Here is a 72089-nt window from a genome sequence, read left to right on the forward strand (position 1 = left end):
TGTACCCCGGCGCGTTTTGCATCGAGGCTCCTTTCCGTCTGTAATGGGGATTCAGATGAGGGCGAGCCGCGTAATTGGTCTCGGCTGGGCGATTACTACCCCGTTCTTAGCCTGTTTATTATTCGCATAACATTATAGAGGGGGTGGAGGGTAATTAGCGTTCTACCTGCCCCAATCATAGATGCTGTAATCGTTGTTTTTTGGGGTTTGCTCCATTTTTTCGACCCCCCGCCCCCCCTCGCTGTAACGTGTCTTCCAACGGTCTATAGGCAGACTTTGGCCCTCGTTCAGGAATTCCAAATTATCTCCGGGCAATCTTAGCTTCCAGCGAGCATGGAACAAGTCTGCTTCTGTCTCCCACATCTGGAAAATGTTACACTGGGGCGTGCAGGCTGTCCGCGCATGGAGACCGAGACCCCCCCCCAAAAAAATCATCTTACATCTTAACCACTTCGCTGTTAGATTTTACGAATAAATTCCGACACCTTTCGCTTTTTCTCGTTGCCCTTTGCCCTTTCTCCAACCTCCTAAACCTTCATATTTTGGGTATTATTCCCTTTAATTAACTTCACAACCAAAACTGACGTTGGGGGAAAAAATCCCCAATAAAATTTTGGTCCCATTGTAACTACTAATCTGTGTCCCACTTATAAAAAACACAGAACCTGCCGGCAGATCGGCCCCTTTAGACAAATCGCCCCTTTTCCTGCTGTAAAGACTCAAACCTTAATCAGTCGTTGGTCTCGTCTTAGATTCAGGAGCCGTATGTCTATCCCATGCATGTTTAATCCCCTCACTGTATTACCCTCTACCACTTCTGCTGTGAGGTTATTCCACCTATCCACCACCCCTCTCAGCGAAACAAAACTTTCTTCCATTCCATCTCAGTCTCTGATCCTCTAGTGTTAGATTCTTGTCTCTTGTTTTTCTCCTCCTTTGAGATAAACTTCTCTCCTGTTCTATTAAATCCCTTTATGTATTTAAATGTCTCTCTCTCTCTCTCCCATTCCCTCTCTCTCTTCTCTCCCATCCCCTCTCTCTCTTCTTTAAGCTGTTACGTTTTTGTAACTTAGTATATTTCACTCTTTTCTTATATTCTGTCCCTTTAATACTAAATACTGTCCCTAAATCTCTTATCTTGTTGTGTATTTGCCTCTCCTCACAGATGTCTCTTTTTGCCCACCTGAGACCCCACTGTTTGCGTTGCTGTGATGTCTCCATCTACCTCCCACCCGTCTCTCTCTTTGTTGTCTATAACCCTCTCTTTCCACTCTGCTTGCCTCTTATTTCTAACACTACAGGGGCTCAATTTAGAATGATGAATAGGCAGCCCCTTGGGACCCAGAATACATTGCTCTCCGGAGGAGTGTGTGTGTGTGTGTGTGTGTGTGTGTGTGTGTGTACACAATGCTATGCTTCCCCCTCGAAATGCGATGACCGGCGGGGTCATTTCCCTTGAAAGTGTTGCTCAAGCACATATTTGTAATACAATAAGCGGATTTCGTAAAAAGAATGAAATCTGGGTTGTTTTTTTTTGTATATTTTATATATTCTATTCCAACAAGTTACAGGGAAAGGAGGAAGTATACAGAGTACTGGGTGGGATAAAAAAACATGCACCAGAAATAAATACAAAATACATAAAAAAATCATTTTTATTAAGTACAATACCACTTATTTTTAGGGTGATATTTGATAAAATTAATTGGCTATTGGGGATAATGATTTTTAGTGGCATTAGAAGTAAAAACAAACATAATTTATCTTCACATTTAAGACAAAAGAGAAAAGGGACAGAATTTTCATTATATGTCTAAAACAAATCCCACTTCTTATAACAATGATATTTGAAATTACCACTCATTAGTATTACTTGGTGGGGGAAGATGTTTTCCGTTGCACTCCTAACTTCCTGTTGGGTCTTATAGCAGTTTCGTGTTTCAAAGGTGCGCTTCCATCATAATTAAAGGGAAACTTCCGCCAGTTTTTTTAAATTATTTTCTTAACGATAGAATGGCTCTGTCTTAATCACCCAGAAGGACCATCTGACTCTATGGAAAGAATGATTTCGTTAGTTAAACAGGACTTTATTAGCACTACCATGCACAGTCATAAGGGAAGGCCACCATAATAGTACATATGACTGCCTACAATGATTTCCAACAGGTCTGAACATAAGGGTTCATGGTAAAAAAATAATAAATATAATATATAATTAAAAATTTAAGAAAATAATTAAATTTTTTCAAATAAAAAGAAAATTGTTAACTTTCATATAATGTGTATTCCATAAAAAGAAACAGGCTAGCTCGGAGCATGTACAAGCCAAAGAGCTCAGTCGGACTTCATGACAAGCCAAGATCTGTACAGTTCCTGGCTCCGGTGGAAAATATTAAACATATGTTGGATGTGTATAACATTGTCCATACCCCGAGACGCTCATGAAACTGAGAGGACTCTCGGAATGCATCATTCTTGATGAAACATTTAAAACTAAACTTTGTTCCGTGAACCCTTTCATCCTCCAATTCCTGTGAGAGAAACGTCAAAACTCCGAGACAGCAGACAATGCCGGCTGAATGTTCACGCGTTGCCAGTAATAAACAAAGTTAAACACTTTATGAAATGTTTAGTACAGAAATCTTAAAACTCCGACAGCTTTATGAACCTTGTGAATTAAGTTTCAAACCACATAGAGGTTCAGTTTTAAACTATCATTTTAATTAGGATCCTCAGGGGCGTGTCACCACACTAGTTGGTTTAGCTCCACCCATGCCTTATCTTCTCGTTTCCATTCCTTTTTAAGGTAAAGCCATCCTTAACAGCTCTACCCCAAGCCATCTCTGCTCCTCAGGGGAGGGGAATTCACGAGAAAAGGAATAATCTATTCAGAGTAGTAATAGTGCAAGAGAGTTTTTTAGACTTGATTGTTTTAATCCCACAGGTGCCGGGAAGAAAGGCTTACCTGTCTGTAATTTAAAAGGGGGGGTTGCTTTATATAAACAAAGGCAATTTAGATATTTAATCTTTTTAATTGAAACAAGTTTAGGATGTTGGAGAGGTAACTCGGCAATGGCTATTTTTGGAGGAAGCGCCGTAGGAAGTAGCCAATATTTTCAAAAGCAGGATGTTCTTACATAAATTAATGTGTTCTAATGGGAAGGAACAAGCCTCCAAAGTTACCTTTGAGAAGGAAATCCTTAAAATAGCTACTTTTAAACAAAAAAAATTAATATCTGGAAAGAGGGCCAGAGGCCACTGAACAATGTGCACAGAGTTCAGCTGGCAGTGTGTGTGTTTGGAAAGCGATTCTGACGTTGGTGGACAGATTAATGTTTGCCTGAGAGCTGGCGCTCTTACAAATAAACAAGGATAATCCTTCACCAAAATCAAAACGTACTTAGAACGTTGGTGCAGGAATACATATCCGTTACAACCTTCTGAATATTAAAAATAATGTATGCATAAAACATCATTTTGCTAAAAAACATATTTTTGGAGGAATAGGTAAATGGCTAATCCTGGCTAATGAAAGTCTATGGAGGAACGGACTTCATTAGCATTGCCATAAAGCATCAGCTCAGTGTGGTGTTTGATCCGGGAAAGTCATCCAAAATATCACATGACTGACAACATCATCGCTGGGGGGTTATATTACTGTATACAGTGCTGGGGGGGTTATTAATGTATACAGCCCTGGGGGGTTATATTACTGTATATAGCGCTGGGGGTTATTACTGTATACAGTGCTGGGGTTGGCAAATATATCATGGGCCGGTAGATGTGTTTGGCTCATCACACCTTCCGCACGGCTGGGACAGATCTTTAATATAATAAACATGTAAGGGGGTCTTTAGCGTTACGGTACATGTGATGACCGGAATGTCCCTTTAACATCACGAAACCTCTTATCGCTGCTCCTAATCCCCGCTGTCCCGACGCGTTTCTCAGGGAAAGCGCCGGTCCCGCTGTTCCTTTCCCGGTTTATCGAGGCAGAGCAATCAGCGCGGCTTTGTGGCTGGCCCTGGCTAGAGAGCCGCTCTTTCTGTGACTTGTTCCGGTGGGCGTTTTAAGCCCTCTCCGCGCATGGTTAATGATCACGGCGAACTTGGTTCCCTTTATGTTTTCTGGGGGCTATTAAAGGATTAGCGGTCTTTAGGCTGATTCGAGGGTTTAGGCAAATGCTTCTCTTTCAAACGTGGACTCATTAAAACTCTGGCATGCGGCCCCAGTCGGAGATCGTATGCCACTGCTGCCCCCCCCCCCCGGCAGATGTTGATTTTCTTCGTTGCTCAACGTTCATTTGTCTTTAATTCTTGTAAATTTACAAACTTTCCGAAAAGCGCTGGATTGTGCGAGTAACTTAACCTCTTCACTGCCGGGGGCCGTCACCGCAGGATTTAAGTGCCTGGTGCTTTACACGCTGCTGGAGCGGCGCGTGATCCGACGTGGCCAACATATAACGCTAATTGCTGGCTTCTACTGGGTAAAAGACCCTGTGTGTGCCAACGCGGATGTGTGTGTTATGTAAACATAGCGTTAGGACGCACACGTTATAATTACCGGCTTAGCTGAATAATTGAATTAAAAACACAGAAACCTCGACTCTACCGTCAGGACGGCCCTATTTGGCCCTCGTCTAGTCGCCCGTTTCTCCTGCTGTAAAGACTCAAACCTTAATCAGTCGTTGGTCTCGTCTTAGATCCAGGAGCCGTATGTCTATCCCATGCATGTTTAATACCCTCGCAGTATACACATTCATATGTAACTTTCGAATAAAGTTCTTTATTTATATTTTTCACGTAATAAAAATATTCAAAACTTTGTGTAAAAACCCTCCAATTATTCTAAATATTAAAAAATTCACACGTTATTTTTCAGCATCGGACGATCGTCAAAAATAGTTCCGCCTATGTACTTTGTTCCGCGCTACAACTCCCATCACTGCCCACTGTACAGCACCGCAGAATAGGAGGGCGCTATCTAAATCGATACATAATAATAAAATCCTCAACGAGTAACGAGGATCGCGCGGCAGCTCCGGTGGGAAATCGTTAATTAGGACGCGCGCGGTTCTGCTCGCAGGGAGCTGGTTGGAAGATTCGCAGACGGATCTTAGACTCTAATTAGTAATTAGCTTCTTATCTCTGGTTTTATTGCTTTGAACTCATTTGAGGAAAAACTGTAATTTCGTGTAACGGTGAACGTTCCCCCTGCAATTACATCTGTCTGTTACATGTTATCTGTCGTGATAACTAATTATAATAATAACGGGTATCTAACTATTGTGTTCCGGGTGTTGGCTGACTATAATTCCTATGATCCATTTCCAGTTGGTGGCATGAAGATAGTTTAAGGGCTACAGATGCCCAACCCCTGTACCTTGGGCCTTTAAATGTCCCCCGACACCCCCACTTTGCAGCCAGTTTCATTCGCATTCTACAAAAAAAAGTTGCCAGCACAGTAAAGCTATTCTTGCTACTGATTGGCTGCTTGAAGCAGCCAATCAATGGCAGGAAAATGCTCCCATTGAAATCAATGGGAGCATTTTCCATACAGGGTGCACCGTATGTAGAACCCCCCCCACACTCTTTTGCTAAGCCGCCATATGCATTAACGTACATATGATGGCTGGGGTATAACTTCGTTTTAAATCTTTTTAACCATTAAATAGTTTGGCCAGCAGGGGACCTTTTTGATGGAAAGTTATTCTTCGACTCCGGGGTAAAACGTTAAAAGCCCCCTTTATAACTTGATACCCTTTAAGACATGGCGGGACAGCTGCTGCTCACGGTACCTTTAAGCGGATTTTGGGTAACCTGGCGAGACGTTACGCAGAGATTTCTCTAAGCGCCCGGTTAGGAAATCTGATAACCACATCTGTCGCGGGATACATTTAATGTTTCCACTTCCAGTCTATTCCAGGCATCTGTCTCGCTGCAAAGAGCGCCAAGCGAGAGGAACGCCCCGTATACCAGTTTCCTCATCCTAGCGGACCGGTTGGGGGGGGAGCCCCCATCAAAAAAAGGGGAAAAAGCAGAAAAAAACCCAAATTGTCTTTAATTAAAAAAAAATAAATCAATTCAAATCTACAAAACCCCCCATCAGCACTCAAATTCTCAGAACAAAGACGGAGGGTAATTAAAGATTTTACGGGCAATTTAAAAGGATGGTTTGCTTGAGTGGGGGGCTATTATAATCTGAGTGGGGGGCTCGGCTCCGGCCGTCATATACACTTTAACGCATATAATAGCTGTAAGGTCCCTTTAAATGTTCGTGGGGCTCCTTTCCAACGCCATTGAGGATTCCGCAAAATCCCCCCCATATTTATTTGCCCCTTTATCTACCGCTAGTCAGCTCTGGGGGAGGGTAGTCTAGCGAACCCTGCGCAGAAAGCACTCCTATTGTATTAACACATTTTAATATTATTCTGATTTGAAATAATTTATGTTAAACGCTAAACCGCTTCGAGACGGAGAGAAAGTCCTTCGTTTAAAGAATTTTGAGCTTTGCGACCGCAAACTGGTTTTACTCGCTCCGTTTGGGCAGAAAAGCATCGGGATTGTTTTGTATACAGGGTACGTTTTTCCTGTATTGTCACATTGTAACCGGGTCTCGTCTGTGCCGACTCTCTCCACACGGCCATAACAGTCTAACTTTGGGCAAAGTTACTACTCTTTTGAAGACAAGACTTCATTAGCATTGCCATAAAGCATCAGCTCAGTGTGGTGTTTGAGCTGGGATAGTCTGTATAACTATACAGTGCTGGGGGTTATATTACTGTATACAGTGCTGGGGTTATATTACTGTATACAGCGCTGGGGTTATATTACTGTATACAGCGCTGGGGTTATATTACTGTATACAGCGCTGGGGGGTTATATTTCTGTATACAGTGCTGGGGGTTATATTTCTGTATACAGTGCTGGGGGTTATATTACTGTATACAGCGCTGGGGGTTATATTACTGTATACGGTGCTGGGGGTTATATTACTGTATACGGCGCTGGGGAGTTATATTACTGTATACAGAATAAGCCCCATTCGGCCCATCCGGTCTGCCTGCCTGGGCTGAGTGATCTCTTTGGAATTTTGTTTTCCTTCTTCTACGTTACCATGAAAAGGGGTAACAGAGAGACTTCAGAATACCGTATGGATCCCGTATGAACGCAGTGATGTCATACAGAAGAAACATACGGATTTTTAAACAGGCCAGGGGCTTTACATGAGCCGATAAGGGGTGTAGGTGGCCCATATGCCTCCTCGTGAGCTCATTCCATGTGTGTTTGACGTTCCGTTTGAAGCCCGCGGGGGCCTCTGCATTTTGGGTAATTTGAAGCAGGATTGTGCGGTTCTGGCTGCAGAGATTCTTTTTCGCTAAAATAATTCAAAGCAGGCCAAAGGGGATCACGTAAAATGGGATGTGATGGATCCAGAGGCAAAAGGCTGATTAATGACAGAACACAAGGAAAGTCATGAGAAAAATGAGTCTGAAGTCGGGGGGACCAGCCCGTGAGTCACTGGCTCTGGGGGGGAAACGCGTCGTGTCACCCCGAGGTCACCGGTTCAAAAGCACAGCTCCATTCTGCCCCAAGTGATAGCCAACCCCATCGGGAAAGGGCTTGCTGGGCGGATGGACAACACTGTTATCGTGAGAGGCTGGAACGTATCATCGGTGAATAATATTAAATAAATTTAAAAAAGACTGACAGGAAAATGATTGGGTCTCCGTTTTTAAAAGTCATTTGATACTTCGTCTAGCGGCAGCATAACGCCCGACGTCTAGGTGGAAATGGGAGAAGGATGTGCAATGTACAGCCTCCCAGCAGAGGTGGTAGAGGGTAATACAGTGAGGGTATTAAACATGCATGGGGTAGACATACGGCTCCTGAATCTAAGACGAGACCAACGACTGATTAAGGTTTGAGTCTTTACAGCAGGAGAAACGGACGACTAGACGGGGGCCGGATGGGGGCCGATCTGCCAACAGATTCTGTTGCTATGGCTTTGAAGTGCACTGGAGTTAGGCATAGATTGTAAGCTCTTGGGTCAAAGAACCACATAGGCATCTGTCCCTGGAAAGGTTTCTCCATAACGGGCAGCACAGTGGACCCTTTTCTAGACATTTACATGGACAAAAAAAAATATAGACTTTTTGGGTTTGATGAATTTGTGATGGTTTCAAGAAATTTTTTGGTTTGAGTCCAAATCCACGTTGCCAACCGTTAACAACGTAGTCCGGCGACATCCCTTCTAGATGAATTTGGATCTCAGACTCGATGATCGTTTGCCAGAACGCACAAGGAATTTTACATTTATCCTTTTTTTTTTCTTTAAAAAAACAAAAAAATCTCACTCGGTTTCTCTTGGGAAATAAAACCCCGGCGGTTATTTTTAGACCTCGACAGGTCCGCTTTAACGAGACAATTAGCCGCGTTACGAGTGTGTACTTAAACAATTAAGCCATTCAAAGCGTTGTCATCTTGAAAATCCAGAATGCCCGTGAAAGGTGGAGAGCTGGAGCTTCAGGTGAGGAGAGGACGGTGAAAGCGCACGGTGGATGAGCGTGAGAGCGCGCATGACGTGTATTCTCCAAATGTTATTTCCAGACGCCAAACACTTAAGTGAGAACGGGAAGGAATTACTTGTTCTTTTTCTCATCTTGTAGGTTTGCAATCAAAGCGTCCCTGGCCTCATCCTTTACTTTTACCCCCAAGGGGCATTTGGGTAACCGACCCAGCGCCCTGTGCAGTTAAGTTTGGTTGAAAGACCCCGCAGGACGGTCACGTCTCCTCTGGGTTAGCGGGAGAGGTAATCTGGCTCTCCAAATGAGTCGCGCTCAGGTTTTATTAACTTTTCTGCCCCAGGGGGGGGAGTGGGACGCGACCCCCGCTGCGCTCCAGGCAGCTGTTTAGCGGGGTTTCTGGGAGGTCTGGCACTAGGCAATAACCACTTAGGTCGTAAAAAGGTTTGTTTTACCCCCCCCATGAAACATATTTGTAGTTTGTAGTCTGTATAGTTCTTTGTATAAAGACCCGGGGCGGGACTAATGGAGCGTTAGGGCCACGGATAGTGTAGGGGGGCCGCCATATCTCTTAGACGGCACATACTCATCCTATCATGTAAAAAAAGATGTGGGGGGAACACATTTTGAAGAAAGTGGTGGTGATTAGCAGTCAATATTTTTAATCGATATTGTCGGATTTGACAAGCGAATAAAGAGTTAAAGATCGTGTTTCCCGCATCGTCGGCATTCAGGAAGTTTAGGTTTCTCGGTTTTAAGCTGGACAGAGATCACTTCCTCTACTCGCCCCCTTCCTTCGCTTTGGTTTAATACCCCCGGCACAGAGCTTCGGGCGACACAATAAGGGTACAAGCTGTTTCACGTCTACCAACACAAAGATCCTGCCCTAGATAGCAGCAGCGACTCCATATCCCCCCATAGGGTCTAATGAGAGTTGGTGGTACCTGCTCTCTTCGCCGGTCCTCCATCCAGCTAGGGCATTGGCAGGTGCCACAGGAGGAATTATTTACCCCCACAACGCGGCTTTATAGTGGATTGCGTGATACAGAGTAGAAATGCACCAAAACGAGGAGGTCTGAAACTTTGGTGAAAAGTTTAAAGAGGGAACGTTGCTCATGATGGGACCTTTCCGCTGGCGATCGGACAACGTCAGAAACATGGCACTGGATTCACTTTTTGCACATAAATCCATAAATAATGAAAAATGTGGGTTTTTTGGAGGTTATGTGGGCAGAGCATGTCTAGCGCCAAGTGTTAAAAGCTGAGAAACTGGCGAGGAGATTCCCCCGGCGTTGGTCTTTGGGACATGAAATATTCTTTGAGGTCATATTACGCTGAGAATGGATACATTATATCTCCGGAGAATGAATTCTTTGGGGCTGTTTCTTGTCATTTTGTCACCGGTTGATAAGGGTTACTCCGTGTATCGTACAGCTCCACCGAGCCTATGGTTCCCCAGCACTGCAGGATACATAGATGAAGCCTACCCTGCGATTCTGCACCCCCCGTCTCCTGCGCATGATTAATCTCCGTGCTGCTTAACACATAGCTGATGACTCGATCCGTGCCAAGGACTAAGCCATAGGGAGGAGGCCGTCTGCTAAACGCTGCAGCGTCCTTAAAAACAGTGGGGATCTTTGTTAACTGGCCACGGTGATGTTAATCCTTCTGTGTATGGGGCTCGTCTGCGGCTGCCATGAGATGCTGTAGATGTATTGGCTGAACCTGTGGAATTCCGACACCGGAAGCTTTAGGATGTGAGCTGTTTATAGGGAATAAAGTGGCAAAATCTTAGAGTAAGTGCCATGGGAAAAAAAAAAAAAATATATATACAGTAATATAACCCCCCAGCACTGTATACAGTAATATAACCCCCCAGCGCTGTATACAGTAATATAACCCCCAGCGCTGTATACAGTAATAATCCCCAGCGCTGTATACAGTAATATAACCCCCTGTGCTGTATACAGTAATATAACCTCCAGTGCTGTATACAGTAATAATCCCCAGCGCTGTATACAGTAATATCACCCCCCAGCGCTGTATACAGTAATATAACCCCCAGCGCTGTATACAATAATATAACCCTCAGCGCTGTATACAGTAATATAACCCTCAGCGCTGTATACAGTAATAACCCCCCAGCGTTGTATACAGTAAAATAACCCCCAGTGCTGTATACAGTAATATAACCCCCAGTGCTGTATACAGTAATATAACCCCCAGCGCTGTATACAGTAATATAACCCCTAGCGCTGTATACAGTAATATAACCCCCAGCGCTGTATACAGTAATATAACCCCCAGCGCTGTATACAGTAATATAACCCCCAGCGCTGTATACAGTAATATAACCCCCCAGCGCTGTATACAGTAATATAACCCCCAGCGCTGTATACAGTAATATAACCCCCAGCGCTGTATACAGTAATATAACCCCCAGTGCTGTATACAGTAATATAACCCCCCAGCGCTGTATACAGTAATATAACCCCCAGCGCTGTATACAGTAATATAACCCCCCAGCGCTGTATACAGTAATATAACCCCCAGCGCTGTATACAGTAATATAACCCCCCAGCGCTGTATACAGTAATATAACCCCCCAGCGCTGTATACAGTAATATAACCCCCCAGCGCTGTATACAGTAATATAACCCCCAGCGCTGTATACAGTAATATAATCCCCAGCGCTGTATACAGTAATATAACCCCCAGTGCTGTATACAGTAATATAATCCCCAGCGCTGTATACAGTAATATAACCCCCAGTGCTGTATACAGTAATAATCCCAAACTGCTGTACAAGCTTTGCCCCCGTGCCCCTTTAAAACGCTCCGTTTTATCTGACGTTCCATGTTATGTCTGATTTCTCCGTTACATCTGAAGTCTCTGACATTTGCTTCAAGGTTAGCGTTGGTGAGATTCTCTCTCGCAGGAACTAATCAGTTTGTCCAAATGACTTTCTCATATAAGAGCGTCCGTGCCCCCGAGGCTCTGCTGCATACACTAAACATGCGATAAGGACAAAGTATCTGTGTTGTGACGAGAAATGGGAAACCGTGATAACACGTTGTCGTTACAATTATAGAGCCGATTCATGAATTCCATATTTATTTAAAAAATCTGCGTTTCTTTCTTTTTATGTTGGGGGTTTTGAAGACGGGTAACGGGTTTTTTTGTACTTAGAGGATAGTAATCTCTATGGTTACCCTAAGACCAGACCAACGACTGATTAAGGTTTGAGTGTTTGGAGCAGGAGAAAAGGGCAGATTAGACGGGGGCCGAAATGGGTCTCTCATGGGTCCAAGTGACCGTAGCCGGCTCTCAGTATTGAAATCATTTGTTTATCCTGCAAATATATCTGTTTTGATACAAAATAACATTGTTTTAACCTCCAGTATTATTACAACAAAGCAGTGTTTGCAACAATTATTAATTTTTTTTTTGTGTGTACACTCTGTGCCGTCATTTCTGGTGGCGAAGGGTCATTAAAGCAGACCACGGGATCTCCATGATTATTCCGCCCCATAAAGTTATTTCTCTTTGCTGATTGCTGTTGATGTTTGTAAGGAAAGAGAGAGAACGTCGGGAAACGTACTGGATAATGCTGGCTCTGCCACGGGCTGCCGCCGGCCTCCCTTTAGATTACAGTATACGATATGATTGTAAATCAGCTTATTCGTGGTAAAAGCCGTGAAAGTTACCCTTTCAAGACAGATTTACGGAGCATCCCATCAATTACATCATATAAAAAAATATTAACATAAATAATTCTGCTGTGTTGTAAGAAGGTGATAAGTTCAGTTTAAGGTGAGTGTGTGCGAGGTTTCTGATTATTATTATGCTTTGTTTGAGGCTTGCATGTACAACACTGGAGTTTCTAAGATGATACCAACGAGTGATTAAGGTTTATACAAGTTCTAGTTTACCGACGGGGTGGTAGACAAGTGCAACGGCCTCCCAGCAGAAGCGGTAGAGGGTAATACAGCGAGGGAGTTTAAACATGCATGGGACAGGCATACGGCTCCTGAATCTAATACGAGACCAACGACTGATTAAGGTCTGAGTCTAACGGGCAGACTAGACGGGGGCCGAATGGGGCCGATCTGCTGGCGGGGTCTTCATTTTACGGCTCTGCATGAGGTCAGGAGGCTTGGAGGAGGCAGGAGCTGCGTTTGGGCCGGGGAAGGAGCCTTTCACACACGCACAGGCATGTAGAATGAGACGTGTGGAATGTGCTGTGTGCGCAGGTGGAAGCTCTGTGTAATGTCAGACACTTTGAAGACATAAATCAGACTTTAAGACCGCGATGATGTAAGGGAGCAGGACCTCCTGGTGCCTTTGATCCCGACTCCGCTCGAAAACACTCACACACAGTCATGCGAGCACATGCTACTTTACCCATGCTGCATTGGGGCATAGCTCTGTAAACATGCTCATTGCGGGGCAGGAATAAAGATGGCAACTAACAACAAAAAAAATGTTCCAAAGTGTGCAGAAAGTTATAAATGCTTTTAAAAATGAAGCCTGTTAATTCTTAATTCGATTCCAACACGTTATAGGGAAATGTTTCCTTTTTATTCACTAGGATCAGATAACGAGTTTACTAGAATATCGCATTTCCAATTGTAGTTTTTGCCTCCTAATATAAACATCTAGATGTGCGCTACACTTACTGATAATGTATTATTCATACGCATCGCCATAAAGCATCAGCTCAGTGCGGTGTTTGAGCTGGAAAGTCACCCAAAATATCACATGACTGACAGCAACGGCGGCCCCAGGACTGCAGATAAAGAGAGTTTATTGAAGCAAAATGAGATAAAACCAGGTTTTTGTCACCGACCAACATTACTGTATACAGCGCTGGGGTTATATTACTGTATACAGTGCTGGGGGGTTATATTACTGTATACAGCGCTGGGATTATATTACTGTATACAGCGCTGGGGGGTTATATTACTGTATACAGCGCTGGGGGTTATATAACTGTATACAGCGCTGGGGGTTATATAACTGTATACAGCGCTGGGGGTTATATTATTGTATACAGCGCTGGGGGGTTATATTACTGTATACAGCGCTGGGGGTTATATTACTGTATACAGCGCTGGGGGTTGTATTACTGTATACAGCGCTGGGGGTTATATTATTGTATACAGCGCTGGGGGGTTATATTACTGTATACAGCGCTGGGGGTTATATTACTGTATACAGCGCTGGGGGTTATATTACTGTATACAGCGCTGGAGGGTTATTACTGTATACAGCGCTGGGGGGTTGTATTACTGTATACAGCGCTGGGGGGGTTATAACTGTATACAGCGCTGGGGGTTATATTACTGTATACAGTGCTGGAGGGTTATTACTGTATACAGCGCTGGGGGGTTATATTACTGTATACAGCCCTGGGGGGGTTATATTACTGTGTACAGCGCTGGGGGGTTATATTACTGTATACAGTGCTGGGGGGTTATATTACTGTATACAGCGCTGGGGGTTATATTACTGTATACAGCGCTGGGGGGTTATGTTACTGTATACAGCGCTGGGGGTTATATTACTGTATACAGCGCTGGGGGGTTATATTACTGTATACAGCGCTGGGGGGTTATATTACTGTATACAGTGCTGGGGGGTTATGTTACTGTATACAGCGCTAGGGGTTATATTACTGTATACAGTGCTGGGGGTTATATTACTGTATACAGTGCTGGGGGTTATATTACTGTATACAGAGCTGGGGGGTTATATTACTGTATACAGCGCTGGGGGTTATATTACTGTATACAGCGCTGGGGGGTTATATTACTGTATACAGCGCTGGGGGGTTATATTTCTGTATACAGCGCTGGGGGGGTTATGTTTTCCTCTCATGGGACTTGTTCTGCGTACCGCTTGATTTGACCCCATAGGTCCCATCTCTGCCGCCTCTCTGCCCAGTTTAGACTGTAATCTCTATTAGCCGGGCGCCCATTTTCCGCGCACGCGCTCCCCAGCTTTACACGTTGACGTATTAATAAGTACCGCTCATCATATATTCTTTGCACGTACAGCGAGCACCAGGCCGTCGAGTCGCACGCGGCTTTATTGTATCTGTGCGGCTGGCGATGTATATGAGGTTAACAGAGCTCCTGAAATAACTCGAAAGGAATGTGCAAATTTCAGGGAGTGGGGGGGATCGGAAATTGGTACACTTTTCAACCTCCCTTCAGGACTTTTTAGAGGAGAGAATGGAAGGAGAGGCGCGTCTGGTTAGGAAGGAGGGGGGGGGAGCAGTCGGCCCACATTTGGGGGTTTTGGTTATTCAATATCTTCCCTTATTGGTTCCTTCTGCCCCATTCCCTCTGCATTCTCTAATATACAATATGTTGGTGACATATACCATGGGGTGGTATACACCAATATAAGGGATCCATACGAGCAGTTGAGTAACTCGAAATCAGAAATGGTTAAATTAGTAATTATTACACAGGTCCAAGACGGGACTGATCCCGGGATCCAGGGGGTCTCGGCACGTAAACCTCCTACTGGGGACTTTAGAAATTCACTGACCCCGAAACTCTTCAAATATTAACCTTTTAATAGTCCATCTCAAAGCTTCTTTGGTACCGAATCACTAATGGTGGCAACCTAGTGGGTCTGTTAATGGTCCTAATGAAGACCTCAACTGGTCAGAAGATTCTGAATGAAGTCACCTGTGTTGAAGCAGGGATTTCAAGTGTGACTTCCAGCGACGGGCGGTGAGAGGTCAGATGTGTTACGTTTCCAGAGATACAAGGAGCCAGTTGAGGTGGGAAGTCCACCTGAAGATAAACTGGTCACACGAGATATTCAGGAAAGGGAAGACCTTCCCCTCCAGGCTGCTGGAAACCCCTGAGACATAAATCACTTCTCAAGTCACAAGGGGGCGAAGAACATTAGGAGATAGACGTCATCAATTCGTTGGGGTCTAATACTTCTGATCGTATTTTTGGATGTCAGTTACCCCTGTGCTTTAAGGGCCAATTAGAAGAGCTGCTTAATTACTTTGTTTTTTTCTATCCAAAAGACATCCATAGAAAACAAGTAATGGAAGTTTTACTTTACTGAGAGGGCGGTGGTTTAGTGGAACAGCCTCCCAGCAGAAGTGGTAGAGGGTAATACAGTGAGGGTATTAAACATGCATGGGATAGGCATACGGCTCCTGAATCTAAGACGAGACCAACGACTGATTAGGGCAGACTAGACGGGGCCGATCTGCGTTTTGATGGTGATTGCCAGCCCTACATCATGTATGTTCCCAGCCTAAAGGCTCAATAATTTTTCGTGTGTTTTCATGTTTTTTCATGAATCATTTCCATATTAAAGAGACAGAGAACGAGATCGGAGTGAGGTTATAGCGGGGTCACAGACGCCCCGTACTGTGTAGGAGGCTGCGGATCCCAGTGCTAGTTTTTCAGCAGCTGTAAAGCATTGCTGTGCATTTGTTCCAACATAGTAACGGCCTGTCGCCATGGAAACTAATGCTTCTAACATGAGTGTTCTTTTGTCTAAGACGTACGGAACATTGTAATCGAGACTGAGGAAAAGCGCATCCTATTTGGTTCTTTTTTGTCTTTTAATATCGATTGAAATTCCGTCTTTTTTTTTTTTTACACGGGGCGCGGTAGTCGTTTAGCGCCTGTAGCACGGATACTCGACTGTGCGTTAGGAACGCGGAATTTTCCTGCGGCTCTCGCATGCTTTTCATGTGTGTATCAGCAAACACCCTCCCCCACCGCCTCTCCGTCATCTGGTTCCCATTAGACTCCGAATGATCCATCAGTCCTTGGTGTGCTGGGCTGTAGGAGGAGACGGGTTATGGTTTTTATTGATTTGATGCTGAAATGGAATAGAGGAATGGGGATCTGTTCGGTTCTTCCATTAAAATTCTTCTACGCTGGTTACGGGGTACAGCTGGTACTGTATGGGGGTCCAAAACCCTACGGTAAACTGTATCCCATTAAGAACCTTTTGTTTATGTAAGTCCAAATGTTCCTGTTTACCCGTGGTAGCGACCTGAGAAAACTGGGAAGCGATGGTCAAAATTTAGACATCATGATCTTTTTAGATAATGAAAGTAAAAAAAAATAAATAAATTGACAGAATAATGCCACCGGGAAAAAAAAAATAAACTGACGGAGAAAGCGCCCTGATTGGCTGTACATGTGCGTGTTACGGAAAAAGAATTCGCTGAATAATTAAAAACGAAACAATAAATTACCAATTCTTTACATTCTTTAAAGTAACATTCTTTGTGTTATATCCTCTTTAGAAAAGAACTTTATTGGTTCTGGTCTGTTGCCGCTCTGTTAACTCTTTTCTGGTTGTCGCTGTTGTCACATGATATTTTTGATGTCCTTTACCTTAATTGTCGTGTTTGTACTTTACACGTCGTGGGGAAATCTTTTAATCTCCTTAAAAAAAACCAAAAAAACCAACATACTCTTAGATCATAAAACACGTAATGATATCGTCTTCCTAATAACATGCCAGATATTGGAACACTTGGATACAATGTAACACGTTTTATGAAGGGACTTCCTTTTATATGACATCAGAGATTGTGCTTTGTTTATTTTTGGGAAATCCACCTATTAATGGTGGAAGGACCAGTTTGGAAGGAGCTTGCCAGTCTCTGTTGTAGGTCAGGCTGATGAAGACCCCTCCGTACGATCTGTCAACGTCTCCCCCCCATCTCTCCCGCCCGCAGCTCCTTATCAGAAGCCTCTTTAACGTGCAGATGTTTGAGAGCGGAGGGAGGTCCTTGCCTGGGCAGGGCTCCCAACTTATCTGTCTTCTCTTGGTCTCCTATTATTGTTTCAGGGAACCTCCTGGCTGCGTGTAGCCATCAGCTGTTGCGTTGTTTAACCCCTGGGTACGCTGTTGGGATTCACTTGGCAATCTCGTTAAGACAATGGCTTATTAACTCACAGGGCTGTGGGAGGCAGTGAGGAACCACCTTGGGTTTATCAAACTGGGGACTTCAAATTAAGGACAGTCGGCTCTGTTTGATCCTGGGTAAGTTAAATGTATCAAGGCGTTTGCAAACATAGAGCGCAAGGATCCGTGACGTTCAGGCAGACGTGCTCGTTTTAACATGTTAATTCACTCAATTGTGAGTTGCGGAGGCGTGATACATTTTTAACAGCCAAACCTCGATGCGTGTTATGGAGCTTCCAACACGGACCTGCGAGAAGAAGAGCTGAGCTGGCCCCGCGACATGCATAACCAGGTCTTACTGATTTAATGATGCATTATGCAGCGTCAGCTTGGTGCCTTTAACCAGTTATCAATGTGTGGCGTAGTAGAGGAGTTTAGATGCTTCCGCTCACCTGCATACTCTTGGTTTAGTAAATAATTCCCTTTGTGTTGGCAAATTGAGAGTTACATACCTCCATTTCTTCTACTTCTAAAAGGATATGCCGGTCAGTTCATGTTTTCTGTATTTTCTTCTTCACTTAAGACGGGCTAAACCAGTTTGTTTCCTCCTGTGCCAGGTAAACGGACTTACCTGCACGGCATGTAAAAGCGCGTTACCCCTGATGCTCCTCTGTGAAGTCTTGGCTGTATATGTCGGCTGTACCTGCTGTATTAGCGGGTTCTTGTCTGGAGGAAGTAAAATTGGTCAGGGTTAAGTCCACACAAAAATGGTGGACACCGGCACCAGGCAAGACGAAATTAGCCGCGACCCTATCGGTGCCTGCTGTGTGAACGTGGAAAGGGTTAAATATCAACTCAAGGATCCGTGCTTTTAAGATAATTATTTAATTCTGGAAGGCGCTTGTTCTCCTTTTAGATGATTGTGTTCGCACGGGACAGGCTTGAAGCTTGTGAAATATCCGTCATATGTTCTCTGTGTGATTCACCCTCCATTTACAGATACGGCTGTAAGAAGTATAGAGATGCCACCTGTGTCCTAACTTCTGTTGCTCTCAGTTAATGTTCGGCCCCGTTGAGGGTTGTGGGAGTTGTAGCTAAGGAACCATTTCAAAGCTCCATTTTGGCATCCTTCAAAGATGCCATGAGACCCAGAAGTTCGCACCCGTGCACATGGTTTTTAACGGCCCCTGTAACATGTGACCACTATTGTCCCCCAATGAAAGAGTTAACTTACTCACAATTGGAGGTTTTTTTTAAGTACTTTACCGGGTAATTAAACAGCTCTGAGATCCGCCACTGGGAAAAAAGCACATGCCCAGGTTGGATGGGAGGCAGTTGGCATAACCAAGGACTCCTGCCGAAGATGCCCCTGTATAGGGCAGATATGCAGTGGGGCTGGTTTTGTACATACAGTGTTATCCCGAAGCGTCTACTTTGTCTGTGGGAAATTGCTATGGCAACCTTGGACCGTAAATGGGATGTACTCCAGCCTTAGTCCCGTTCTGCTCTCGGACTAGTCAGACAGAATTGATGATGACCTTGAGGGAACACGTCTCTGCCGATCGCAACCCGTCACTTCTATATGAAGGGAAAAAGAGGCGGTGGAGTGGGGCACGGGGAGGTGTGGGTGACGTTTAGGAGGAGAAAGATGTCCTCTGAAGCTTGTTCTGTTCTTGTGAAGGATGGTGTTTCTTGGGCACATGTAAGAACCACACTGCATGCAAAAAAAGTTTATCTGCCATTTAAAGCCCCCCCGTCCCATCCTCATGGGTTAAATATGTAAAAGATCTGACTGTTTTAGGTGACCTCATGTTTAAGATAAGGTATAAAAACCCTTCAGCGGTCTTTGGACCCCTTGCCCATCTATAAGGTGTCAATCAAGTTCTTTCCACCTCTTTTCAAAGTTCTGTGTAGAATGCGATGCAACATCGAACCTTCCGAAAGGAACATGCTGGGTCTGAGGCTTTGTTTTCAAGCTGTGCTATTTAGAAATAGTAATCCCGGCTCTACACAGAGTCACGCAGCCAGCGCCGGTCGGAGAGGTGAGCGGAGGACAGTGGCTTTTCAAACGTACAATCCACGAGACATTAGCCGTGTTTAAAGGGGATCGGAGTGGCAATAAAGTTTACCCGATGCCCCAGGGCTAGGAGTGCGCTGTTAGGGAAAAGGCGTGTTGAGATCATACTTTTGCCCGGATGAGAATTCTCATGCATTCTACGTTATGCCCTCTATGGGTTGTGGTCCTGCTTGAACAGGAGGAAATTAATAATTTTGTAGGACACGTTTTAACACATGGTAACAATTCCAGCTCCCGCGGCATGGTTACAAAAAACAAAAATGGATTAATTATAAGTAATTATTTTTTTTCCAGGACTACGTGCTGCTATCTAAGAGAATATGGCTGAAATTCCATTTGTTGTAAAAAAATATATATATTTAAATCGTTATGTTACTCCCAAGCATTCTTGAATTATTTTATTTTTTGGTTCCTTTAAAGTACGCCAAGATTTTAGGCGTATAACCTCTCCTTTCTCCTGTCCCTGTCTTGTAATTGTTGCAGGGTTGACATCAGTGTTAGAACTTTCATACGTTCTCCGGTCTGTTTAATTATTAAGTACCGTCCTTTGTCATTCTGTGTTTAAGCGGCCCGCCACATCTGCAAAGTCCTTTTGTTCCCGGAGAATTTCACGTTGTCCCCATTGTGTCTCCAGTAACGTCAGGGATCTTCTGCGAGGAGACATCTGCTCGCTTGATAGGCTCCGGTTACCACTTCGTAGCTCCTCGGCATCAGCCCTTTGGCAGTAACGGATATGTTTTCAAAGAGAGACGAGGGGAACTCTGTACCAGTTTGGGGTTAGAAGGTCTCGGGCTTAGTTGGCCTCCAGCGCTGTTTACCCAACAGTACAAGATGTGCGGAACGCTGATCATGCCCTGCGATACTTTTCCTCCCAAGATACTGTTTTGTGAGTCGGTTCCCGTGGCTATTAACGAGCATCTGACTGTTTTTTGGGGGGGTTTTCATAGCGCTGGTGGGGGGTGTTATTGTATATAGCACTGGGGGTTATGCTCAAGAAGAAAAATATTTAAATCATGTTTGTTATAGACATGAATCTTAGAAGAACAGAGATTGCAATTTGCGGTGATGAAGGTGTTTGGAAGAAACTGGAAGTGTGACGGCTTATATCGAGTCCATACAGACAAACTGCCCCCCCGGTATTAAAGCTGCCTGCCCGCCCATGTTCACAGATATGTTTAGTAAGCCTCCGGACAAGGGAAACATTTTTTTTGGATCATAAGACAGGAAATACCAGATTAAGCTGCATTGCATTATGGTAATCAGCGGATTTGGACTGCTTTCCAGCACGGAGGCAGCCGCGCATGGTCACCACTAAGGCTGCAATGTCACCGTCCCTTCCTCTAACCGCTTCCCAGCACACCCTCGCCTGTGCAGCATGGGAAAAGCGATCAGCCGTTTCACAACCACCCTGCCCCGTGCGCACATTCTAATTCACGGTTACACACGCGCATATTATTCCATGTCTCCGGGTTTGCAACAAAATATTTAATGGAAATAAATAATGAAAATAATATTAAAAAGAAAAAAAAAATACCAGAATTTGCATGCAATCTTTTAAAGGGACCTCTGAGCTATTCTACGCATTGAAGTGTCAGTCCCTTTAAGGTTTATCGTCATGTATGCCTTTATGGTCTTTTCACTATTTATTATTATTCCGCTTATTTGTTTTTAACTTATCGGCAGCCAGAAGTAGATGGAAACTCGGGATTTCCGCCGTGGCTAATCGCCTGCACTTCTTGAACGCTCCCTGGCCGTTAGTTGGGGACTTCGCCGGTGAGAATTTGACATCAAACCACTGATCGCTGTTACCGTCCAGTCGCCGTCGGCTACGGGATGAAATAGGAGGCTGGAATTTCTCATGACTTATTTTTTTTTTTGGGAGGCCGGTGACCGAGCCGCTCTGTCTGTTCAGCAAAATCCTTAATTGTTCCCCTTGTGTTCTGTCCTAAAGAGGGAGGAATGGTTTGATGGCTCGAAGAGTTGGCTACATTATATAGACTTGTTTCTAGGAGAGAAAGAAACAAACCTATTGAAATGCTTTTTGGGGGGATTTTCAATGCTACTTTATTGAACCTTTTTAACAAGGAAAATGGATGTGGCCCTAGTGGCCCAAGAGAAGACCTCTGCCGGTCTGCGCATGTTGGAAGGAGATAAGAGCCGAAGAAGAGCTGTTGCTTCAGAAGGGGCTGTGTGTGTTAAGGATTGACATGAATGATCGGTGATCTTCTCGCTTGTGATTCTGCTGTCCAGAAAAGAGCAATTTACAGAAAAAAAACACAAAAAAAATCAAATCTTATTTGCATATCATCTCCTGAAATGTTACAAAAGGCTGCCTGAGCCAATCAACAATCAGCACCTTAACAGTAAGGGAGAGATAACTTAATGGGGAGGGAAAAAATGGTCTCTGGGGGTTGTTAGCCCTCCGACATTCAAAGAATTAGAAATGTGACCTGCGTGATAAAGAACGCTCACGCTTTTATTGGGTTCCCCCTTTGCACTTCCTGTTTCTTTTTTCTCTGTACACTTTCCTTGCTACATAACGCATGCCACGTCCTTCCTTTTTAATGTTGTGGTTAGTCGTTTCTGACGAATTTAATGCTTTTACTAAATGTCAGTGATGTTTTGGGATATTTTATGGGTGGTGGGCCTAAATCAGGGCAGAGCCATCACCACCCCCTCCATGCCGCAGCCGTTAGTGCTGAGAGCAGGGTTATGATGTCATATCCTGGCGCTCTGCCTTTTGATGATGCATGGTGGCAGGGAGAAGTAAGCTGCGGACACTGTGCTGACTCCGCATCCTCCATAGTGTTAATGGGCCCGGTTGGGGAGATCAGTGATCTCCCATTTTAGACGGTCCATTGAACAGTGGAGCTTAAGGGATCCAAAGGGATCCAAAAGGCCAATTTGGCTCCCTGTTATGTCCCCTGGAACACCCTAGCCAGAGTACACTAATGGTGGAGGGTGTTACAGAATGATCACACTGTATACAGTAATATAACCCCCCCCAGCGCTGTATACAGTAATATAACCCCCCCAGCGCTGTATACAGTAATATAACCCCCAGCGCTGTATACAGTAATATAACCCCCCAGCGCTGTATACATTGATAACCCCCAGTGCTGTATACAGTAATATAACCCCCAGCACTGTATACAGTAATATAACCCCCAGCGCTGTCTACACTGATAACCCCCAGCACTGTATTCAGTAATAACCCCCAGCGCTGTATACAGTAATGTAGTGATATTTTGGGCTCAAACACCTCACTGAGCCGATGCTTTATGGTAATTCTAATGAAGTCTGTTCCTCCATAGACTTTCATCATTGAGAGTGTCTAGCTGGGTGATTAAGACTGAGCCATTCCATTGGTTACCGCAGGAAGTAAGATTAGAAAAAATATGAGCATCTCCAGACAGAGGTCTCACGATTCCTGATTCCGGAGGTGTTGAGACACACACACACACACACACTCACACTCGTCTACATGTCTACACGTGTGTTTTTAGACATTTCTTTTTTAATTTCCTTAGGTGTTAGAAGATTTCCAGTAACGTCGCAAGAAATGTTGCCAGAAAACGAATAGATGGAAAAAGTAAAATAATCGCGCGGCTGAAAGTGGCAGTTTTCACGGATAAAAACCTTAGTAAAAGCCGCTCTTTCAGGGAAAACTGGAGAGATTAAATTTGAACTTTACAGAGGTGATGTTTAGGCTAGACGGTGCTTTAGTGGGGGCTCCCGGAGGGAGAAGGGACTTTTTTGCCTTCATTTTTATTTTCGCTTTTCGATTTCTCCCTTTGTAGTTTGGATTTAATTTTTTTCACACCTAGAAAGTTCTTCATAGCAGTTCCTCCATCACCTCGCTTATCTTCTCTCCCTCTTCCCATCTCATGATCTACCTTGATCCTCTGATCTTATCTCTCCTTTTCATGCTCTGTAGAAGACTTCTCAGGGGCTGCCCCATCCTTTGGAATACCCTACCCCAGCTTATCAGACTCCCCACCAGTCTCCCTTAAGACCCACTTCTTCAGGCAAGCGGATCAGTTGACAGGTTCTCTCTCCTCCTTCCATCTTCATCAGCCTCACCTTTCCTAGCCTCGCTGCTGCTTTTGGGGGTCTCCCACACCCCCTCTTACTTCTCGGTCAGTCTGTACATACATCTAGTAACATTGTATTTAATGTTTGTATTGGGGTAGTCATGTAGCTGGTTTCACTACTTTTACCTCTTGTGTAATATACCTCCTCCTAGATCATACCTCCCAACTGTCCCCTTTTCTATGGCACAATCCTGATTTCTTGCTGTCCCCCACAGCTTTCCCCATTCCGTACCTTACAAAGGCACAGGGATCATGGGCTCACCCCCAAGCAAAGTTGTCCCCATTTTGACCCCTGAAATATCACTAGATTGTAAGCTCCGTTGAGCAGGGCCCTCCTCACCTTGTGTTTGTGATGGACTTCTCTTTATGCCCTGTTTACCCTCATTGTACAGCGCCGTGGAATATGATGTTGCTATATAACTATTTCTAGTGGGGTGCAGTCAGGTTGGGTTTTTGGACCCCCTGGTCTTGTACGTTCCACTATAGTTTGTAAGTTGTAGATAAGGAATATCTAAGCAACTCCCATGACACTCTGCCAGCCACAGGCACGAGGTCCTGGAGTAGGTGCTATACCACCAACAAAGCGTGGCGGATCTCCCATACATCTCGCTGTCTCCATTTGTGTGAAGAGACCCAGCGCCTCACAATACGAGGAAATCCTTTTTCCTATTCTTTACATTTATTTATTTTAAATGTTAAGCCTTTGACATATAGACGCGTCGACTATCCGGTGACTCGCGGGCGCTGCACGGGGCACTGCAGGCGGACGCCTTGAATTGTCCGAGGGCCCTACAGTGGCAGCCAAAATTAAACGAAAATAGCTCAAAATAATTTTTTTTGCCGAATCCTGTAGGAAAATGCTGCTGACCGCATTGTTACCTTAGTGAGAGGTTGGTAGATTAAGTGGAACAGCCTACCGGCGAAAGTGGTAGAGGGGATTTAAACACGCATGGGATAGGCATATGGCTCTTGAATCTAAGACGAAACCAACGACTGATTAAGGTTTTTTCAGCAGGAATTCTTTTACTATCTTTGCCTGTACTACATTCCACATATCTACCACCCTTACAACCCACTGTGTTGGGTAATATGGCGTAATATGGGTTCATGGGGTATGATGAGTCTTGTCGAAAATGTTTTTATATACATTTCTATTTAGCAATCTGTCTGGAAGTTTATTAATTAGATTTATTTATTTACAGATTTTTCGACTCAGATCAGCTCCGCGTCTCTGAACCCCGGGGTCCGCAGTTCTATGAGCGCACCTTTGCTTCATCCGTCCCTCAGCAACTCCGGGCTCAGTCCCTCGCTCGGTTCTCCCACTCAACTGCATTCGCCCCTCAGCTCCCCCATCAATGGAATGGGGCCGCCGTATTCGGTCATCAGCCCACCCCTGGGCCCGTCGATGCCTATCCAGTCGTCAGCCGGCATGGGCTACGGGACCGGCAGCCCCCAGGTAAGCCCACCCTAAGAAATAACCACCTCGACTTTTGTTTCTCTTTTTTTCTTAAATTTCCAGTCGCCACAGAAATTGAGAATTGAAATTGTTTTTTTATCTAAATTTCACAACTGCGGAAAAGCTACTTCAGAAAAAACAGCCAGAAAACCAAAAAAGAAAATCAGAAAGTTAGATTTTAAAAAATATTTTGGGAGTTGGGTGAATCTAAAGGAAGCTCTCTAGCTTTTGTGGAAGTCTAATTATCAGCAGGGTCATCCATCGTCTTAAAAGAAAAGGAGTGTGGCTTCTCCCGTGTTTTCCAAAGTATGTTGGGGATGTTAGATATAACGTAAGGAAGATTTACTTTACAGAGAGGGTGGTGGATAAGTGGAACAGCCTCCCAGCAGAAGTGGTAGAGGGTAATACAGTGAGGGTATTAAACATGCATGGGATAGACATACGGCTCCTGAATCTAAGACGAGACCAACGACTGATTAAGGTTTGAGTCTTTACAGCAGGTAATACGGGCAACTAGATGGGCCGACGGGGGCCGATCTGCCGGCAGGCTCTGTTACCCGCGTATTTATAAGAAGAGACAGTAAGTTAATGGAGTGATTATGTGAAGCTGTTTTGGATGTCTCTTCCTCCACCGATAAAGAGCTTAGTTTATTTATAAGCCCGTCTCAGCTGACTGCCACCTGTCACCCGTCATCCAGACTTTGCCACCTCATACCCAGAGGAGGGCAATTAACTACCTCCATAGCATTCCTGGCAGGCGATGCAGACACCGACAGATTCACTGCCGAAATCAATCTTCTGAGAATCCATTTTTATCTTAAGGGTTTCGCCGGCACTCAAAATAGATCCTGCAGCGTTTATTTTGTACTCGGTAAAAATACCACGAACAAAATAATTGCCCCTCTGGTTTCAGCTCACGTCGGGGAGAGGGCAATCTGTTTGTGTAAATTACTGGGAATTTTGCTTTATTAAGCCGCCGAGCGTTTCCATTAAATGTCAAAGAGCGGACACGGGAGAGAATATACCGGAATGATAAATTGATTTATAGCGCTGAAAGCGATTACGTGTCTCTACAGTAACACGCGAGTCTTTGGTTACAAACTGCAAGCGGGTTTCTTTTTTGATCTATACATTTGCCACTATGTAGAGGTCAAAAAATTTCCTAACACCCTAAAAGCCCCGATAATGTGTATAGAAACAGCAGTAAACAGCTTTATAAATTAAACGGAGTAAATAAAACCCATTATTCTTCTTCTAAATGCCCCACTCAGTTACACCAGTCGCAACCACCACCAACCAAAGTCACATAAAAAGTCTTGATAAACTCCCGCCCATGCCCACACGTCTAACCACACCCACTATAACAAAAGCGCCCCTCTTTGGCCATAATGGCAAGTGACCCTGATGGGCATCGTAACAAAGGCAGTCATCGCTTTCAAATGTTACTTCTACAAAGGTTTATCTTTAAGGAACCGCTATAAGCACCGACGCCATCCCACTGAAAGCGACGAGGATTTAACCATTTCCTTTCCGTTAGAATAAGGGCCCCGGCCTGACACCAGACAGGATTTTTACCCTACAGGTCAGCAGAATATAAAAGTATTGCCCGGAGACCAAATAGTTCACCGTTGTTTGCCCGGCTATTAAATCGTGAAAAGGCTGTAAAGCAAAAAAAAAAAAAAAAAAAGAAAACATAACAAAATAATTAAGAGGCGTAAGCGGCCCCCGGACCCGTGTAGCGCACAGACTCACTGCCGGCTGCCAGCTGTACGAGACGCACATTCGTTGCCCCCCACCTCCCCCGGGGCTGCCAGTCTGACATCAGCGCGCCAACAACAGGATTTTTTGTGAGCTGTGAAAGCCGGGCTGGCCACTCTCGCCCTGCGGTAATAAGGGTTTATTTTTGCTGGAATATGTAAACATCTCTGGGCTCGGTGATGTCATCCGCGTCCCGGAACACCTGAGGCGCGTTCGCAATAATCCATCGATTATCCACCCTGGCTCAGCCTGCGCCATCTAATTACAGAAAGCTGCCCCCCCCCCCGCTTCCCGTTACTTACATCTGCAGCCTCCGCGTTAACGGTTAGCGAAAACATTTTAACTTAGTGATTTCTACCGATTATCTGTCCTTAGCACCCGCAGATAATGGAGATTTCAGAGGCCTGTTTTATAAGATCGATCGCTGCCAGATATATTCGTCCGGTGCGTCTGTTACTATAACGGTACAACCGTCGTTCCTGATCTTATTACGGATCAGGTAAAGGATGTGATACTTGGCATTTAACAAGGAACAGAAGGAAAGTTTCAACAATAGTAGATAATTAGAACAGCCTCCCAGCAGAGGTGGTGGAGGGTAATACAGTGAGGTATTAAACATGCAGGGGGTAGGCATATGGCTCCTGAATCTAAGACAAGACCAACCAAGGTTTGAGTTTTGAGTCCTTTCGGTAGCCGACGTCGGCCCGCTTGTGTTTCACAGGAAGTGCTTTGGAACCGTACAGCGGAATTTATAGGCAGCTCGGATATTAACGATCTAATTGTCGAATCTCACCATTTCGGGGCAGTTTGTGGCATCTCTTTGATCTGTCCTTCTGCCCCTCCTCGAGACAAGAGAGATCAGAAATGTCGGAGCCTTAGATCCCACCAGGCGACGTCTTGTTACAGAGTCCTCCGTTTGATGTCGCGAGCAGTTCCTGCCGGATTCTCGGTCAAGCCGATTAAGCCGCGGGTTTCAGTTTCACGTCATCCTTCCTTTCGTTTCAGTTTTTCCCCTCATTCTGTTTTTATCATGGTGTGAAAAATTTATACTTCTTTGGATCAATTGATAAGAAAAGCCGGGTAGATCCCTCTTTCTAAACCTAGAGGCGGTGTACTCATTTTTATGGCAGTGAGGGGGATTGTTAGAAAGATATGATTTTCACCCAAAAAGAAACTAGTGTTGATATCAGTGATGAAATAATATGACTTCTCATTTCTCCCACCGTTTCAAATGGACAAAAACTTGTTTTAAGGGTTTTTGGCCTGTTGGCAGCTATTGGTGTAACTGAGTGGGGCATTTAGAATAATAATAATGGGTTTATTTACCCCGTTTAATTTATAAAGCCGTTTCCTGCTGTTTCTATACACATTATCGGGGCTTTTAGGGCTGTAGAACCCTGCGATCCCCTCATACCCAGCAAAAGTTCTCACCTCCTAGAAAAGAGGGGCATCAGGGCGGACAAAGGAGAACTAAACAAACCATACAATGGCACTAGAGAAGTATTGGCTTGGTGTGATATCCGGCTGAGGTTATATTAATATAATCTTCATTTTGTGGATTGATATGGCTAGATAGTTACATTAATACAGCGGGATACGTACTGGTCATTTGCAGAATGAGTTGATTAATTTTCTCTTGTTTTGTTTCTAATTTCAGCTTCATTCCCCCATGAACTCGGTCAGCAGCACAGAAGACATCAAACCGCCCCTGGGGATTAACGGCGTCCTTAAAATGCCAGCACACCCCTCAGGACCAATGGCCTCCTTCACCAAACACATCTGTGCCATCTGCGGGGACAGATCTTCAGGTACGGAGGTCATTCGGCGCATGCTGGGTCATACAGCGTCACGTACCAGCCCCAGTCCCAATTTATTAAGACACATTAGAACAGACCTGGGCAAAGCACGGCCCGCGGGCCACATCCGGCCCGCTGAATAGCTCGGACCGGCCCGCAAAGAGTGTCCTGGTGACTCACCAATGAGTCCGGTGTCCCCCCCCGCCCCGGTCACTTACCTTAAACTCCTGTGTTGGAAGCGTTTGTCTCGGGTGCCGGCGCTTTACGCTGGGCGCCGGCATATGACGTCAGACGCCGGCGATCAGCAGTGAAGCGCCGGCACCCGAGACAAACGCCTCACGCTTCCAACACAGGAGTTTAAGGTAAGTGACCGGGGCGGGGGGGGAGATCCTGAGAAGGGGGGGTTAGGGAGTTAGAGGGGAGATACTGAGAAGGGGGGGTTAGGGAGTTAGAGGGGAGATACTGAGAAGGGGGGTTAGGGAGGGAGGTCTTACTGTGTGTGTGTGTCTTACTGTGTTTGTGTGTGTGTGTCTTACTGTGTGTGTGTGTATCTTACTGTGTCTGTGTGTGTCTCACTGTGTCTGTGTGTGTCTTACTGTGTCTGTGTGTGTCTTACTGTGTCTGTGTGTGTCTCACTGTGTCTGTGTGTCTTACTGTGTCTGTGTGTGTCTCACTGTGTCTGTGTGTGTCTTACTGTGTCTGTGTGTGTCTCACTGTGTCTGTGTGTGTCTCACTGTGTCTGTGTGTGTCTCACTGTGTCTGTGTGTCTCACTGTGTCTGTGTGTGTCTTACTGTGTCTGTGTGTGTCTCACTGTGTCTGTGTGTGTCTTACTGTGTCTGTGTGTGTCTTACTGCGTGTGTGTGTGTCTTACTGCGTGTGTCTTACTGTGTTCATAGCTTATTCAGTTATTGTAATAAATATTTTAGCCCATTTTTTAGCTCAAAATATTTTTTCCTTTTTTTTCTCCTCTAAAATCTAGGTGCGTCTTATCAGCAGGTGCGTCTTATAGAGCGAAAAATACGGTATGCACTCCGAAGCCTTGTTCATTTTGTTCACTTCTGTGCTGTGCTAATAGTTATTCAGGCCTTACTTATTCAAGCACCTCTACCAATGACGTAGGCTTGAATAACTTTATTAAACAGCACATAAGTTAACAAAATGGACAAGGCTTCGGAGTTTGTAGTTTGTAGAGGTCTGGCCCTCTAAAACCATTCCAATTTCTCATGTGGCCCCATGGGAAAATTAATTGCCCACCCCTGCATTAGAATCATTATTTTTATGTAAGTGACACTTCTCCTCTTCCTCCCGCTGCTCGCGCATGCACCGTGACGCATGTCAGCTTGTTTGATTCCGTATATAAACGCGGGAAATGTATTGGACTCCTATTTGAATTTTAGTGAACTGGAGGGGGTAGAGTGTCACTTTCAGTAACAATGTATCTCTTGGTCCTCTCGAGGTATCCACGTCAAAACACTTTTATTCACTATTGTATGCCTCCAGACTGTCACGCTTTGCATGGGACAGTCCCTATTTGGCCACTCTATCCTGGCAGTTTGATTGACACTCCACCTCCCAAGCTCCGCTCCCCAGGTTCATATAAAAGAAAGATATGAATGCTTTATCACCGATCGTCGTCCTTTGCCTTTGGTCTGCAATATCAGTGTACTCTAAAATGTCTTACACAGGATGCTGGCATTCGAGTTCCTTGTTGTAAAATAACCTTTCTTTGTAAACGGCTGCTTCGGGCAACAAACTCCTGTGCCGGTTAGCAAAAAAAGATGGAAGTTCATGTTTTTCCCTCCCTATTTTGAGTATATCTGATAGTACGGAGGGCTGCTTCCAATTACCCGCCGGTTGCGGGAACGTCTCATAGAAGTGAAAGAGATGCAGCCGTTACTTTCTGATTATTTGAGTGTTTTTGTTAAAATTCCTGAGTTTATACATTTACCGCGTTCTGATTGTTGACTGCATTCGGAGAAAGACGCCTGGTTTGTTGGGCGAGCTCTTAAAAGGAGATTCTTTGCCTTTAAGTGAGTTGTGGTTACGAGATGCATTGCTGAGATTTGGACCCTTCTCCACCCACGTCTCTACCATGTCTGGTATGTGGTTAAGAAAGGCCAAAACTAGATTATAGCGCCCCCCCCCCCCCCCCCTACCCAGGCTTCTCAGGAGATGGCTAGAACCCTTATAAGTTGACCATTCTAGAACGGGAGAGAAAGTGGAACCAATGTATCCGCGGCTCACCAGGGTTCTTTTGTGATCCTGGAAGAAAGTCCAAGGTGGCATCGTCGGAAATAAGAAGGGTCCTGGTTATGGGACTTTGATCCACACTCCCCGTTATGAACACTAATTAGAGACGAGCTCTCAACCTTTAAAGACAGATAACTCTTTCTTGGTGACTCAATCCTAAATGTGTTAATACCCCCGGAGATGTATAGGGTATATCTCCAGTCCCTTACGCTTGGTCGAATATTGATACTCCTGTGATGTTTACAAGCAGGAATGCGCTGAGAATAAAACATGATAGAGGCGAATACAGTGAGGGGATTTAAACATGCGCGGGATAGACATGCGGCTCCTGAATCTAAGACGAGACCAATGACTGATTAAGGGTGTTTGCAGCAGGAGAAACGGGCAGACTAGACGGGGCTGAAGGGCAATTTCTATGGATCTATGTGAAAAGCCATCCGATGGGACCTATAGTCTCCAACAACCAGGGTCCAAAAAGGTTGCCATCTGTCTGAAATGGACAGTCCCCGCGCGTCAGCATCTTAAATTGCTGTCAATGTACAGAGATTGGGTAAAAAAGCTGATTAAATGTAAATAAAAGCCCTGGAACAAAAAACATACGTTTGCTTTTTAAAATAGTTATCCTTTTTTAACATTACGTCACTTGCGCCTTAGAATGCCGACCCCTTATTAAATTAACTGTAGAGCATTCATAGGTACTATATATATCTCTTTTACATTTTCCCCAAAAAGATTTTCGTCCTAACACTGCGAGCCTTTTACGTGTTACTTTTTTTTTGGGGGGGGGGGGTAAGTAAGCAGCTGTTTTTCCTGGAGATGATCTTAGAACCAATTTGTCATGTATTCCCATTAGAGTTTTCAACTAATCTTTCCAGGAATTCTTGCATTTATTGAAAACGTTACATAACCGAAAACTATCAGAGGATTTATCGGACTCTCACTCGATGTCTCTAATTGCAAACTGGGTTTGGAGAATTTGAATTACATGTAAATGTTTAATTTGCTTAACATAGAGGGTCTTTTATTTAAATGTGTCATTAAGGCCATTGGAATATTATATATATATATATATATATATATATATATACACATATATATATATATATATACACACACACAGCTTATGGCACCCAAACTCTTCAATGTGCAAAAAACTGTTGTTTCTCAGTAAAATTACAAAGAAACCTAGAATTGATCGCTCTTTTTTCTGCTATAAAGACTCAAACCTTAATCAGTTGTTGGTCTTGTCTGAGATTTGGCAGCCGTATGTCTATCCCACGCAAGTTTAACCCCTTAAGGACAATGGGTTGTCTTTAAACCCATTAAAGACAATGCACTGTGAGCCCGTACGGGCTTTGTCATGAAGGGGTTAAATCCCTTCACTATTCATCCTAGTGGCACTGCATCGGTAAAATTTGACCCGCAGAATAGCTATTTGCCAGCGCCTTTTAGTATATTTTTAATAATGCAGGTAAATGCATCCCCCGAATAAAGCCTTTCCCGTTCAAACAAAAGTACAGAAAGAATAAAAAACAAAGAAGCCCAAAACCAATCAGTAAACAAACAGAATTTATATGGAAAGCACTTAGCACGGCGCAGTATAGAGTAAAACGCTAATGGAATGGACAAAGAAGAATTTCGCATCGTACATTTTTGTGTAAAAAGAGCACATTTGGTAAACATAGAAATGGCTTATATGAATGTTTTTGATGTCATAGGTTTTGTATATTTTATTAATTGATTGTGTGTCGGAAGGTTCAGTCTGGGCTGTGACACAATGTAACGGAGGACAGTATCTGTGACCACTTTAAGCACAAATACATGAATTTCTACCTCATGTAGATTGAGCTTTTGTTTTTTGGAAAATGGTGGAGAAATCTACTAAAGGCTGTCCGGACCAATCAACAACAGTCAGCAACTTAACAATAGAGTAGGGATTACTTAATGAGGAGAAATAATCATACAGACCCCAAGCGCGTTAACTAAAGATACAATTCATGTTGCGTGTTACGTTCAGTGGTTTGGGGGTCACTCATAATTACAAAAGGGTTTCTAACCATCAATTATCCTTTTAAACTTAAACTTGGATCAGCGAACACAATGTGCCATTGGAACCCAGGAGTGATGGGAGTGATAAAGGGCCATTGGAACCCAGGAGTGATGGGAGTGATAAAGAGTGATGAGCACCTATGAAGAGATTCCACATAAATCTGCCGTTTCCAGCTACAATAGTCATTTACAACATTAACCCCTTCTGCGCTGGATTTCTGATCCAGTTCATGTTATATGGACAAAATTCGCCTTTTCTTCCGGGAAAAAAAATAAAATATTTCTAGGTGACCCCAAACCTTTGAATGGTAGTGTGTGTGTGTGTGTGTGTATATATATTTATTTTGACTTCGGAATTTTGTAAAATGTATTATACGGTATAATTTGGGTCATGTAACAGATTCACTTTAATCCACCCTTAATTACTGGGATGTTTTTGTTGTTAATTAATCCCGAATTAAATTTGTCTCGCAGGTAAACATTACGGCGTTTACAGCTGCGAAGGCTGCAAGGGTTTTTTCAAGCGGACGGTGAGGAAGGATTTGACGTACACCTGCCGCGATAACAAGGACTGTCTGATCGACAAGCGGCAGAGGAATCGCTGTCAGTACTGCCGCTACCAGAAGTGTCTGGCTATGGGGATGAAGAGAGAAGGTAAGAATAACACGTCACTCGACACGTTAAGGTGGTAATTATCCTGCATACTGGGACTGAAGCACTCGTTCATATTGACATAAACATACGCGAACATTAATCATATATGTTGCTTCAAAAATATTACTGAGTTTAGAAGGTCATGCGTGTGAATCTCAGCGAGACGCAGACATGATGGTTAAAAAAGTGGTTCCTAACTGGTCCTATCACCGTTGCGTCTAATAGAATGGTGCAGTCGGCAGCAATGTTCCTTTGGTTGTTATGGTGATAACACACTATTAAGAAATTAAATTGATTCTGAAGGACCAATCAGAGAAGTGGACCAGAGATAAACTCTCTGCATTACGTTCAGATAAAATAGCCGTGGGAACAGGTCAACGTTTGATCTATACATGACAGCGTTTTTGGCTCCACGCTACAGCATAATTGCCTACCTAATGTATTTATTTTATAATTAGGGCCAGAAGAATTAAGTGGCATGTAGGTTTGATAGTTAGTTCCAAGATTCTGTGTCTGTTCATTCGGAGAACGTTCACAAGCCTTTGTCCATACAGTTGCTTGCCGACCGGCGAGTAACTTCGAAGTGATATATATTTAATGCTAGTTTATGTTTCATGACAGTATGCTTCAGTGCTTTTATATTTTAGTCTCTACATGAAGGAATTCTGAGACAAGAACCTGGAAATAAATGTCCGTAACAGCCCATGCTTGTGTGATTTTGTAAGACACTTAAGATCCTTTGAATGGCTTCCCAAATATCTAGATGCGCCCAAGCTTTAAGGCAGTGTCGATGTCGGTTGAAGGAGAAAAAGACGTGGCCTAGGGTTTCAAGAGATTAAAAAATATTATCAGTTATCTTCTTGTTATTTGGGGTCTTGGTATGTTTAGAAATACATTATTTTGAAGAAAGAAAAAAAAACCTGATAAGGGATACGTGTTATAGGTCTATGGAATCAGCTGGTGCTATTAAAATAAATGTAATGTTATGCATTTGGTAAAATGCGATGATAATGTTATCAGGCAGACATATTGAAATGTGTCCATCTAGGGAGAGAGAGAGAGTCCATGTGCTGCTCATCTCCCATTGGCTGATCAGTGTTCTAATCTAGAACACACTTAAACCTTTAAAGCGTTCTCTCCTTTTCCCTCTCCTTATTCATAAACTATGATGTCTGTGAACAGCCTCCCAAAAGTGGTAGAGGGTAATACAGCGAGGGGTATTAAACATGCATAGGATTGGCATACAGCTTCTGTATCTAAGACGAGACCAATGACCGATCATGGTTTTTACAGCCAGAAAAAGGGAAAGACTAGATGGGCTGAATGGGGCCGATCTGCCGGCAGATTCCATGTTTCTATTTGGGATCACAAAGCTAAACACCCACACGTGTACAAAGCTGTCTTTATGCTTCTTGATGTATATCAGTTGCCTATGGCTGGTGGAACGTAGTATGAACTTGTGTGGTAGGTTAGCCCTGCCGTCCGCGTATATAGGACCTTGTTCCCAGGCTTGTGGTGGCTTTGCGTGCCTGGCCATAGAGGGGTTCATCAGCAGATGTCTGAGCAGATGACAGCCCCTGGGAGAAGGAAAAAGATTGTACTCACGAGGATGCTCCAGACATGTCTTGTGCTTAAAACAACTGTCTTGTGGGTTATTCCAGGTCACATTGAGGCTTTAAGATGTCAAAGACGTTTAAGTGGTAAAGATTTATGTCCACCTTTTACACTCTGGAAACAAAGTGCAGGGAACATGCCTAAAATAGCCTGGATTTACTCTGCCGGGCAAGGATTTTATTAAGATTAATTGGATTTTCGTAGCCATTTTGCGGAAAAGACTAACGATAAACATATCGGGATTAACAGAAACGTCTTGAAGATCATCTGGATTCTTGTTCGATGACTAAAGTTATGAAACCCTGTTCATTATTTAATTTAACTTGCTACTTTTGTTTTAGGGAGTGTGGATGGGGCTTTACTAGGACTTTTTGTGTGACTTTGTTCTTGTTGGTAGCTATTTGCCTAACTGAGGCATTTAGAAGAATAATGGGTTTTTTTTTACCCCGTTTAATTTATAAAGCCATTTTCCCTGCTGTTTCTATACACATTATCAGGGCTTTTAGGGCTGTAGAACCCTGCGATACCCTCATACCCAGCAAACATTCTGACCTCCTAGAAAAGAGGGGCAATAGGGGAGGAAAGAGGGCAATTAAGGGAGGAGAGGGGGCATGGAAGAGGAAAGAGGGGTATCGGAGAGGAAAGAAGGGCAAAAAAACCCCAAACCACTAATACTATTAATCTGCTATACCCCTCAGGTATATTGTGTACAGGCATTTGGGACCAAAGAGGGACTGGCCGAACTAAACTCTTGCAAGTTATGCCTTTAAAATGCCTTTTACTTCCAGAGCAGTGACAGATATCGCAAGATGAAAACACCCAGATAGATGGTGTCACCCCTCAGGGTTATTACAGTGACCCTCGAAGCCCCATGAAACGGAGACCTACAAATTGGTTTTGTGAGAATGTAACCACCGCCTGTCGGAAATCGGCCGTTCCTGTCAGGTGGACACATTTCCCTCCTCCTCGACGCATTTGTTTCTGTCATCCGCGCTCGCGAGAAAACTCTATTAGCGTCGCGGGAGAAAATGAGGTGTTAAACTAGGTCCGAACGAGGCAAGGAAACCATAATGCGGGCTCGGAGGATCGATAAATCCAGCCGGAATCGTAAAACACACAAGGGAGCGTCACGTAAATAATTTCCGAGTGTTCCTCAGAATGATAATTGAAAGAAACTTGTTGGGTTCTTTATCGTTTTAGCCCAAATAATTCATGGAGGATAACGAAAATAGGACCTCGTCCGGATTACCTCAAATTGGGTTTTTTTATTACAAACTGTATCTGTTGAGAACATAAAACATTAGGAGGGCATTAGGGGGTAAGGTGGCATGGACTTTTGATTAAACAACCAATATAAATTGTGACGGGAAAGTATACTCGGGTACGCTGCTAAAACACGCTACGAGATTTGTCATTTACAGCATGTTAAAGGGATTGCAAAGGGCACCGAAAACCAACTACTGATCCATATATCTGAAACTTCTACCACCACGGTCAAGGAGGGTCACGTTTGTTTAGGGGTTTGATACTTCATGTGACTTGATATAAATTTTATATATTTTAAATGCCAAACTGATTTAAATGAACATATTTCTGCTGTTTCTATCCACATTATCGTGGCTTTTAGGGCTGTAGAACCCTGTGATACCCTCATACCCAGCAAACATTCTGAGCTCCTAGTAAAGAGGGGCATCAGGGGAGGAAAGAGGGGCATCAGGAATTTGGGAGAGGGACACTTGAGGGTTATACTAATAGAACCATAGAACTCAATATTGGGATGGAGAAACTCTATTGCTTTTAATAGAGGGAGGTTAATACTCCCCTTAAAATGGAATGTTGGTCCAATAAACAAGGTATTTTATATTGCTGTACTATTTTTATTAAGCACACAAAAATTGTAATTATTACATTTTTGGATTGTAAAATTTTAAGGCTGAGACCTTTGATCTGATATTAAATTGTAAAACTTTTATTTTTTTATTAAACTGAACCTTCAACCAATCGTAAACGATCAGATTTTAAATTTTTTGGCAAAACGTCAATATATAAATGAGTGATTCCTTAACCCTTTCGAGCAGCCAGTGTGTTTCAGGATACTTGTGACTCTTCAAACAAAAGTTAATTTGTAGGCGGTAGTAGTGGTCCGGCGGGTGGGTGTGCAGAGGGGGGTAAGACAGGAGCCAAACCGCCTAATGGGAAAGGAGACAAATTATTCCCCTCCAGCCAAACAGAGGATGTTAGTTCACATAAATCTAACTTTTATCTTCCTATTGACACAGCGCTGTCATTGCACCAAGCAGGACAGCTGTTTTAACAGATTAGGCTAAGGATTCATTGCTTTGTTTAACACATAATTTAACTTCCATCCCGCAGCAATTAGCAGGGTTAGGTGGCAGCAGACACATCGTGTTTCCCTTTTTTGGGGGCTTTGAAAGATTCCTTTTGGTAATTTAAGAATCGCGATTTCTACTCTCTCCACTGGGAAGCTGTTGAGTTATTTGCGGAGAGCGATCTAAGTATAAATCCCAATTCTCTGCCTTCCAATAACTCTGTACCTTACCTTATCTGTACAAGCGTCGTCTTAGCCCGGGCACGTAGGAGCTTGCAGGGACTACATTAATCCTATAAGGGGACTCTGGAAGGTTTGGACCGTCAAGAATTATATTTTGAGTTTTAGATTACAAAAACAACGCGCTAACGGAATTAGTCGTGGAATTAGTCGTGAGAATCACGCTCCGTGGTCCATCTGTTTTTGGGGTTGGGTGAAGTCTTTTTATGGAACAGACAGCAATAGTTTCTAGTTAGAGAGAAGTAAAGCAGAATTGGACCGACGTCTAAATAAAACCCGTTTTCTATTGATTCTTTTGTGTTCGTTGCATAAAGACACAATGTCTGCTTTATCATCTCATCTCGATTAAAAAAAAAAAAAGCAATTGGGTATTAGTTTCTACACGAGTCGTCAGAGACATTTCTAGTTGATTGAGAGAAAGCTGCAAGATGTTAACCTGAAGCATTTTTTTCTGAGCTGCTTGTAGATTTGGCTAGTGTATTCATTTGGAAAGTAAGCTCTTCAGACAAGATCCGATCTCAGTTTTACATCCTGCAACCACTTACCCCTAATTACTGGTTCACTGCCGAGTTTTACCCCTCCTTTTGTCTCAATTACTAATATAATTCATTCCAGAACGTAAGCTCACGAACGGGGCTCTCGTAAGCCCACCAAAACTTTTGTATGAAAGTGTAGGTGTAAATATTTTGTTATGGGGTAGCTAGACTTCTGCCTTCCAGCAGAGGTGGTGGTGAAGTTTTGAAATGCCTGCAATAGATTTATAGTTCCTCTAATAGCATCTAATAAACCAGTACTGAAACTCTCCTTTTTTAAATATGGAATGTGGGCCATTTGGTTCTTGATACATTAAAATATTTTTCTGATGGGATATGCTGGGTTTGGTACATGTTACATCTTTTTAGAAGATCTTCCTTCCCAAACCGTTTTTTGACACCTGAAAGCAAATGTTTTAGTACAGATATAGCAATACATTTTATATTTCCTTCTGCAGCAGCGCTTCTTAACCTTTGAAGTGCCCATAATAGCAAATCATTTCTACCGAATGCCATTAAAATGTCACAATAGAAAATGAAGTAGGCCATTACCCTTCATAACTACCCCAAGGGGTATAAACAAGATAAGCAGATAAGCTGATCTCTGACAGTCTTCTCTAGTTGGTGGTCTTCAGGGGTTATTACTCCACTCCCATCCTGCCTGTAAGCGCATGGTTAGGTCCCCAGTTGTGGCTTCTTATGTGTCCGTTACAAAAGCCGATTTACTACTTAAATAGCGGCTTGCTACTTTGTTTCGAGTAGTTTAAATTATGTTTGATGTCATACTGGCATGGAAGTAGTTAACCGATGTTTTCCTGCCCAGCGATGTCACTAGTGCGCATAGTTTCGGGGTTGTTGCGCTTTTGCAGAATGTTGAAGATACTTTTCGGATCACATAAAATAAGCAGGAAGCTGCAGAAAGAGTGAATTGGGTCCTTTTTTTCCCAGGCTCCCTATCCCACCTTCTTGGGTGGCCCGCGGACATGAATCCTATCTGCTTTTGGTGAGCTTCTCAAGCTGGGATTTGCTGGCTACGCTCCTAAAAGAAGGATATCGGAGCTCATGTTTGGAGACAATCTCCGCAGTCATTGAAATGTTACAATAATGGGGAGGAACAGACAATGGCACCATTATACCTGTCATCTAGGGAAGCCCCAAGTGTCTTCTGACAAACACTAGGAACGGGAATACCTTCCCTGTCACTCTCCTAGATACATTTTGTATCATTGATTGGAAAATATTCCCAGACATTCTAAATGGAGTGTGTGGTACTTTCCAATAAGAGTCACATTCTAGTCATTACATATATATCGGTGGTGACTGGGGGGGAAACCGTCTAAGCGGCAGCTAAATTGCTGATCTAGCGATGTTCAAAAGTGAAGACCATAAAGGCTTTGTTTTAGAATGGAAAACACACTGGTTTCCTTCTGACTTGTCTTAATAAAGCGCCTGCTCCTTTGGCTGAAGTATGACATAAATGTCAAAGGAAATATGGCGGGCAAGCGCAAATTGCATCCATTAGAACGGCTCATTTTGGTCTTTGCCTTACAAGCCTACGTTAGATACCAACATCGAGGACGTTTTTTTTTTTTGTGTGTTTGTTCTATCACGCGCTTGTGAAGCCTGTCGGAAAACATTTGGTTTAGGTCCAAGTCACATGCGCGAAAAACAGATTAAAAGTAATTATATCTCAGAGGTAGTAACTTCCAACATGCAAGTGAGGAATGAAACTGGGTAAGACAGAAGCTGTAGAAATATATAGAGTGGAACCTCCATGTGGACCAGCTAAAGCTGATGACGGCTACTACAGGAATACCATGTGGTTCCACGGTCCAAAGATTATTCTAAAGAATGGCTGTCCACCTGGAAACCATCTGGTCAGAGCTCTCCTACAAGGACGTTCCTTTCATCCTAGGCGCCCAAGAACTTGATAGACCTAATGGGAAACTATGGATACTTTAACCATCCTGTGTTGAAGCTTGACCCGTAATGCTCATAGAAGTGCGTGGAACTCAACACACTTAAGGTTATAAAAATGTGTTTTAACGTGTAAAGGGCCCTTAACTCAAAGGACTCTGCCAGCATATTTGACCCCCTTGGGGGTATTGAACTCATGGTTATGGAACAGCTTGAACAGCTGTTGGCATTAGAAAACTTAAAGGGTTTATTCACTAAGTTGGCCAAAAATAGGGTTAATGTGAAATACAGTAAACTGTTTGTTGGGAGAGTAAATGTATATTTAAGGCCTTAGAGGTGAATGGATTAATTATGCTCGGCATTGTGTTTTAATAAAGGACAGTAAAAATGCGGCATTCACTGCTAAAATATGTTATGGTGCCAGTAGTGGGTTTTTTTTTTCTTATTAAGGGCAAAATAGAAATTGTGGTTTTTGATTTTGCCTTTTGTATAATATATTAAGCTAATGGATTAAACTTGGTCTCTCGTGTCTTCAACCCCTAACATGTTCTCTAATCATAATAGTAAAGTTAGTTACTTGAGTTGTCTGTGCCATAGGAATGTTGTCTCAGAATAGGTTACAATAACCTTAGTAATTCAAATACAGCCCCCTAAGAGCTGTTGGGTTGTAGATCGGGACGGCCGATTTATAAATTGAGGATTAGAGGGAAAATGTCATCTACGTCTCTTTCTCCCTTCGATCTCCATTGAACAAAATGCATCTGCCGTATTTATGGCGGCGTCCACTGGACAAAAATGTTTTGTTTCTTTGACGGCAACGGAATTCAGAATAAGGGCCGTGCTTTTAAAATTTACCCACTGCTCCAAAACTGTAATAAAAACGCCCTGTCCGATGTTTTTCACCTTCTCCGTGATTTCTCCAAAAAAAAGTTCTAGGTCATGTTTCCACCCCAATTGGGGAAAAAAAAAGAGAACGTCTTTGCTGTTCACACAACAAGAAGCAAGTAATACAAATAATTGTTATACATCTTATTCTGTTACAGGGATGGAGCACCATCCATCCCAGCATACACGAGGTCTTCGAGGCCAGGCCGAACAAGGTATTTCAATGACCGTTGCCCTGTAGAACCATTATTGCTGATAGAAGCCAAGTATTGGCTGCCTCCATGTTGAATAATACACTTTCGCCCTTTGTGATCATGTGACCGGCAGAATTCTCCAACACTGCCCTCTGTGCTTATTTAAGTTCAAGATCGGGTGACTTCTTTGATTTCACTATTTAGATTGGAGAAAAAATTTCATATATACCGGTAATAACTCTGAACACATTCTCAACGTGTTCCTTTAAGGTTATTCACTGAAAACTAACATTTCTGTATTTTTGTGTGTCAAAGTTTTCCCTTTATACCTATAATTTATATAAAATGTATCTAAACCTACATCCAAGTCAGAGATAAGTACTTCAGTCTGATTACAGAAAATTGTTCAAATTGACCTCCATTTCAGGTATATTCTGAAAAGAATGTGAAGTTTCCTCCCACGCTTACCCCTATTAGCCGCCTGCATTTTAATTCACGCACCCCAGCGCCATGCAGTCGCATTCTTTGCATGCTGCAATGTGAACTTTCAAGGCAACAAATACTTTCCAATGAATTGACAAACTTTTCAATTTCTAACCGTTTTACACAAAGATAAAGACTTTCTTAGCACAGAGAAAGGAACAATCACAACAAGGAAGCGAGAATTTAATTAAAACAATGTAACTCAATTAGTGACACAGTGACTTTGTCAGACGTGTAGTGGAATTTTATGTATTTTAGAACATTAATTCAGTTTCTAGTATAGTAGGAGAAGCGTTTTCCTAGTAACGCCCAAGCGCCCAGAGCCAGTCTTTTCTTGGCGTGTCACTGTGACATATCGATGACGCAATAAAACATAAAATGAATGGCCTCTTTCAGGCGTCATTGACGCAGGCAGGGTGTCATATATATATAAAAAAAGTCACGTTTGTTCCATTTATGTTTTACATAAAAAATCATGAATTAAGTGAAATAATAATTATTTAAATAATATTAACAGAGAATCATAAAACTTGACAGCAGCTAAGAATCATTCAGCTCCCTCTAGTCTGCCTGTGTCTTCTTGCTGTAAAGACGCAAACCTTGATCAGTCGTTGGTCTCATCTTAGATTCATGAGCCATTAAATGCTCTCGCTGTAATAGCATGTATAACTTCTGCTATGAGGCTGTGCCACTTATCTACCAACCTTTCAGCGAAGTAAAATTTCCTGATATTTCATCTCAGCCTCTCACCCTCTAGTTTTAGATTCTGGTCTCTTGGTTCTAATATTTCTCCTCCTTTAAAATTTGAATACATAAAGTGAGTTAACAAAATTATTTTATAACATCCCATCTCTGTCCTCTCTTCTCCAATCTATACACATTAAACATGAAGGGGGTTTAGTGGTGTGGGGTAGACTAGACCGTCAAGTTGCTCAACCTGATCACCATTTTCCATACCGGTTTATAATTCCCTACCTTATCTGGATACATTTGTTTCTTGGTGTTAACGTTGACCGCACTGGACTCTTAATAATGGCGCCTCTCCAATAAGACACCTTCTGTGTTTATTACAATAATGTAATAAGGTTCTGAAGAGAACATAGTCATTCTCTTGATGCAGCCGAGATGGGATTAAGACCGAGCGGGGGATGTTCTCGTCGTCTATTTGGCCAAAAGGCCAAATCCAGATTGGGGTTAATTCATCATCATTCTCATAAATGTCGACCGTCTGTTTGCCGCATTCAAAGTAGTCTTCGGTCCTCCCCGATACACACCCAAACACAACCCAACGAATGCGAAAATACAGCCACAAATTAACGATTCTGATCTTTTTCCACATATTTTCTTTAAATACATTTTTCTTTCGAGTGTCCCTGAACCTTATATGCGTCATTTCAAGATATAGCTTTAAGTGCCGTCTGCAAATGGATTGCCTCCGTGGGAATCGTCTAGCGGGGACCATCATGTGAATTGTTGGTAATGGCAGGGCATGGCTGCATGCTTTTATACCGTTGTTCCGAATAGGTCGATGTGAATTCTTTCTAAAGCAACATGAAACACATTTACCTTGACATATCTTTTCATACACATCAGAATGGCATTCTCTATAGTGGAGGGAGAGGTATTTTTTTATATACTGTTTTGCTATTGACTAGAGGCAATTGTTCTTAGTTCCAAAAGGTTTGGGGGGCGGGTATTTCATAAAACTTAAGATAACATGACTTTGGACTCCAATAATTGATATTACAACCTGGGAAGGGAATTAGGGGATTCCAGTGAAAACATTGAGTTTCTAGAAATGAGGAGTGTCAGGAGAGGAAAGAGGCGTCATGGGGTGGGGTGGGGGGCAAGAGACACAGGGGTTTGGGGACCAAAGAGGCAATGTCCCTACTAAAGAAAGACACTCAGGAGAGTGAGGAACAGTCGATGGCTACCTGGTTTTAAAGCAATCCATTTGGGTTCAGAGTATGTTGGTGGTGAGACGGGGTTAACAATTTTTATAAATTTTCTTATTTTTTTTATATAGTTTTGTAATACAGAGGCATCAGCGTTGTGCTGTCTTGACCTCGTCAACAACCAGTTATCTACCAATAATAGTTTAACCTTTCTTGTAAGCCCCCGGTCCAGTTTTCAGATAGCACCTGGGAACCCAAGGTCTCATGGTCCATCGCTGGAGCAGTTCCCTACCGCTCAAGATTTTTTATTTGAGTCCAGTAATTTCCATGCGCGTGCCATGCTTCAGAATGTTTGATGTCCCCGGATTCCATTTTCAAAGACTATGCTCGTTTTACTCTAAAATTATGATTTAAAGAAACAGTAGCTTGAAGTATGTTAAAAAAAGCGCCATTGTTCCGTTGAGTAATCTGGAATTTCGCTTGTTGAGTTTTGTGATGACTGCATGCCACCCACATTTGCCACAAAGTCATGTGCAGTGGCTCATGACGGGTCAGGTCTATGACACCACGTGAAGATGACAGCTGCTGTCATCCCTTCCCACCTGGCAACATGACGTGTGACTCGCAGACAGCAAGAGGGGAAGTTAAAGGTTTAGGACAACAAGTGGTTATTGCAGTCAGGGCACCGATGGTTTTTGCTGTAGCGGTTTGTAAACTGACCACAAAGTCAAGCCTTTTCTGGTGGCCGAGGACAGGAGACATAAACAGGAGTTTGCAAAATGCAGACTTGTTCATTATAGCTTGTGGTTACTCAGTCACTATAGAACATGCATTTTGCTGAGCACAGGGTTAGAAGTCGTTAATTCCCAGCCGAGAGGTCAACCGACTCTTCTTTAATTTGTCCTAATTATCTAGTGTTGTATTAAACCTCATACAGGAAAGGAGGCCCAATATGTCCCTTATTCTCCAGGATTTCTGCATGTCCTTACATTCCAAAGGACATATATAAACCACAGAAATCTACGTTGATCTGCTGCATGGCTTGGTATTTCTATAGGTCAAGGATTAACGTGAGCCTCTGGAAGACACATAGTGTCCCACAAAAGTTTGACGTGTTAATAAGTCTTAGGCATTGTCCTTAAATTCTGAGAGAAAACATGTGGAGGGGAGAAGATAGAAAGATATAAATACATAAAGTACAAATCTGTACAAAAAGCACTGGAGGGAAGCTTATTTCAAAGGAGGAGAAATGTTTGAACAAAGAGCCATAATCGAAAATCTAAAAGTTGAAATGTTTAGATGGACGATTTACTTTACTGAGAGGGTAGTAGAAAAGCAGAAGAGTCTCCCAGGAGAAACGGTAGAGGTTGATACATTGTGGCAATTTAAACATGCATGGGATAGACATACGGCTCCTGAATCCAAGATGAGTCCAACGATTAAGGTTTCAGTCTTCATAGCAGGAGCTGAATAGGTCTTACTTGCCAGCTCATTATATGTTCCTATACGGTTCTATACAAAGCCCAAGGATTGCATCTAACGCAAGGCCAGAATTCTCACATTAATACTTGGAGGGGATTTATTAAGTTAATATTAGGGTTCTGCGGCCATCGCAGTAGGCCAATTCCTGAGAGGACCCCTACGAGGAAGCATCTGTAAGGAATTCCCTTCTCATTCCTTAAAACCAGCAGGCTATCAATGTTCTAGTTGGCCTGAATCCAAGGCCATGCTCCAGCCGAATTCCTTACATGTGTACAGTGACACTGCCAGAATCTGGAGGAAGGGTCGGGACTTTTTATTAGGAGCGCTTCTCTTTCCTAATGATAATTCTCAAGCGGTTTGTTGAGGTTGAGCAGTGTATTAGGTACGCCAAGTTATCAGAAAGAGACTCCGGAAAGGTTTATGCAGGTTATTGAGTGTTCTATAAAGATTCATCGTTCCCTATTGAACATCTCAGTAGATTATTTTAGAACAGGAATGTTCATATTGATTCATAAAAGGGCAGGAAAGATGAATATTTTTATTTTTATGGAAAGAGATGACATACAGAGAAAAGTCACCTCCAGTACATGAAATTTCCACTAAATTCACCAACCTGCGAGGAGTCGAAGGAGTAAACGAAATATGTCCCTGTAAAGCCAGGAAGGGGCATTTTTGTCTTAGCGGGAGTGGCTTGGGCGGGGCTTTACCCAGACTTTTTATGTGACTTTGTGGCCTGTTGGTAGCTATTTGTGTAACTGAGTGAGACATTTAGAAGATTTATTTACACAGTTTAATTTCTAAAGTAATTTCCTGCTGTTTCTATACACATTATCGGGGCTTTTAGGGCTGTAGAACCCTGCGATACCCTCATACCCAGCAAACATTCTGGCAGCAGGTGAGGAAAGAGGGGCATGAGGGGTTTGGGATAGGGACTTGCTCGATTCAACAGTGGCACTTAGGAGGTATGCAAGTACATACAGTATTCATTCTGTATATAATATATTCAGTATGTATTACTTTAGTGACAGCAGTGGGCTCCAGTCTGACAATTCATTTTAAATCCCTGTTTACTTTGCAGTTTGTTAATGTGCGGTATACGGGATTAGGGAGTGGGATGCGGATGTAAAACATTTTATATAAAAAAAACCCAAAAACAACAAAAAAACACAACACAACTGTTCCCAGCTCCAACCGCAAATAAAAACAGAACAGCGAGCGATCATCATAAAAAATGAAAAACGTATCTCCTAAAGACACATTAATCCAGAAATATAATTAGATTAATTAATTAATTTGGGAGTCTGGAGTCTGTTGTTTGTTTCTGCTAAAAAACGCAGACGTTCATGTCTGTCCTCTGTCTTACACACATACAAGCAAACAGCCTCCGGCATGCGTGCCAACATCTTTCGCAGCATATGGCAGAGAAGCCATCGCGAGACATCCTGACTCACTCTCTAATCTTCAAACCATAACATTGCAAAGATGTTCAGTTTCATGGAAGACTGTTGAGATGGTGTTTGAATGCCGATAACGAGTCTTTGCGGAGAGCCGCATCCCATTGTGCAGCTCTGCAGAATATGATGGCGCTATATAAATCAGTAAATAACAATGATAACACATGGGGGGATCTTGTATTCCATGATCCTGTAGTTAGTATTTTCCTACTGTAATGATCTTGGAGAGATGTATGCAATTGGAGTGCCCTGTGGGGATGAACAATACAAGGCACCAAGAGGGTTAAATGAACAGATAACGTGTGCGTGCATGCATGACATATCTCATAAATATTTAATGAAAACATGCCTTTTTATAAGTGTATTTACAGGAAGATTGCCACAAGGGGGCAGTGTGCTGTATGGCAATGATCGACAAATCAGTAGCTTGCTTAATGTATAGCTCAAAAATAATTCTCATCATTCGGGGGGCGGGTCAGATAAGGGAAAGGGCTCCCCAAAGCTAGCTCATCACCCCAACAAATGCATAAACAGACGAAACAGCCGTTTTATGAACGCAATTTGTATAACAAGTTATGAGTTATACATATTAGGGAAATCCACTATTTTTGTGTGTGTAATATTGATAGAAAAATACATTTTGTATCAACATTATGTCTTATTTTGGGTATTACAAGCAGTTTTTCTTCTTGACTGTTCTGCAGCCGTACAAGAGGAGAGGCAGCGGGGGAGGGACCGGAACGAAAACGAGGTTGACTGTTCAAGTAGCGCCAATGAAGACATGCCGGTGGAGAAGATCCTTGAGGCAGAGCTGGCGGTTGAACCAAAGACAGAAACCTACATTGAAGCCAACATGGGCCTCACCCCAAACTCTGTAAGTAAGGTTGGAATATTAAGTTTAATGTAGGGCAGGGGCGTCCAACCTGCGGCCCTCCAGCTGCTGCAGGACTACATCTCCCATACTCCTCAGCCAGCCCCTTGGCTGAAAGAGCATTATGGGAGATGTAGTCCTGCAGCAGCTGGAGGGCCGCAGGTTGGACACCCCTGATGTAGGGGATAACCATTTTGTAGATCTTTACAAAGCCCATACGATACAGGTTCAGCATACATCTCCATCCACCTCTGTATCATCATCATCCAAGAACCCCTTTCCCCCAAGTAATGCTTTGCGTTGTCTTTGCAGCCCAGTGACCCCGTCACCAACATTTGCCAAGCGGCAGACAAGCAGCTTTTTACCTTGGTGGAGTGGGCTAAACGGATCCCGCATTTCTCCGAACTGCCGCTGGACGATCAAGTGATATTACTTAGGGCAGGTGAGACCAATCTTTTTTTGTCTAAGAGTTGGCCATTGCCCACACTGACTCTATAGGGCACTCTAGAATTGTGTTTCCCAATGACAAATATAATATAATCTTGTACATGATTACATTCCGTCACTGCATTAGCCTCTTCCACTTCTGCTCGGAGCCAGTTCCACTTATTTACCACTCTCTCCGTAAATAAATCTTCCATTCCATCTAAGCCGCTGACCCTCTAGTGTTATGACCTCTTGTCCAACAATTCTTCTTCTTTAAAATAAACTTCCCTCCTGCACTTTGTTAAATCCCTTTAAGTAAGTCATTGTCTCTCTCCCATCCCCTTTCTCTCACCTCTCCCTCAAGCTGGAGATATTGAGACCTCTTAGTCTTTCTTGATCATTTTTATCTCGCAAATCTTTCACCATTGTTCCAGTCTCCTGCAAACTCACGGTTTAGTAATTTCACCCCTAAGAATTCTCCATGCTTCAGGCAAGTCTTTAACGATTGGAGGCAGTATTTAAAATCCATAGGGTTTGATTAATTTTGCGTATGCATCTTAAATGCTGCGGAATTTAACATACCGTTCTCCCTGAAATATCCAGTAGAATGTAAGGGCCACCAATAAGATGAGTTTTACCAAAAAAATTTTCTTTTCTGGTCTTTGATACCAACGCTCCCATAATACGGATGTCGGAGTGAAGAGCATTTTAATAGGGCACTTAATTCCTCCGTAGACATGAATTAGTTGTGCTGGGATATGCATTTTTTTTTTTTAGAACCCAGTCCCAGTATATTCCGTCTGATGCTTTAAATAACCCCCTCGCAGTATTTTAACCAGTGACTTAATGTATTATTGAGTGGCGGGAACAGGCTCCAGGGAGCCGCCGCGCATGAAACATTTACAGCCCAACATCAAGCTAACAGCGCTAGTTGGGACCATTCATGCATCTGCTAACATGAAGTGAAACAGAACTGAAGGAAAAAGCAGGAGGTGACAGAGTCCTCTTCTTTATCCCCATGGCATCTTAAATCACGGTGTTAAGCGTTTCTGAAGATAATGTCTCTTTAAGAAAATACTCTATTTACAGAGAAAGTTGCTCAGAAAACACTCAGGGGTGTTTTTTCTGCATTACTTCTCGCTTTTATGGTCAGGATCAGAATTGGTGGATGTGTGCAACAGTTAGAAGTGTTAATGTGATTTCCCAAAGCCATGCTTCTTAGCAGCATAGTCCAGAGCCACATTGACCCTTCGGTGCATTAATTTCCAACGAATAACACATGGAAATGGGACCGACGTTAGCATTAATTCACTAGAGCGTCAAATCAGTAGTACTGGCCAAGTCGTCTCTCGTCAACGTCGCACCCAACGGCAGGTTTAATGTTTGTTGTGCTTTGAATGAGTTTGGTGACATATTGTCCTCTCTTAAGGTTGGAATGAACTGCTCATTGCCTCCTTTTCCCATCGATCGATAGCGGTGAAAGATGGAATTCTTCTCGCTACGGGTCTACATGTCCATCGGAACAGTGCCCACAGCGCTGGAGTAGGGGCAATCTTCGACAGGTAAAGGAACATCCGTCATTCAAAAGAACATGCTCTTCTGTGAAGAACTTTCTTTTCGTAGATTTTTGTTGTTAAACATGTGACATCTTTTCCATGAATGATCCAAGAATAAGAAACGTTTCTGAGGAGAAGTCTTTTAGGTAGATGTCCTGCTTAGATATCTCAAACAGATGATGTTTCTTCTGGGGTGCCGTGATCACGTGAATTCGGTTTGTGGGTTCCACAGTCTCTCTTAGATCGGAATTAATGTACTTTCTGCCTCTTCAGGGTCCTCACAGAATTAGTATCCAAAATGCGAGACATGCAGATGGACAAGACAGAGTTGGGTTGCCTACGAGCTATTGTCCTTTTTAATCCAGGTTAGTTTACTTTGCACATGGAGGTCTACTCCTAACCGTTTTGTTATCATCCAGTTAGTTTTCCGTTACTAAAAATGTTCTCAAATAAAGGAGGGGATTTGAAAAACTATGGGTAGTTGAGCATCAAGTGTTTCATTCTGCAACTCATTGCCCATTTTGATAGTTATTGGTGTGCGCAAACAGCGCTGGCAAGTGCTCTGTTACGTACAGCCAGGTCACGATGACAGTGAACGCAATGCTGACCAAATGACTTTGCAGACGAGTAAAAGTTACAGATCTCAGAGGTCGAGGTTCCCTGTCCTCTTGGTGAATGAATTACAAAGTGTCTGCTGACGTTATAAGGGTTTATAGAGCTTCATCTTTCATGTAACCTTGAAGTAAAGTCACAATATGAATGACACGCTCTGCTGTCTGGTATCGGTTAATTTATATTTGTCCTGTTTCTGCTTTACAGATTCAAAGGGTCTCTCGAATCCTTCGGAGGTGGAGGCCCTGCGTGAGAAGGTCTATGCATCCTTGGAAGCGTACTGCAAACACAAGTACCCAGAACAGCCAGGAAGGTGAGTTATCCTTGAGGGTTTGTATACACTTTCCTGTCCGTTTTCTGCGCAAGTAGATGGAAGGTGAATTGTTTGGCGAATATGTTTGAAAGATATAGTTTTTTTTATATGAATAGAGAAAACCGGAAATCCTTAGTCCAGGTTGGTATTTTTGGCTTGTCCTGTTCCATACACCAGCTGTACAAAGTGAGACGCCGACCAGGGTTAACTATCGCTAGTCTTGCCCATATTGGCCAACATTCAAATATTAGCTTGGCGCTAAATAAAGAACACACAAATACACGCTGATCATACTTGACAGACCAGTTTGTGGACATATTTTGTCCTCCAGTAAAACCTACAAAAGGTTTGTTTGAATTATAAATACATTATTCTCTATATGAATCCAATTATCATTGTAAAAGTTACATTATAGAAAACAAAACATGTTCTAGTCTAAAAACATAATCCTGTACAGTTTATGAGCTGTAGGTTGAGTAATGTACTTGTTGTTTTGTTTTTTAATCAGTCTATTAATATATATAAAAGTTCATTTTTATGTTTGGGAGGTGACATATTTGAAATTCTTGCCTTTACTTCCTGTACTTAGTATTGTTGGGTCATATATGTAAAAAAAGAAAAAATTTCAGTGCAGGAATTAGTGCAAAAATGCATTGGCTTGCATGGAGATTTGTTCACATGCGCCATATAAGAATATGAGATAGGACTAAGAACTGAATGGGGGTTGAGCCTTTACAGCCAGAATAATAGGTGACTACACGGACAGAACAGTTAGTACCTGCCGTCAAATTCTATCTGCATTATAAAAACACCACAAAATTCTATATGGTTTACATGCATTATTGGGGCAAAATTATATTTGGGTCATTTAGGTTTGTAAATGTTATGCCAAGAACTCAGCCTTTTCCTTGTGCCCATGAATTATCTTGTCCTTCGTAATGATCTCCATGTCCTGGAAGGAGAGGTTCTTCGTGGCAAGGAAGAGGTTAATATCTCTTCCTCTAGCCATCATATGTTTTAGTTTAAACTTTAAAGTTGAACTTCCTGGATGGCGTTCAGAGCGGCTTGTTTTTCCTGGCGCTCGGACTCCTGTTCTCAACAGCTCAGCAGAAACGACCCTTATTTTGGCGATCCTCCAATCTGTAAATGGATTTGGTTTATTTTTTTTTCCCCCTTGCCCCCGAAAACGTAGTTTGCATGATGACGGGGTCTGTAGATAGGGGGTAGAATAACATCTCACTTCCCTTGGAATGGGATTGACAGTTGTCATACAAACAGTTACAGTGTAGGATAGAAATAGAACTATTCTTCTTTCTGATGCCCTAAGAACAACGATTTCACTTCACCAAAATATAGTGTATCAGCATTAGATTAATCGACTGACGTGTTTAATGTCATCATAGTTTACGTTCATGTTAAAACTGGAAATTTTGTCCAATGTTAAGGATAAATGACTATTTCCCACTGGTAAAAAATGTTCAAGGTGGAACTTTTTGGCAGATAAGAATTCCTTTGTAACAGGATAGAACCTTCAGATATACGTAGAGGTGCCCTTTGTTATCTTTGACCATCTGATTTCTAGTAAATTTGCCAACGTTCTAATTATTGCCCTAAGATTAGTTATATAAAAAATTGATTTGGACAAAAAATGAGGCTTACAAATTTGATCAGTATGATAATTCTGTCCTTGTTGTCTCCATGTGATGTCTAACGCTAAATTTTTCTTTTGCATCTTTTTTTTTTTTGAAGGTTCGCCAAACTTTTGTTGCGCCTACCTGCTCTTCGATCAATTGGCCTGAAATGCCTAGAACATCTCTTCTTCTTCAAGCTAATAGGAGACACACCTATTGATACCTTCTTAATGGAGATGCTGGAAGCTCCTCACCAAATGACCTAACAGACTCGAGATCTCTTCACCGAGTGCAGAGGGCCGTGGACTTATTCTCGGATGCCCTCAGAGACGTTGTTGTCTCTTCTACAATTACAGAAAAACGTCCAAGAACCCCACCCTATGTCACAAGTGAGCCTTTACTCCGTTCAAAGAGACTAGGGACAGGCTCTCACGTCATGAAAAAAAGGATCCGTTATGGACGTCTGAGGCGCATACAGGCTGGGCTCGCCCTCGCGTTCTCTTTAGAAAAGACTTGGTTGTCGCTGCTGATGCTTCAGTTGCTGTAATTGTTGTTTTTGGCTTTTTTTGTGGCCCCCGGTATCTGAAACTGAAAAAAAAACAAACAATCCGCACATATTTTGGAGGGTGAATGTATTTTTCTGTATGGTAAAGAAGGGGAAGATAAGAATGGATTTTCTGGCTTCCTCCACCCAGAGGTCTGGGTCGTCCGTTTGGAGAAGGCCCATCCAAACTAATTTTCTCCAAAACGTGGGTTCAGGATGAGGTCCATATCACAGCGATGGAGATTGATGTTGATTCCACAGGCAGTGAGATTCTTCTTACTTGACTTAATTATCGAAGATCAAACATCTCAAACAGATCTTACCTTCATTTTCGCTTACAGGCCAACATTCTGACTGGCCGTTAAACTGGACTATCCTGTGGTAGAAATACGGGAGAGTGGGAAAGTTAGTTCCACTGCCTAATTTATCGATGTTAATGGGTGATTGTTTAGCTTTGTCAATATGGCGCTTTGGATCAAGGCACTACAGAGATACTTTGTTATTATGTACTCAGAATAATTGTATAAAACTCACAGTGGAGATTTACTGCCTCTTTAAACAAAAAGAAAAAAAAATATCTTAAAAGTGGGACTATTTAAGTTCCACAGGTCGATATCAGGGATATACCCTTCCTCTTCTTGTGTGTTTCATTTTAGCTCTCCTTTAAAATAGTTACATCTAGAACAGTCTGAGGTGGATTTCCATACAAAATGAGAAAGCCATGCATCTGTCACCTCGGCACTAAAGCGTACTCTTCAGTCGTCACTCACCCTCGCTTTCACTGGAAGATATAATTGAGGCAGAAAATCCACGCTGTGGTCAACTTTGTTCTTTAAGAAGAGTTATATTTGAAATTGCGTACGTTCCCTAACACCACAGCAAAAATCTGCTGGAGATCTATAAAACCAAAACAAGTTATTGTAGGGGCTGTGAATGTCGGGAAGAAGCAAGATATTTATCCCAACTCTCGAAATGTTGGAGTGAAGAGCAACTTGTGCTTTCTAGATGTAAAGAACCGGAAAGAAGTTGAGTTTGGGGAGCAGTAGAAGAGTTTGGGATGTAAAAGTGAATCGATAACCACTCAGCTTAAAAGATTCACAAGAGGCTTTTAGTTCTTCTCCATGAGATGTTCTTGAGGAAGTGAATTATCTACTCTACGAGCGCTCCTTGTATAAAACATGGAACGCTAAGACTTTTCTTTATTAGGCCTCATAACTCCAAATAATAATTGATGACCTCTACCAAATTAACCACGAAGGTCCCTTTTTTTCAGCATGTATGGTGGACACCTTCTATTACCAGATACGTGACTTGGAAAGGACCCCGTCATCGTTATGACTTGAGATCTCCAGCATTAAGACTTTTAGTGATGTTGCCGTTAACAGGCTGGCACGGAACCTTGTAATTTGCTTTTTTAATTTTTGTTTTTACAGGGTAGGTCAAGCAACCTTTGCCTTAGTCGAAAATACCTGGCCTACCTTTCTTTCGTGTAAAGCATAAATTGTAAATGTATATTTTCCAAAGATACACATTCTCATCTTTCTGTGATGTTCTGCTCGTGTTTTGCGTAAGAGCGAGTCACACCTGAGCCAGCACAAGCTTCTGTGAAGCTTTTTCCCGACCCCACCACTTTTCAACCTACATGTGGTCATGTGCTATGATGTCATTTTTTTGTTTATTATTCTAATAATATTGGGTTTTTAAGAGATAATAATGCTTAAAGAAAAGCTGACCTTCAGTAAGAGTCCATTTGAAGATTTCAAATATATATGGAAACGTTATGGAATGTTCCAAATTTATAGCAAACCAACATTACTGTGATCTATGATCATGATTAGAATTCATTGTGTGTTCTAATTGGTTCGTAGCCGCCAATGGGAATGCAAGCTGAAGCCGGAACAGGGCAAGTTCCATAACCTTTTACATACGCTTTTGAACTTTTTCAAATGGGCGGTTTATATTAATTGTTAACTTCCCTTTTTCCCATGGAATCCTCGAATAGATCAAGTTTTCGAGAAGGATTGCGTACCCTAAATGCAGTTAGTCAGGAGGTCTTCAAATCTGTCAGTTTCCGACGCTTGTTCTGTTGCGTATGCACTGATTTCTTTGAGTTGACCGACCAGTATTTATAATGTTTCCACCTGTAGCCGCGTGTGTGAGATCCAAGGCATCATTTATTTAGTAGATTACAAAATCTGGAGATGTTTTAAGGCAAAGAATGAACATCTAATAAGTGAAAGTCAACGAATATCAAGAACGTAAGGCATTGGTCCGTTTTCGCCCTAGATTTTGTTGGAGAATACAGTAGCAATGGCCGGCTCTGTTATCGAGGGACTCATAGGTTTCTAAAATATCCCTTTCTTCATCGTGGACCAAAACAGAAGCCAGCGTAGCCTGACAGGGACTTCCCCACCTGAGTTTTACCGATGATTTTTACACCGCAACGCAAAATCTCATGTCACGCATATGTAATATTGAGAAAATATACGCTCAGAAATAGAAATATATGAACCAAGGTTGGTTTTCCAGCCGCAGGTGGATGACCGTACTTGTAGATTTATGTATAGCAATTCGGCAGGGTCTGTAAATTATATTTTTACCATCCAACGTGCAGGACATATTTATCTGTTACATGCTTCTGATGTAACTAACATATATGCAATCTCTGCTTTTCAGTGCAATTATATGTTTGACTATAGTATTCAGTTTTCTACCTAGATCAGAGGTATGCTGCGACTTTGGATCTCCAACTGGTGTTGGACTGACTGGCTGAGTATGATGGGATTGGTAGCTCCACCAATGTCTCACGTTGCAAAGCTCCTGGATGTCATTCTGTTGTCTCCCCAGTGGGGGCAGCCTGTCAAAAAATAGGTTTTTCTATTTCCCATTAAAATTTCAAGGAGTGATAACATTTTATATATATAAATTAAGGGGTACATTTAGATTTGAGGGGCATTTAAAAACACTTTACCCCCATAAAATTGGACATTATATAGCTATAGAATTTTGATGTAAAGGGTGAACTATTGTAACCAAGACACCTATTAAAAAATGATGTATTAAACTTTCTATAAGAGCCCCTGTTTAAAGGAGCCATACGATCATTGTATAGAGATTCCCCTATACAATTTGGGAAGAAGTTAAATCCACTGTTGTGGTCTTCGAGGGACGGGTATAAGAGCCATTGTTTTAGCGTCTTCATAAGGACGTGTTCTATTTACTAAATTGCACTTATTTCTATAACAGACAGGAGAGCGGCTTCCAGTGCCTGGTGCCATTTTAATATTTAAAGGTTTACATGTTATCATGATCATGGTTGATATGTTAGCTTTGTAGAAGCTTCTTGAACAAAGACTGACAATCTTCTGGTTTTAAGCTGCACTTCTCATCATCCTCAGCCAGTGGTAGCTGGGAGTGGTCATTCACCAACAGGAGCGTCACAGAGTCTGCTAGTGGTGCCGTCGTGCTAACAGCGAGGGGCTTTTAGGGCCATTTAAGAACTGTTTTTAGATGGAGGAACGCACCGTATGGAAATCTCTGGGATTACTGTAATAGGGGGAAAAACAAATATATTTCTTTAACGTAAATTGGAAATATTTGCATTGCTCCGACTTTTGGCTTTCAAAGAAGATAATAACTATAAAAAAAAGGGAGAAAAGTTTTACCCGGCGGAGAAGGGAATTCAAGGTATTTTGTGCTAATACCCAGAATCCAAACACCCAAGAACACGCAGAAAGCTTTTCTATTCTTACGTTTGGTAGAAACATTTTAAAAATTTTAATTTTTAAAACGTTATTCAAAATAGGCCATTTGAGCTCAAAATGTGTGCCTTACATTAACCACTAAGACACCGAAAGGATCCAATCTTTATCAGAATCATTTCCATAGAAACAGACCTTAGATAATAGTGAATCCTTTCCTGGCAATAACTACCAGTCTCCGAGTGCCTTATTGCATGTAACAGCGTCTATTTGGTAAATCCACGTGACTTCTTTCAGGTTACGGTTTGTAAAGACGTTAGGGAAGGCATGCGCGTTTTTATAAATTACTTCTCCGTAAAACTAATTCCCAAAAAAGTAAAAAAAGCCTCAATTCCTGCGAGAACAGAACCTCCACCGTCAATTCCATAGCTTACGGTGAAATTCAGAATTAGTGAATAAACCCCTTTATAGGAAAAAGCCACCGTACAGATCAAATCCCTGTTTCCTCAGTTATGGAAAAAAGTGAAAAACCCAAAAGCTTTTTTAGTGGTCCACAAAAGAAGTGATGTTAATAGCATTCATGACAATTTAGTGCGAGTTATGGAAATTCATACGTAGATGTCCTAACGCAGGGCAGCAGGGACACTTTAATATTCAAGCGCATACCCTAGATGCTTCCTACCCCGGCATATTCGAAAGGAAAAGTAAGGTATAATTTACTCTTTGAGTGCCAGAAAGCGGAGCAATGCATTTTGCCGCGTGTGTTTCCATTAAAGGAAGGCCGACTTTTGAACAGGTTAAATCAATCATTTTGCTTATCCCCTAAGCCTCCTCACTGAGCACTGGAGTGATGTGGTCTCTGCAAGTCTACTGGAGATGTGAGTTGTAGGAGGGATGCAAAACGCGTTAGGGTTTATGTATAAAAAGTAATTCCACTGCTAAGTTCCAAAAGTGGAACACCAACCAATGGAATCTGCCTGCTGATTGGAGCGTTCCATTGGTTGCTATGGTGATAGCCATTTTTCTTAACTTTTGCACCAGAATCGCTTTTACGCCATAAGCCCTATCGTCTCCGGCACTCAGGCTTTCATGTATTGGGGTACGAGGGGGAGGGTGGGCGACGCGCTTGGACTGTATGTTAGTGCATCTGTTTTGAGGTGCTGTAAGAACGTCGAGTTTGGGGTAAGGAGTTTCTCACCAGCACTAGTGCTCAGATGTGATGTACTTATGTAAAAATTTACCGGATGCAGTAAAAGAAAAAGAAAAAAAAAATTAACTGAGAGGATTAAAAAAAAAATCTATTGTATCAAGAAAGTAAAAAAAAAATAAATTCTATTTTTATATGGATGTACGTTTATCCCCTTTTATTGTAGGCTTTTTATTACCTTCACCTATTTCTGCCTCGTCTTCTGGTTTCATATTTTGTATGTCTTTTCTGCTGGTGGGGACTGGGACCATTAAATACCTTCATGCTGGTGCAAAAGCCACTAATAAATTGGTTATTACGCGTAAGGTCAACTTTTCAGTTGCTTGTTCTAGGTATTTGTTCTAAGTTTGACCTACTGGGTTCCTTCAGCCGTGTTGTGTCTCAGCTTAAACGCTGGTGTGAATAAATAAAATCATGAAAATAAGGAAAATTTGGTCATCCTAGCCTGGAACGTCTACCAAGTCCTATGCACTACCAGGATTATGTATGTGACTCTAGAACATGGAGTAATGTTTTTGAACCTGTAACTTTCCATTATTAACAAACAGCTGAAAGAATAGTTCTTCTTTAAACATTACAGTTTATTTAAAAAAACAAAAAAAAAAAAACAGGGCTGAGGCTTAAAAACGTAATCTAGTAATCATTATCTACATACCTTGTAAGGCATCAAACATCACGTTTAATTAGGGAAGTCAGGACCTAGATGAAGCAGTACATGCTCCAGATCCATGTTCTAGATATTACAATAAGGGTTAATCAGTAAAGAGTGATGACGGGCAGATTCTGACACGTATAACAGTTACGTGGCATTGTGCTGAATGATATCGGAAGGCAATGTAGGTAAGTGGCCGGACGGCCCGGAGGGACCTGCTAGATGCTGGTAGAAAGCTTGCAATGTCTTAAGTTTTAAGTCGTGGCTCCATACCGGGTACCAGTCCCCACCAGGCCACTCATACGCTGTGGTCATGTAACTGCCTTCCGCTTGGCTCAGTTTTTACTGTGAATCACTTCTGCACATGTTAAACTTCAAAATGAAAAAAGCATTGAAAAATCAAAGTATTTTCTGGATGAATTATGGTATTAGAATTGTAAACAAAATGAGCGTTTATAAATACGAATCCATGTTGAAACCGTCTCCGTGTCGTTATTTTATGTGTTCTTTTGTTTGTTGCTGCAGTATGTAGTAGCCTTAATCTATTCCTTTATGTGGGTTCTAGAACCCTTGGGTCTCTCCAAGTCTCCGAATCATAAATGAAAATCAAAACGCAACCGTTACCAACTTAAGTATCCGTGAAGAGGAATCCTTGGCAGGTCAGACACTTCCAAGTTCAGTTTTTAAAGTGTTCAACAAGCTCCAGGGTTTTAATGATCTCAGCAGAAACTTAAAGCAGAGTTTGTGGCTCTGGGTTCGGAATCTTTTTAATCGAAGACTACATTTGGAGCCGATGTGAGAAATATGGAATCCGCCAGCAGATCAGCCGTATCCGTTCCCGGCTATTATGCCCGTTTCTCCTGCTGTAAAGACTCAGTCGTTGGTCTCGTCTTAGATTCAGGAGCCGTATGCCTACCCCATGCATGTTTAATCCCCTCACTGTATTACCCTCTACCACCTCTGCTGGGAGGCTATTCCACTTATCTCGCTGGGCTACGGATAGCTAGTTGGTTACCAAGTGAGCAAACACCTTTTTATTTCAGCAGTCATGGCAGCATTACGAGTTTGTAGTTCGTCTCTTTTCATGACCTTGACTCAAGCCTGCTTTGCCAGACGTAGTGAAAATTATTTGTAAATGGCTGCTAATTGTACTGCAGAAACTCAAATCACACAACAGAATATCTTGTAGAGAACGCGAGAAATAAAAAAGGTTAAATACCCAAATATGTCCACAAATGATGAAAAAGTGGATGCTGATTGAGTGAGAACCCCAATGATGTTTCTTTTTGAAATTTACCTGGTAAATTCATATTAAGTATCTGCTGCCACCTACTGGATTCCCAGACAGAATATCAGTCAGGCTAAACGTATGTATTTATTTTTTTAATTATTGCTCATTTACATGAACCGCCATACTTTTAAAAAAAAAAACTTTTGTATGTAGATTTAATTATGTTAATTTGTATTAATTAAGAAGCTCATTGGATCTGTCTGCTGGACTAATGTCTTTATAAGTATCTTATCGTCGCCAAACAATTGCGTTGAACAGATGGATTGGCTGAGGTTTGAGATTTTTTGGTGCACGGTGGTCTTATTTACCCCACCCCACCTGTTCCGAGCAGCTTAGACTGGGAGGTAAGTCCAACAAAAAAAATCTTTAATACGCTTCGAAAACAATAGAACTGCGGAAAAACGTTGGGGGGGGGAACCCTCTCCTGTGGGAGTTACCTTGAAAACTTCACGTTCCCACCTGTTTCTAAGGATACACCCATGAGAGACGCATCACGATGATTGTGACCCAAACTAATAAAAATTTCATTAACTTTATGTTGTTTCCACCAGAGATGCCACAGGGCGAAAGGGTGCTTTTTTTCACGTGCAGGCAAAACCTTTTAGAAGTTTCAGCCGTAGATTCCTTTTCCATTCCATTACCTCAACGTGCTTTCAAAATATCTTCAAAGATGAAGACACATTCATTTTAACTCCATGCCACGGTACTCCTCGCCATAGGCAAGGGTTCCCAGCGCTATGAGAGCACACGACGAGGCTTCGGTGTCCAGTTGACGCTATAGACTGACCCGGACTTACCTAGCTTCTACATACAATATTTTCATGGGGGTTATGCCCCAGTCACGGGTCCCAGCACGTCTTTTGATCACTTGAGGTTCTACAGGAACACGCAAAGTCAATTTACATGTTTAACCAAGGTGTGCAAGAATTGATCCAAACCCTCAATGGAGTCCATTGGGCCTTTAGCCTTATATTTACAGAAGGAGTTGGTGGTATTGTGTATGAACGTGTAAATAGTTACGTAGGTGGTATTCTGTGAAACATTATTCCCACGGACCCGATTTGTAGAAATACTGCAAGTTTATTTTAGGCTCCACTATCATATACACACCATAACTAAGTAAATTATAAATTAACAATATACGTTGTTCCATAAACACAGGAAAAGATGGATTAAATGGATAACTGTTGGGCTCATAACTGAAGTGCAAAACCCTCCAAAAAAGGGGGCAAGAATGAGAAGTTTTGGGTTTCAATAACCCAACCTAACAAAAAAAAAAACACAACTGTTGTTCGAGTTGGTAACGAGTTAATATGATACTTCACTATCTTTTTTTTTTTGTTAATAAAATATAAAAAAAGCACGTTCGGCAGAACATGACAATGTTTTTCTAAAGCCTTAAGTATGTGTTTCTGCTTACATATGGTGGGGTGAAAAGTTGAACGTATGACAGATCGGTGGAAGAAAGCTGGGGCCCCAGGAAAGCGATCTAACTGCAAGAACATGCTGGAGTCAAGCACAGGGTGGGCTTTCCTGGAAAAAGGGATCTCCTTTATTTATACAACGAACAATCTTTTCCTCCGATGATACAGCTGTGTCAAGCCGGGCCTGTGTTAACACGTCAGCCTTGGATTGGGCATGGGATGGAAATAAAGAGAAGTAAATACAGAAGAAGCTGCTAAAGATGTAGCCAGTGATACAATTGACAAAGCCAATAAATAGCTTAACATCTAGGGCCAAGACGTACAACACCATCTGAACCCCTCTTGACTCGTTCCTGTGATCCCCATATAGTCACACTAAAATATAGAGGCAAGACTTAAAATGTCGACTATATCATATAGTTTATTACACCGCATTTTTACGGTGCTCTTTGAAAATGATCCAACCTGTGCTATTGTAATAGGCTGGGTTTATGTACAAGAGTTTAACATCTAGCCAGGCAAAACTCAACTGCAGACCTGACAGTGTTAAGTGATTCACAATCATACCGCCATGTACTGTTGCAACTTGTCCCATGTTTGTCTGGACAGTCCCAACACCTGCTGCTTGAGTGCCTAATGTAAATTTTTGCCATCAGGGTACCAATATTTGGGACTACTCCCAACCTTGCTCAAGATACAGTTACATGGTGCAGATTGCACAAAAGGTTAGGCATTGATGGAGTCCTTGTGGGTGTAATAAGCTGTATTACCACAAGATGGCAGCATTGTACTGCTCTAACCACAGAGGACAAGCTTCGACATTCCCAAAAAATTTAAGACTTCAAAACGCCCACAAAGTACCCCAAAAGTAAAGCGAGCTACAAAATTATATATTCCTGGAACAAAAAACAAAACAAACTTCATTACAATATTCATTACTACTGCTCTTAAGAGAGAAAAAAAAACAAAAAACGTTAAGCGACCCTTTTATTGGCTGCACAAACAGATTAGGGAAAACCAGCCCGGCCAAGAAGGATATATTTTTTAAAATATCTCCATCTACCCCTAAGCCCAGTCACACTGATGTGGAAGGACAATCCATAGATTTCCTGTTTCGTGCAAGTTTGGGGAACTAAGCGTCACCTTGGCTCTATAATCCGGTCCGGATCGTAAGACCTGCCCACCATACCCCAATAGCCAACTCGTGGCGTTCAGCTTCAGAGCGTGGCAAAGGGGCCATGTGGGAGCTGTAATGGACAGCACAGACCTCTATTAATTTAACAGTTCCCTAGGGCAGTTGTGGAAGACCGGAGGATCTCCCCAACCAGCCCATGATTCCCACTGCTGGTCAAAGCAGAACAGTGGGGCATTTATGGAGAACAGCAGGACACTGCCGAAAAAACGAGACACTTGGGGGGTATATTACAGTGCAATCAAATACATCAGACTTCTTTAAGAAGGTAGACTTCTTTTAAGTACCTACATATAAAGCTCTGTAAAGTAAATATTAACATATCTGCCATGTCTTTTCTCTTCTGATTTTCATTGGTTTACATAAGCTGCTTTGCAGTAGAGAAAACTGCCAATTTTTAACTGTGAACTTTGTCTGACTTCGGGGCCGAGTTTGGAAGCGTTTCATAGAACAGATTACACGCACATGAAAAATGTTTTAATATCCAACTGCAATAAACTTTATACTGGATACATTTCAGTTATTTCTCCTTAAAATGGCACATTTATGAATGCAGAAAAATGTATTATGTTCACGTTCGATTGGGGCGCGTTAAAACTGCAGCGGTTTAATATCTCACGAAGGATTCTCAGATCCGCATATTTCCCAGAAGGAGTCAACATATTTGGGGGGGCAAGAATATCTCAGATTACATTTTAATTGTCTGGCTATTCACTCATGGACGTTGAAAGGACCATCTCTGTATTTATTGGTCAAATGATCCAGGAGGAAATGCTTCTGCAAGGTGTCTAACCCGCCGTGGTCGGAAAGCCGGTAGTTGGTCTATGAATCGTTCAGCATCTGTGCTTGCAAATTCTCCTGAGCCACCAGTGGGTTACCCATGAGTTTGGTACAGGCAAGGCCACCATCATGGGGCTACATCTAGTAACGGTGTATGGGGTCTCCCTGATCTGTCATGGGCCCAATCATTGGCCCTCATGGACCGCTACTGCGGACTTGGTACCCATGGCCTGCTAATTAGGACTGAGCTTTTGCAGGCTTTGGGGACAAAGATGGCTCCTTTCTAAGGATTGGGGCTTGGTGGCTATTTTCTAGATTTAGGGCTTAGTGGCCCTATTGTGAGATTTAGATGCCTGGTGGCCCCGTTGTGAGCATGGGATTCTGTCTTTAGGTTTGTACTAGGCTTTAAAATTTCTGACCCCCACCCCCTGGGTACAGGCTACGTTCATGGTTTAGTGTATAGAACCTATTGTAAGATGGCCATTGTGCTAGATTGTTGGGAGCAAACTTAGAGGGGAACAAACAACATTCAGTGCAAAAGCATTAAGGATGTAAGTGATACATACGCTCATACTTACATACTACATACATAATCACCTGCCTCTCCGAGCTAAAGTCTTGGAGAAGATTATATTTCTAATTTGAAAACAACTCACGCATTCCAGATAATAATCATAGACCTGAGAAATTCGGGCGCGAGAAATTATTCTTGACAGGGAGCAGGGCACGACACGATCGGAATGATTTTTCTTAGAAGGTGTTGATATAAAAACTGTGTGGCTAATGGCAACAAAATACACATAACGAATAAGATTCCTTTTAGGGCAGGTGACAACAGGTTTAAGGAGGCTTAATGCTCCTCGTCTGGAACTTAGAGAATAACGAGGGGGAAAAAAAGGACTTCACCTTCTTTGAGACGTATCCATCATGATTTGCGTTAACAGACAAAGTTATTAGTCTTTGATTCACATACACAATGGGGAAATGGAGTCTTTAATGAATGTTGATGCATTTTATTGGGCCGGCATAGAAAACAAATATAAAGTCACGTAAGCTTCTTCATAGTCATAGATAATGAGAGGTGTTTTCTTTTAGGAATAAGTAAGAAATCTGACCTCTAGAGCAACATCTAAAACATCTTTCATGTCTTTATTGAACGCACCCATAAAACATTCAGAGGGCTGGTGGAAAAAGTAAGCGAACCCTTCGATTTAATAACCAGCCGAACCAGCGATAACCTCAAACATGCGCTTCCGGTAGCTGCGGATCTGACCCACAAACCATTCACGCGGAATCTGCGCCCGTTCTTTCTTACAGAATTGCTTAAGCTCAGCCGTATTCCTAGGATGGCTGGTATGAACGGCTCTCGCAGTCATTCCACATTATCCCTAATGGGTTAAGGTCCAAGAAGGCAGAATTTCTTGTTCGGAAACCATTCTGTGCTCGATTTACTTTGATGTTTTGGGTCATTGTCCTGCTAGTAGATTGGGGCTCAGAAAACAGAGCGAGAACTCAAACAAATGGCAGCTGCCTGAAAGCAATTTTTTTTTTTTATAATTTATTCTTTATTAAAATTCTATTATTTTTAATCTAGGAATAAAATATTTGGTGGGAGTGCTCCTTTAACTCGCTGCTTCCCCCCTGCCTAAGGAGCTGAAATGATTGAATTCAGGTCATAATTGATGGCTGTTTTGCACGCCTGCCTTGGTTAGTAACACTGATATATCTCAATTTGTGCGGCGAGGGCCAGGAGGCAAGCGTGTTTTATCTGTTCCTCCTTGTGCGTTAATTAGGGTATGCATCACTTATCTGCAAATTACCAGTACATAAACTACACCACGAATGAATGATCAAGTATTTTCCGAGAGGCTACAAATGCTTAGCGCGGGAGTGGTAGGGCCGTGTTATCTTTTATTCCAACTAAAGACCATGAAAATCGTTAGATGCGCATTAAACATTTCTTTTTTTTTTTTTCTTTCTTGATTACCATCTATTTTTTGCCTAGTTAAAGTAAACCGGAGTCTATTGCTTTCATTGCATTTTAATTAAGTAACATATTACTGCGAATGGTTCATTTGGAGAAGGCTTAACACGTTTGTTTTTCTTAGTTATGGAGACGGGAGAGGCGGTTAATAGATCCGCACGTTCCGAGGTACACAAGAAATGGTTTTTTTCAGTTTCAAAAGAATACGACAATAATTCTCAAGAAAAACGGGAGGAACTATTTAATGTAACGCAGGTGGGAAGCCAGTGGAAACGCCGTCCATTTAACTTAGAAGTTGCATGTTCAAAGCCTGCAGAGAATGTTTCCCTTGTTGTCTGGAATGGCAGTATGCCCAGGGAGCCAGGTGGCACCGTGCCACTCCTTAAACAGCTGTTTGGAATCCTTAGCCACCTACGGCCGGGTTCCAACTCTTAAAATCAGCAAGAGTGTCCATGACAATAGCGGAAACTTCTCATGGATTAGTTTTACAGCCCTAAAAGCCACAATCCCGATGCCCTTCTTTCCTCCCCTGATGCCCCTCTTTTCTAGGAGCTCAGAATGTTTGCTGGGTATGAGGGTATCGCAGGGTTCTACAGCCCTAAAACCCCCGATAATGTGTATAGAAACCGCAGGAAACGGCTTTATAAATTAAACCGGGTAAATAAAACCCATTATTTTTCTTCTAAATGCCCCACTCAGTTATACAAAAAGACAGCAATAGGGCACAAAAGGAACATAAAAAGTCTTAGTAAAGCCCCGCCCCCAGCCACAGCTCTAACCACACCCCTCTCGCCAGCTGCTCAATATATAAGGGTACATTGAATTAAGAGGTTGATGATAGGTTTCAAAATGAAATGAATACTGCCAGGGCGGGACCAGGATTAATTTGGCGGCCATGACACTTTAAGGACAATGATGCAGGTGTGGCCACGGCTGTATGCGGCCATACCAGCCACCGGCCCACCAGCCGTGTGCTAGATGGCCAGTCCTGGCCTTAATATTGGACACAGTTAAATGCAAATAATATACATTTTAACTTTCCTTAATAAATTATCAGTGTAGATTAAAAAAAGGAATTGTGCACTAGGACAGTAGTGAGGTCCCAAGTTGGTCTCCGTGGGTTTAAATACCCACCGCTGTACAAACAACAATTTTTGGCGGATAATGCCTTCTGCAGCTGGCGGGGGGGGGGGGGGGAGAATTTGGTGTACTTTGAAGGAAACCAGGTTATATTTTCCACTAGTGATTTTTGGATCTCCCCCGGCCCTATGTTTCAGTTTTTTGGCAGGTTTCCACATCATGCTGCAAAAGATTCCAGCTTGTTTAATGTAGGAAAAGACTACAACACGTCTGCTAACGTCTTCAAGAATGAGAACATTCCTACTTCACCTCTCTATCATCCATTGTGGCCTCTCGGCAGATTAAACACCAGCATCCTCCGAAGGAAAATAACGACAGCAGAAACATTCGGGATTCCCACATCCCATCTGTAGCATCTGGAATTTTCCTAAATATTTTTATTTCTGAAAAGGTGAGAATTTTATTTTATTATGATCTGAAGTGCTGAATTGTTGGCGCTACATACAGTAAATGGAAAAGAATAATAGATTGTTGTGAGCATTCTATAGAATATCATTCTTACAAGATCTAAATCAGTTAACATTGTAGCAAACTAATCCATTGTCATCTGACTCCATGAAAGAATGATGTTATACTTAATATATCACAATCAAAAATCACAAGACTACACTGAAACCCAAAAAGTTTGGGACATTGTCCTTGCTTTCGCAGGATAGTCTCATTTCTGGACACCGGGCAATGGGGGGGGGGGGGGGATTAGGAGATGGTTGGGTGGGGGTCCTCCGATCTCACCCAAGAAGGTATACAATTAATGTGTGCTGTGAGGTGACTCAATGGGTAAGGTGAATGGTCCCACCCACTTCGCCATCTGACCCCATCCTTCCCTCCAACGCAGGTGTCCAGATTTGGACACCTGTAATGTTAGGAGGGGGAAGCAGACAGGTTACCTTGGAGGGCACTGATTCACTCAGATATTTTAGGCAATTAATCCAAATAATATACAGAACATGTCCACCACAATACTGGAAGACGCATGCATGGGTGATATATTACCGATAGTATAATGTACGAGGCTCTGGTTATTTGGAGGGAGGAAGTTACTCTGAAACAACCCCCGCTGCATTGACACAATGATGGATTCTCGAGAAAAGACCTATTACTTTCTTTAGGAATGCACTTAAGTTAAAGCTTTCAAAATACAGCTCACTCATATTTCTCTTCATCAGTGGCCATTTGGTAATGCAATCACTCCACGAGAAAGAGATACCTCATTGCACGAGTACAATATATCTTCATACCAATAGAAGGCTGCGTGTTAAACAATGCTTTATAGTAAGAATACATTGTAGTCGGGTGCAATGTTTCCCTGAGAAGCCTTGGTGGTTAAATCACTTTAATGTCCCCCAATGTCCCTATGAACCTCTTTGTGGTGGCTTCTGAAGTCTTATCAGAAGGACATCACATCCAAAAGACCTCAGTGACCACTTGAGAGTCTTCATTTAGCCATACCCCGAAGAAAACCCTGTCCAAAGCACTTGGTAAATTTGAGGACTAAATAAACAAAATAATTGATTCTAAACTTGTTACTGAATCTCATGTTCTGTTTATTAATTAGGGACTCCCCACCCCGTCATCCCCTTTCTACCTCGTCAGCTTTGCCTCTTGGTTAATGTTTCAGACTTCTAATTACAATACAGTCCAACCGTAATCAAGCTCGTCTTGCAGTCCAACTCAAATACTTGATTTTTTTCGCCCACGTTCCTTTTTCAAAAATGCGCAACACCGGACCGATATTAAAAATGGAAAATTCCGTAAACGCCTTACCGCGGCAGAAAATAGACATACATCACTGTCGTGTTTAAGTTAAAATAATATGGGCTTGTTGAGGCAATCAGATGAGGTCTACAATTTACAGTAATGTAATAATCATGACTGGATAGACTACAGGTGGGCCGACTAACCCTTTTGGGGACTACAAGGGCCCTTCGAGATGCAGAAACCTGCTAGAGACGAGTGTTTTCTGTAGACATCTGGAGTGGCTCCATAGCGTACATACTTTCTAATAAGCTCCAGCTGGTCTTGATGGCCGGTATTAAGGACTGTACAGTATTTCGCGCTCTGTGGAATGTACGGCACGTTTTAAGGCACCTGGGGTCCGAATTCAAGTTCTTTGTATCCGGTTTTACCAAAGTGATGTTTAACGGCACACGTGTGGTAGAGTTTCAGAACGGTGCACGTAACGTCCCAGACAGCCTCCCCAAAAATAACCGAGTACTTGAATATGTATTATTTAAGCGTTAAAGATGTTCCTCAGGGAGAAGCTGCAGCTTCCACAACTTTATGTAAATTTAAAAGGGACCTCTCAGCTATCATTAACGTATCATCATGGGGGCTGGAGTGTCCATTTAATTGGCTGCTTTTTTTTTTTTTTTTAATTCTCCCTATAAAATAGTTATAATTATTATTTAGGAAAAAATAGAATATTAAAACATGTTTTTGACCGACAAATAATATAAAGTTGCCAGGTCATTTAATGAAAGGGACTATAATTTTAAGAAAGGGCATGAACATATGCGTTAGAGAAAATTATCTTTTTTTGGCGTCTGACATGTTTGTGGATTTTAGTTACATTAAATAATGTTTGTATTTCTAAGTTCTAGAGAACGTAGCATGAGACAGATGGGAAGAAAATACACTGTTCTGATTAGTTTAAAACTGTGATGCCTGCTAACCATCTGGAATTTCCTGTCACGGATGCCATGTGTTTATTATAAAGCAACATTTACATATCTGACTTATCCACCTCAATAAATCCTACGGTTCAGTTTCTTAAAGGGGAACTCTTGTACGAGTTCTGGCTCGGTTATCTGAGCCCCAATCTACTAGACAAACACCCCGACTCCTTATCATACTGCCTGTGGGGAAACAATAGAATGCCTCGGTCTTAATCACCCAACCAGACTCTCTAACTAATAAAAGTCTATGGAGGAATGAACTTCATTAGTATTGCCATAAAGCATCAGTTCTGTGTGGTGTTTGAGTCAGGAAAGTCACCCAAAATATCACACGACTGGCAACAATGGCGGCTCCAGGTCTGCAGATAAAGAGTTGATTGGAACAAAATTAGATAAAACCAGGTTTTTGTCACCAACCGACATTACTGTATACAGCGCTAGGGGTTACATTACTACTCCCCCATACCCCTGCCAGGGACAAAAGGGAAAGGACTAACCTCGTTGTTGACACCGCTTTGCCCACTACATCAACTTGGACCATACCAAAGCTAGCTACAAAAGGCGACTACATGGGACCGTGGCAAGACAGAGGCACACTTACTGATTAGTCCTAGAGGTAGGCATACAACTACCTTCAAACCCAAGTCACAAAAGGCCCAACAGCTTTGCCCCATGACGATTATTCTTGGTCTAGTCCAGTAACAGGAGGATTTGTACGAAGAGGCCATAATTCACTGTCTGAGGGAAGGAGGGATCTCAAGTTGAAATTATATTTATTTCATGTGAAACATTTTTATCCCTGACACTTAATTAGGTCTTTTTTGGACAAAAAAGACACAGAGACCGGCATTTGACTGTAAAGATTAATCACATTTTTCCCTCATCTGTACAGACTTACATGTTAAGTGAATCATCCGTTATGAGAAAATCAGAGGCAACTGTCTGTGCAACTTAGCTTTGGAGTCCACGAGGTTTACTGTAGTTTCACACAAGAGAAATACCCCGTTAGTCCTTTTATACAGAAATACACTCGATAATTCTACGGCCGTTTGATTGAGTGAATTAAGTTCTTATTAAGAACGCTCAAGCAACTTTACGCCTTCATGGAATCATTAAGGACATTTGCAAATGTTCTTTTTTTTTTAATCTCGATTATTTTTTTATCTCACTTCTAGACAGACGACAAACTCAAAAATGTGGTGTTCAACTTTAAAGTCTTTCTACTGAAATATCTTACAGGTAGATAACAATTCAGCTTTTGCCACTATTTTCCATAAAGGTATTGAATATCTGATCAATGATTATCGAATATCCTCCTACGTTAAGCCTCGGCGTGGGAGCAGGGACCTCATTAGCACATGCAAGTGGGCAAGGGAAGAAAAAGATGTATTTTTGGGTTACTAAAACATTTTCATAATATACAGTCACTGGCTGTGTACTTTTAAAAAAAAAAATAAAAAAAAATTCGACTTTACCCAGTTCAAAAGTAAATGATCAAAGACTTCCGTTAAAATATAAAAATGTAATGCAACACACATTTTTAATAGTTTACTTGATTCCCCTTAGTCTCATGACGTGTATATTATTTACTAACCACAGGAATCGAGGGGAGAGTAAACGCTACCCTGGCATTTTTCCCATATGAAGAGATACTATGTTTCGAACCACAGTATTTACACATGCTGTATAATTATGTCCAGCTAATGACAGAAAAAGCACAATAAAATCCCAATAAAAACCTAAAACCGAGCAATTTCATTATTATTTTGAATAATTGGATATTATTTAGGGTTATAAAGAGATGTAATTTCATGTTTGACATTAGGCTTTTGTTAAAGTAAGGGCAACATTTCTGGTACTGCCGAATGGCCAAGAAACAGAATATAGTATAATCCTAGCAAATATTGTCTCGGTCATAATTTTTTTTACCAGCAACACTTAATTGTCATGTGACACAAAAGCTGGCACTGATAGGTTGCTGCCATAGATGTTTCATCTAAGTGGAACCTTTAAGGCTCTATTACGTTAAGAAGGTTTTGTCTTCCGTCTTCTTCTGGGTCAACAAATGAGGAAACACTGAAGGCGGCAGAACTTTTAAACTTAATCAGCTTTGTAAGCACTAAGTAGATTATTGGACCAACGTTGAAACTTTAAGAGGTCTTTGGCCCTGCTTGGTGATATTGAGAAAGACCCGTCACCCAATTCTGTTATACTTGCTTGGCTACATCTGACAAGTCTTGGGAAACCTTCGCTTTTGGCCCCGAGTTTCCACATTTCACAGCCAATTGCTGGACATCTGGACTAACGCGCAGGCCTTCAGGGACATATCAATTTTTCTACAATCGAATTAGAATTGAGTAGATTTCTTAATCTTTGATCAGTTTTTTTTGTGTTTTCGAAAGCTCCATCACTGATTGGTTGCATCTGGAAAATGTATAAAGCCAATGTGTATGATGTAAAACTTATACCAAATGCTTAAATAAAAGAACGTTTAATTAAAATAAATGCTCGGAGAAAGCGTAGTCTTCGCTCCTGGAGTGCCGGTGCTTTGTATCCATATGCCCCTGGCGTAATTTGTCTAAAAGTTACACGGCGAGATCTGCTGCGGGGCATATCAAGACACCGGAATGAGAAAAAATATTTGCAAGACTCGCAGTAATCCCTTGTGTGGTCTGCGGCTCTCTGATATCGGAAGGAATGCACCAGTTAATCACCGTTTGATGCACAATATGAAGAACGCGAGAGCAACGTTAACCTACTTTTTCCTGAATTTTACAAACCGCACGGGGAATCTCCTCTGACTAATGGTGATGATATGCTGTTCTATTCAGAGTCTGGAGGGTTGTCTTTTCTCAGCTCCATAAGACGATCCGACACGGTACGAGACCCGAGGTAATAAGTCCCTGAACAGTGAGATTAAGCACTGTAACTCATCACATTAACTATCTATATATATATTACGAAGGACCACGTTTGGCCATGAACAATGTGTAGTTAAAGAACAATGTATTGCCACAGACTTCATTACCCAGATCCATAAAGACACAACAGAAAAACTTAAAAAAAAAAAAAAAAAAAAAGATGGATCCTCTCATTATCTGATTATTCCAGGAAGGGGGGGTTTAAGTGAAATGCCAGAAAGTGTTTTTTTTTTTTTTTTAAAGGGAAGAGGGAGTCGGGAACCATCATATTTTCCCACTGACATCATCCAGCATGGTTTAGATCTACAGTGAGCAGAGGGGGCCTCGGACGTTGAATTACAGTTGTTTTACTTAAATGAAATCAGATGGTCCATTAGGCTCCACCCCTGTCCCTTAGAGCTTTAATTTTATTATTTATTCTGCCAGCTCTTCTTCCAGATGTTTCCTTGATGAAGAACAAGAAGGAGAAGAAAAAAAAGTGTAATTAAATAAAAAAAAAACGACATTGCTAGTCAGGAAGGGATGCGTGGCAGTTAAAGAGGGTCCATAGAAAAGTAAGGGCGGAGCAGGAGAAAGA

General features: G+C 42.3%; 1 protein-coding gene across 1 annotated transcript; it reads left to right on the forward strand.

The window, feature by feature from the left end:
- Positions 1 to 24809: 24809 nt before the first annotated feature.
- Positions 24810 to 52267, forward strand: LOC149281838 (retinoic acid receptor RXR-alpha). The gene is made up of 9 exons (XM_089498941.1): positions 24810 to 25058; positions 28474 to 28624; positions 33387 to 33566; positions 47297 to 47466; positions 47776 to 47905; positions 49319 to 49451; positions 49719 to 49810; positions 50265 to 50370; positions 52120 to 52267. The coding sequence occupies exons 1-9, from the start codon at positions 24858 to 24860 to the stop codon at positions 52265 to 52267; spliced, it is 1311 nt and encodes a 436-aa protein (XP_089355067.1). The 5' UTR covers positions 24810 to 24857.
- Positions 52268 to 72089: the final 19822 nt, after the last annotated feature.

The sequence above is a fragment of the Sceloporus occidentalis genome, unplaced genomic scaffold, assembly GCF_023333645.1.
Source record: "Sceloporus occidentalis isolate IW3139 unplaced genomic scaffold, rSceOcc1.0.p SCAF_127, whole genome shotgun sequence".
Classification (NCBI taxonomy): Eukaryota; Metazoa; Chordata; class Lepidosauria; order Squamata; family Phrynosomatidae; genus Sceloporus; species Sceloporus occidentalis.

Coding starts and splice junctions, on each gene's coding strand:
- LOC149281838 (XM_089498941.1), top strand. CDS start 24,858: ATGAGCGCACCTTTGCTTCATCCGTCCCTCAGCAACTCCGGGCTCAGT. Junction 28,625..33,386: donor CTGCGGGGACAGATCTTCAG/GTACGGAGGTCA, acceptor TTTGTCTCGCAG/GTAAACATTACGGCGTTTAC. Junction 47,906..49,318: donor AGTGATATTACTTAGGGCAG/GTGAGACCAATC, acceptor TCCTCTCTTAAG/GTTGGAATGAACTGCTCATT.